Raw genomic sequence first — 72,089 nt, forward strand, 5'->3', positions numbered from 1 at the left:
TGGTTTTTTGTCTTCTATCTTTCCATGACTTAAAATTAACTTTCCTATTTATTTTTCATTTTATTTTTTGTGGTACTGGGGTTGGAAACCAGGGGCGTTCTACCTCCGATCTACACTCCCAGCCCTATTTTTTATTCTTTATTTTCAAACAGGGTCTCACTGAGTTGCAAAGGACCTTTCTAAGTAGCTGAGGCTGGCTGTGAACCGTGATCCTCCTGTCTCAGCCTCCCGAATGCTGGGATTACAAGCGTGTGCCACCACGCCTAGCTAAACTTTACTATTTCTATACTTCATGAGTCCTTGGACTTCATTTGTCAGATCCAATGGACAAAAGCTCATTGAGAGGAGACACCCCTCTTCCCCACCCCGTATTATTTTGGTACCCTTAGCAGGACCACAAGGAAAAAGGGAAGGAACCAGTAAAGAAAGAATTTGGTTACCAAGTCACCCCCACTTCTGTGTCTTAGTTTCTCATTTGACAGATGGGGTGTTGGAGTTGAATCAAAAGTTTCCAAATTTTGTTCATCTTGGAAAGACTCCAGGCCAGCAAAGAATAAATGATCAGGAGGGCTCAGCCCTTCTCCTAGTCACACCTCTGCTACAATCAGAGCAGCTCTGCTTTCTCACACTTTGCCATTCCCTGCAGAATGTTGCTTCCAGAAAGGATTTGAAAGTCATTCAACAAGGGACTCTGTAAGTGTTCCCTCCAGGGGCACAGGGCGTGGATTGAGCAGAAGGAACTGAAGCAAAGGTAACAACGGACAGCTAGCTTGGCTGGAACAGCTAGAAAGCAGAGAGGGGTTTAGAATAATGGGAGCACTGAGTAGGGAGTCCTGGGAGACTTAGCACTAGAGGGGCGTCACAGAAAAGGAATGAAATTAGGCCACAAAGCAATCAGGACTGATCTCAAAATCTCAACTGTTCAGAAAGTTCCGAGTACAAACAAAGGGTGATTTTTCCCCCTTGTCAGCCTTTTTCCCAGGACACTGTACTGTATGCAAAACGGGTAACTGTAAGACAAATATATTTTTCCACTGCCCTGCTCAGCCCCGCGGGCCTTCAGGAAGACCTGAACTTCAAGCAAAGCCTTTTTTATTTTTCAACACCCACAGCTTCCATGCAACAATCAGAAGTTTTCCACTTTGATCAAAGGGGCTAAACAGAGAGGGCCACGGCAGCAGCCTGTTCTCAGCAGCCCTGGGCAGATCGCAGAGGAACCGCTACCCACTCGCTGTCCACACCCACCAGAGGACACGGCCTTCTCCTCAAATCAGCCAGGTGCAGGCCCCCAAAACACGGGCTTCATTCCCGCCCCAACTGCCAGATCAAATGAGCGTGTACACACACGGGTCTTCCAGCCCAATGTGGGATGTGGGGGCCTCGGCTTCTTTTAACTGCGTAGTGGGTACCTGCCCACCACTCTATGAAGACCAAGAACCCACCACTCTATGAAGACCAAGAAAACAGCTCATCGGCTTGTCTTTTAATACCCCTTTTATCTCCAGGACTTGCGACTTATGAATTTACTAGGAAGAATACCCAGACTAACTTCTACATCCAGACTAACGCAGGGGATGCTCAGAAGTTAGGAGTCTATGTAAGGGTGGCTGTGGTAATAGCCCAAGCCTGGTTTGGGACATGGGGCATTTTCTTAGGAGTTCTGGCATCTCTCTGCTGGCTCTCAGAGACAGACTGCAGCCAGAAAGTGAGCAGAGATGGCAGATATGCTACAAAGAATAGACGACCTCCAGGGTGTTAACCAGTGAAGTACTCACAAAGCCACATCTAGAGACAGCTAGTATCTAAAATTTATTCATATTTCAAATGGTGTTGTGAAATGGAGATCGTTAGTAACCACAGATGAGACTCGCTCTTGTCCCAGGGAATCTATCTATTGTATCTAAATTCCAGACTTGGCCCAGGAGAGGACTGGGGAGGTTTAACAGGAATCGCCCTGCACCCTCTGCCAAGTGTGTTCCCATTCATGAAGGGCCATGACATCATCTTCTTGGAATTGCACCATGACTGCAATGCTGAGGGGAAGGGAAGGCCCGTTGTGATTTATACAGGGACACCAAACGACAAAGAGAAAAAGAGAAAAGACTAAGACCCGACCTCAAGTTCAGCAAAGATTGGAAGATTCCACGCAGACTGAGGAGTCAGGCAGGTCCCAGTAGGCAGCCAAGTTCTGCCACAGACTGGCATTTGTGACTTTGCTAGAGAAAGTTTTCATCCTCGCTAAACCTCAATTTTTTTTCCATGCACAAAAAAGAAATAGTACCCACCTGGAAGGGTGAGGTGAAGATGGAGTGAGGCTTCGAGGACCGTGCCAAGACAAGAGGCTCAACTACACTAGGAAAGCACACAAACACACATCACACCGCACAAACACAGTCACACCACAAACCACAAATGTACCTGCACTGCAGATGCACGCCACACAGAACACACCCCCAGGCCCTCCACATCGCTGCTCTCCCCACGAATTTCTTCTACTTTTCCTGGGTTTTCTGGCAGGCCAGGGTTCATCTGCAAGTTTAACACATCCCAAAATACCCTATAAGAGTTTTTGCTGGATCCCTGCTCTCTCATGTTATCTTTCAATCTGTCACCAAATTTCACACTGCTATGAGCTTTGGATAAATCTCCACATCTGTGAGCTTTTCCTTTCCAGAGGATGGGGAGCATTTCCAGGTTTTGACAGTCACCGATATTATTAAACTGAGCCTGGGAGCCACTGTACTCAGGCCCAGAGAATGCAGCCTCCCCAGGCCCTGCAGAGACTTAGCCTCACTAGCAGGAAGGCATTTTATAGCTGAGCCTAAAAGAAGCAGAAGTTGCTTCTTGCAGAAGTGCACGGAAGTGCGTGCGCACGCGCGCGCGCGCACACACACACACACACACACACACACTCACACACACACGGGCTGGGGAAATTGTCATTTTCCTACGTGCCCTCTGACATCAGCCACCGTCTCTGTAGTGACAGTTTCTCTGCACTCAAATTAATCCCAGGTGTTGAAAAATGCGTGTCTCCCCCACCCTGGCTGCCGCCTTTCGCCTCACGCCCCCAGAGAAGAGTTTCTCCGCCAGGAAGCCGGTGAAGGTTTTCTTCCAAGTCACATGATCCAGGATGCAGGGGGAGAATCCTTCTTGGAACAGAGACCGGCCCAGAACGGAATCAGATGAGGACAGATAAGGTGTCATGCAGGGCAGACTATATAAAGAATGGACCCCGGGCTGCAGCAAGCTCGGCCAGACCCAGCCATGCACGGGCCGCCCGGCTGCGTGGCTGGCCACTTGGGAGCCACGAGCCGCGGCTACTTGTGCGTCACCACCGCCACGCTGGCTTTGTGTCTCGTCTTTGCCGTGGCAACCATCATGGTGCTGGTGGCTCAGAGGACGGTGAGTGGACTCGGGTGCCTAGCTTTCCCCTCCTGACTTTTGCTTCTCTCCCACCCCTTGAGAAAGAGCTCTGGGAACAGATGAATATGTTTGTTGGGTACAAAAAGTAAAAGTGAACAAAATTAGGTATATCCGCATGTCCTGTAGTGAAAGGGAGAGGAGAAACGGGAACTTAAACTCCCTGAAGTAATTGGGGTTTTTGAGAGAAACATTACTGGACCATCATCTCAATATTTCCAGACCTACGTGAGCCAAGAATGGAGAGGAGCTAATGGCCTGGAGAAATTAAGATTTAAATCCCACTGTGTCCAATCCCAAGGCATGGAGAAAGCTAGCTGGTAGGGAAACACCTTAGCGGTGTTTTGTGCGATGTCTTCAAAGCCTTGAGACTAGATTCTCAGGTTCTGTATTCTCAGCCCAAATGGCCCTTAGGTTTCTGAGATCACATCCATTAATTATCCAGAGGATTTCTTTTCTGTTGTTTTAATTTTCTCTTTAATGAGGAGCTAAACTTAGAGGCCAAGGTCTAAGAAGGAACAAGCCAAAGAAAGCTCCGGAGAGCTTTGGGCATTTTAGTGTTAAAACCACAGAACAAATCGAAAGTTTCCTTCCAAGCTGCTGCTTTAAAGAGCTTGGGGTGTCACAAGAAACTGAGCAGACAGGCAGATGGGAGAAATGTTTTTAACACCTGTTCCTCCTGAGATGGCCGCAGAATATTGACGGTGGGAAACACACGGTACAGATTCCAACAGCCTCAGGAGACTTACTTTGTTTAAAGCGGTAAGATTTACTACTGAAAACAGAAGAGACGAAGGATATTTCTTCCTATTTTAAAAGATTGGTGATTGGTGTTGACAGAGAATGCATTGGCAAAAATCATATAGAAAATACTGTACTGTAGCCAGGCGTGGTGGCCCACGCCTATAATCCAGTACTTGGGAGACCAAGACAGACAGGAGGATTGCAGGTTCAAGGCCAGCAACACACAGTAATTTAGCAAGACCTCATTTTAAAAGAGGGATGATGGGAGTACAGCTTGGAGGTAAAATATCAGGGGGCTCAACCCCTATCACTGAGAGACAGACAGACAGACAGAAACAGAGACAGAGAGAAAATAACATACTGTACTGATAGTAAAGGTGGCTCTTAAACTTTTTTGGTGATGTTTTTGGTAACTTGGGTAATATAAATACTATAACACACACACACACACACACACACACACACACACACACACACAAACACAGCATCCTGCCAGAGTGAGAACAATTCTATTACTTCATAACTCCCACTTTTTACAAAATTATAATCCTGCAGAATTTGTTCTGGTGTTTCTTCGGGTATCTAGGGCCAAATCCTCTAAAAATGATCAACTGCTAAAAAGAACTAGACTTTAAAAGGCTTTGATACCTGTTTCTCAAGTATCAAGCTTCAAAATTTAAATAAACTTTTGAAGCTCATATCTCCATAAAAGTTAAAAAAAGGGGGGAGTTCCTAACATTTGATTGGGATGGTGGCATTGTAAAATTGTAAAACCCCCCACTTAAGTGGGCTGCTCTGTATCTACTAAGAATAACACCCTTGTAAATATTCTAGCACAGAAGTACTGACTACAATTTCTGTGACAATAATTTGGAGTAGATCAGAAGTCTGTTATTTTCTAGTGATAGCCAGAGAAAAGACATTGAAGTGGCCTTGAAGAAATCCTTCAGGTGATGGTTGCAGGTAGAGCTTCCAGCCGAGAAGGGGTATTGATGGTGAGGAGATGGCCCTGGTGACCAAGGACGGCCAAGTTAGAGCTCCCAAAGAGTCCTTATCCACATCCAACATGCAGTTGATTTGCTTCCTTCTATGAAAGAACTAGAGTGGATTCTCCTTCCTCACTTTTGTAAATGTAGAAACTAAGATGGTGAGAAAGCCAGTTCTTCTTATTGCTTCATAAGAGGATTCCCTCGGCCAAGACAGATGGTCACAGAAGCTCTGAGAAACCTCGTTCCCACTCTTCTCTCGGGAACTCTATCTTCTTGTGCACCTGTTTTCTTGAATTGCCCTTCATAAAGAGATGCACTCCACCATCTGATTCTATGCTCTGGTGTGCTGCGATTGCTCACCATGAAATCTCAGTTACTCACTCTCAAGCTAAGGTCTGTAAGGTTAATAGCGGCTGTGATGTTCAGGGTCAAATGCCTTACACATGTCATTTCCAATAAATTACCCAGACATTAACTGTGGAAAGAACTAGGAAAGTCTGACTGCTTTGAGCCTGAGTTATCAGGGAAGCATCCAATGGCAAGAAAAAATTCAGATCAGCTTTAGAACAAGCAGAACTTAGTGAAATCAGCAGAGAAACCCAAGGAACTTAGACTCTCATGCCTATTACTAAAAAAGAGACAGGCTTATGGTCACATAGCACTTTCAGTGTGTAAAGGAGACCCAGGGTAGGGAACCATGGGGTTGGTTTTTACTGCCATAAGGAGCTGCACAGTTCTAGGTTGATGGGCACATACATAAAGACAAAGTCCGAAACAGCTAAGTCAGAACAGGACAATGCATCAAGGCACACAAGGATTCCATGGGACCAAGGTTAAAGAGAAAGATGGTTCCCCCAGCAGGTGTGAGAAAAGCCTTACTAGAGACTGGAGTTTGGGATCCTATTGAGAAATGTGAACTATTCAGGTGAGAAGGAGATCGATCAGAGGACAAAGTGAACACAGAGTGAGTGAAGGGATCGAGAAAGGAAAGTGGGGGCAGATCAAATAACCCCAAGGTCGAAAGCCTTGGGAGAGACAAAGGAGGAATTTAGGTTCCCTCTTAAATACTCTCTGGGCATTCTAAACACTAGTATATAGCCTCAAACAAAACCAACAACATCCCTGTTCGTGTTTGTTTGACGGTACTGGGATCCAGTACCATCATTCTACCTCTGAGTTATACTCCCAGCCCTTTTTATTATTGTTTTTAATTTTGAAACAGGGTCTCACTAAGTTGCTAAAGGTTTTGCTAAGTCGCAAAGGGTCTTGCTAAGTGGCCGAGGCTGGCTTTGAACCCACAATCTTCCTGTCTCCGCCTGGCATTACAGGTGTGCGCCTCCGCATAAATCCCTGCGCTTTCATTGCTTGGAGCACTTTCTTCCTAGTGATGCCTTTAAAGTCCCTGTGGTGGCTGCACTTTGGTTTTATTTACATTTAAACCAGTGTGTTTATTATAAAATATTACATTTACATCGCTAAAGAAATGTGACCAGCAAACAATTATGGAAGAGGAGGAAAAGTAAAAGTCCCCCACGCTCTCCTCACGCAACCACCAATCCCCTTTGCTGAGATAACCACCATGATTCCTGGTGTCCTTCCGTAACACTGAGCATCTACAAAGACATGGCACACACGTAGCATTATGATAAACCTTTGACTTGTACCTGGCCTTATGTACTTTACGATATATCTTAGGGACTCTTCCCTGTAAGTACGTAGAAGTCCATTTCATTGTGTTGAAGAGTTGCATAGAGTTCCTTTGTACCATAGCCTCGTAATTTACTTTATCTGTGTCTCATGAGAAACATGTGTTTCTCTAGAATTAAGCCCTCTACATAGGTCTATAAGTATACCTGTGGAATAAATCCCTAGAGATGGGATTCGAATGTGTATTTCCATGTCAGTAATGTTATTAATCAACCTCCCAAAGGATGGTACTCTTGAGGAATAAAACATCCTACCATCAAAAAGACCCCTCTTGACATCAGTCTGGGCAAAAAGATTTATTGCTGAGTAAGCAGAAAAGTACACGCGAACAGGGAACCTGAGGAAGACTAGAGTCTGGATAAAATTTCATATCATTTATATAGCAAAGCAAAAAAAAAAAAAAAAAAAGCAATGAAACTTTTCTCCTCTCCAAAAAATTAAAGGAATGAATATGCAATGAGACAGAATGCAGGTAACACCAGAGATGCAGGTAACACCAGAGATAGGCATGTTTCAAAGAGCCCTTGAGACCCTGAGCCTCCAAAACATGCTTGTTTCCTAAGCCAGGGGAATGGGCTTATCTAGCTCTAGAGAATGAAAATGGTCACATTCCACAAAGTTAGAGCAACTTATAGGCCTGTTAGATGTTTAAGTACAGTATGCCATTTCTAGAAAGAGAAAGCAGTGGTCTCTTTTCTCTTTAAAAGCAAATTATTCTTTATAAAAATGCACCTCACAGTACCCTAGCAGTGAAGCCAAAGCATCTGTTCAAGGGTATGGATGCTGGCCGTGGTGGTGTGGTTTGGAGGGTTTTCCTAAGGTCAGATACAATTCAGAAATGATTTGAAATGCCCTGTGATTCTGCCCTCTGCCTCAGTAATCTCCATCTAAGATTCATTCCATTTAAGGATTAAAAGAAGAAAAAAGAGTCCTCTGAAAATGTTCTGAGCAAGCCCTGAGCCAGGCTGGGAGGGGAGAACCCAGGCAGACGGAACTGAATCTTGTCTCCTGGGAACTCTACTAAATTGAGCAAATAAAGCCCAGGTACTTGAGTTCCAGGCAGAATGCCACAGACCAGAGGACAGGGAAGGAATTTCTGTTTGGGATTACAGAGTTGTTTGCGGAAGAACGAGAATAGAAGCTCAAACTCCAAGAATTAGAACAGCCGTGTCTTAAAAAGACCAGGTCTTTCAAAGTTTTATTTTGAAAATTTTCAAAAGTAGAACAGTAAGCCGGGCATGGTGGCGCACGCTTGTAATCCCCGCGCTTGGGAGGCGGAGACAGGAGGATCGCCCTGGTTCTGGTTCGGAGCCAGACTCGCTGGCTTAAGAGACCCTGTTTCCACATAAAAAAGTTAAAAAAATAGGTCTGGGAGTATAGCCCATGGGAGTGTATCCCGGAGGTAGAAGGGCTTCCAGGAATCCCAGTACCACCAAAAAAAAAAAAAAAAAAAGTAGAACAGTAAATGTTTCTATAACCTCTCAGCAAGATGGACTAAGTGTCAATGTTTTGTCACACTGGTGCTCTCTCTCTCTCAGTGTGACTTCCCACAGAGTCCTCACCAGAGCCAGACTTCACTTTAATTCAGTAATACCACCTCATGGTAATCATACAGGGTCTATATTTCACTGTTCCCACTTGTCCAAAAATGCCTTTGATAGCTGCCTTGTTTCATTTTGTTTGGGGACCTAGAATTCAGCCCAGGGTCACATTTTACTGTGTTTTCATCTAGAATGTTGTTATTTAATGTACAGCCTTGGGAGTGTGTTGTAAACACAGAATCTAAGGACCCAACTTAGACCTACTAAAATCTACTCTGTGTGTGTGTGTGTGTGTGTGTGTGTGTGTGTGTGTTTTACTGAGGATAGAACCCTGGAACGTTCTACCTCTGAGCGACACCCCTAGCTCTTTGTTATTTTTACTTTGAAACACTAGCTCACTAAATTATAGAAGGCCTTAATATGTTGCTGAGGCTAGCCGTGAACCTTCGATCCTCTTCTCTCAGCCTCTCAAGTCCTAGGATTATAAGCATGCACCACTGTGCAGTGCCTGGCTTCAAGTCTGTATCTTTAAAAGCTTCCCAGATGATGTATATGCATAGAAAAGTTTGAGAAGCACTAATCTAACAATCCCCCAACCCTACCTCTTGTTGTTTGTTTTTTCACCATGTTGGCTTCGTTGAAACATCTAGACAAATTCTGTTGTAGAATAGTTCACTTTCTGGATTTGTCTTAGTGTTTGTTCATGACGAGGGAACATTCCAGAATAGCACTTTGAATAGCACTTAGGTAATGAGATATATGTTATACTGTAATGTGGCTACAGGTATATGTCTGCTTGTCCTGTTTTGAGTGACTACATATATATGTTTACTCACTTGGTTAGACAGTAGCCACCAGCTTTTTTTATATATAAAATGTTTTCTTCCTTCTGGATAAGTAATCTATGGGGTCATACTTTGAAGACATAAACATTCTTCATTGGATAGTTGCATCATTTCTTGATGAGCCTGTCTGAATCATTTAATGTGCCAAGGTTGAAGAAGGATGCCCTCTTTTATCACTTCCAAACTTATAGCTGCATTTTCTGGGGTAGGGGGAAAGTAACTCGTCATCAGTAGGATGACAGCAGGTGGAGGTGAGGCAGGGACTTCCCAGTAGGTGATAATGTAGAGGCATAGCCAGAGAAGGAAAACTTGGGGTCAGGAGAGGACCATCAGGGCCAGAACAGGGGTGGGTTCCCACTAGACAGGGGTGTAGCAGGACGTAAAAGTAGATGGCAAAAAAAGCATTGGCAGAAGAAGCTAAGAGGTGGGGATGTTAACTCCATCTTCAGGGCAGGAAGATTTCCCAAGCCTGTATCTGAGCCCAGGCCACTCTCAACCTCCTGCAGCCATCTCTCAAGACCACAATGTTCTACTTGTCTATTGAGTGAAGTCTTCCAGCCCTGGTTACTCAACTGTGGTCCATGGCCAACAACATTCGTATCACCTGGAAGCTCAATAGAACTAAAAAACCTAAAGCCTCCTCTCAGTCCTCCTGAATCAAAATCTTCATTTTCTAAAGCTCCCCAGGTGATAGCAAGTCTTTCGAAGTGGGAGAGGCGCTGCTTGACACTACTCTAACCCAATCTCCACTTTCACAGACCGTGGCAAACCAAGGTCTCTCGGTATAAATACTCCAGCCCCTGGGCATTTTCTGTGACCCCTATTTACTTTCCACTGGGTCTCAGGAGAACTTGCTACCTAGCTTTATACTACCCTGATCTAGAGAGGCACCATACAGGGCGTGGCTAAACATAGCTTTTTTTTTTTTTTTTTTGGTGGTGCTGTGGTTCCTGGAAACCCTTCTACCTCCGGGCTACACTCCCAGACCTATTTTATACTTTTATTTGGAAACAGGGTCTCTTAAGCCAGCAAGGCTGGCTTCGAACCTGCAAGATCCTCCTGTCTCTACCTCCCAAGTGTGGGAATTACAAGTGTGTGCCACCAGGCCTGGCTGAGCATAGCCTTTAAAGCCCACACGCCTGAGTTGGAGCTATCCTCTGCTTCTGTACACCTGAGGGACCTTTTGGATTCATTAAGTCACTTCTCTAATATAGCCAAGATTCCTAACTCTTGGGGTCAAGGTAAAGGAAATTGATATAAAGCCTGTTGCCTCAGGAGTAACCCCCATTAAGGTGCTTAATCTTGTCAGCGTGAAAATAATAGAGGTCTCCATAGTCCCTGAGCCCCACTCTACCCTGCCAGATAATGTTAGGCAAAGGAGGAAGGGGATATGGAATCCTCCGGGCACATTCCAAACATTACTGTCTAGAAAACATTTGGGGTTAAAAGAAAATACAGGAGCTGGTTGCCCTTGTACATCACAGTTTTGAGCCCTGCGCATCATTCCTGTGGGAAAAGGAATGAGCCTTTTAAGATATTTGGGCAAATTAAACAGATCATAAGGATCAAGGTAATCCCTAAAATAGCTACCATCTTCAAGCAATTGCTAACACTTTACATATAATATTTTATTATATCTGTAGCAACCCAGTGGAGGGAAGGATTATTGGCTTTTTAATCACAGTTATTAGAGGAAAGAAGAAAACAGGGTTAGACTGAGTTGACAATCAGAATGTGGGTCATTTTACCTGGGATAAATAGGCTGAACATGTCCATTCTTCCTTCCATACACAGAAAGAACAGTAGCATTGCTGGGATGGAGGCCCATCAGACATCCACAGGGATGAAAGTAAAAGAGGATGTATGCTTAAGGAAGTGTAGCTGCTTAGTAACCATAGAGATGGAGTTTCCTGAGCTACTCAATGGAGCTGAAAAGGACAACCTCAGAAGGTCCATTTGTTTGTGTCTGGGTCAAACTTATGTAGCCACGTCACTGAGCAATATGACATTTCCCCAGCCAGGTCCAAATCCCCAGGTAAGATAGGGTAGAGCAGTCCAGAGCTAGGGGACCCTGCCAAAGAGTCGATGAACCGTGAGCCTGGGGCATAAACAGTCTTTAACAAATGATAAAGTGGTCTTCTCTTTAGAGCCTGTTTCTCCACTCAAATGCAAAGACTGCTTATAGCAAGGGAGAAAAGAGAGCGCTGAGCTTTATTTGATTTTGCTTGTTTTTCTTTTTTTTTTTTTATGTGGCACTGGAGATCGAACCCAAGGGTGTTCTACCTCTGAGCCATAGCCCCAGTTCTATTTTATTTTTTGCTTTGAAAGAGAGTCTCACTAAGTTGCTGAGGGTCTAGCTAGGCTGCTGGGGCTGCCTCCACCATGCGACCCTCCTGTCTCAGCCTCTCAAGTCCTGGGATTACAGGTGTGCACCACCACACCTCTCTGGAATTGGCTTTTCTATGCTTGGTCTCTGAAGATAGCATCACTCCTGGATCAATGGAAAGCACAGTGGAGAATGTCCGTGCAGGTCTGCCACTAACTCATGAGCGCCTCGGTTTCCTCCCCTCCAACATCAGCTTGAGGGACTAAAGGATGTCTGGGTCGCTCTCTTGATTTAACTCTCTATTCTTGTCTATCATGAGCTAGTTCATGGACAGCCTCCACTACTTAGGCCCTCTGCAACTTAGCAGGACCCTGTTTCAAAATAAAAAGAATATAAAATAGACTGGGGGTGTAGCTCAGAGGTAGAATGCCCCTGGGTTCAACAACAGGATTCTTGGTCCACTGAGATGCCTTGCTTTTAACATCCCTGTGAACCAGGAGGCACTGACATGACTGAGAGAAACAAGGCCCCTCCCCCCATATCAATTAGGTCCTCCCAGAGCCTGTTCTGTGGGCCAGTAATATGGGCATCCTCTGGGAGCTTCTCACAAATACAGACTCCCAAGCGCTACCCAAACCTGTTTAATCAGGATTTGCATTTTTTTTTCCCAGTACTGGGGATGAATCCCAGGGTCATTCTACCTCTGAGCTATACCTCCAGCCCTATTTTTTATTCTTTAATTTTGAAACAGGGTCTCACTGAGTTGCAAAAGGACTCATTAAGTAGCTGAGGCTGTCCTTGAACCCAGATCCTCCCGTCTCAGCCTCCCAAATGCTGGGATTACAAGTGTGCACCACCATGCCCGGCAGGATTTGCATTTTGATAAGATCCCCAGAGCTGATTCCTTGGCACATTGAACATTAAAGTTTGAGAAGCACCATCTTCAAGCACTGATTTGTTTTCTTTTGTAGCTCTTGCCATAGCCTGCTATTCTAATTACATATGTGTTTGTGTCTTTTAAACAACTGTTTTAATGACTGTATCCGTAGCTGTCCTCTGATGACTAACTGCCTAAGTAGGCCAGATGCTTCTCCACCATGGCAGGAATGAGTGACTGTAGCATTCCCCCTCTGGGATGGCTCTGCTGGCTTGGCTGTCTGGCCTCCTCCCCTCCCACAGTCTCTGGATTGGCCCCCCAGTGGCTGATGAATTCAAGAATGTTAGCACCACATTCAAATGTAAATGGCTTTCTTCCTGCATTTTCACATTGCGCTAATCCATAGGCAAGCTTCCTGGCTCCACAGTAAATTAGCTGCTTATTGAATTTTGAAAGGCTGGTTGTTGTCTCGCAGACGCAGCACAAAGGGGAATTTTGTGATGTCAGGTTTTCCTACGAACTACATGCGTAACTGAGCGACCACAAACGAAAAACATCATTAGCTAGAATAAGACCTTTCAACTATGGTTAAAAAAAAAAATTATAGACTATTTCAGCAAAGGAGAAAAGGATCTTCCAGATCAAGTTCACCTCCCTTCCCCTGAGAAACTGAGGCCCAAAGGCTTAAGCCAAATCCTCCACTCCCCAGGTCAGGGTGGTAGCCAGCTGTTCAGGGAGCCTGTTATCACACAAGGTGCTCACAGGAGCAAAGGTCAGTGCTCCCAGGACCTGGTAGAATAAAATGTCCTCCATGTTTGTACAGAATACTAAGAAAATTAGATGCCGAGAATTGCTAACCTCTTGCTTTGGTAAAAGGTTGGGACATTTTTTGTTTTGGACTTTTTTTCTCCTATGTAAATACTGACTCCTCTCCAGGTCTATATTAAGATTTTAGTACAATGTACTGCAGGAGAGTCTAACCAGTACAGGTCATAGGATGAATATAGGATAATTTTTTTTTTTCCTTTCTGGAAGGATATTTAAGGAATGGCTGACATGGGGGAAAAGGGGAGGAGGAACAGGGGAAAGTGTATCTGGGAGAAGGACTGAGTCCCTTTACTTCTATGCACTGCTTGCATAGAATATCTAAAAAGGAACTCTCTTTTAACTCCTCCAACCTCTCATCCCAGGAATCTCTCCTTCAGCCATCTGCTTCCATCAGCCTCTTGCCCATTCATGTACAAAATTATGTATATGTTTATGTTTTATGCAACAACTAGTCAATAATAGAATGTGAATGTATAAATATATAATATGCATTTATATTTATTTATGTTATATATTTGTAAATATTCGCATGTTACAGTCAGATGTAAACTTGTAATAAATATAAGAGGGCAGGGATCCCATCGACTTATGGTAGCTTCACAATACTTGTCATATAAATATTCAATTAATTCATAATTACCAACCACCGGAGAGATAGAAATGTACCTTCCAGGTATGTTTACATCATACTTTCACAAATGAATCAAACATGGAAAATAACCACATATATTTATACATTCTTTTGATTGTTCTTATGTTAAGCAAAGAAAAAAAGTAACTTATATGGAAAAAGCACTGGTCTGGGAGATGAAGTTACCAGCTGTGGTCCCAGAGCTCTATAAACTCACTGAGTGGCCTTGGGAAAGCCCTTTCATCCCACCCAATTGCTTGTTTCTCATCTAGAAAATGTGGGTAGTAATCCTTGTCTTGCATTTCTGATAGACAAGTTGTCAAGCAAACAGATGGGAAGCCCGTCATAAACTAACCCAATGAGTCAATGTTTGACATGTAAGAGTCAGAGAGAAAATTCTATTTTGCACTGTACTTTGATGACAACCAAAATGGGAAAAAAAAAAAAAGATGAGTTGTGACTGAACATCATCTTCATTTTAATGTTTTCTTTCTTCTCTTCCAGGACTCCATCCCCAGCCCACCTGACACCTTCCCCCTTAAAGGAGGTAAGATCTTGGATTTAAGAGTAAATGGGTAGTAAATTATCCATAAAATGTGGTACCCTATCATCAATCAGGAATACTACAACCAGCAGGAGAATGGGTGGGGTCCAAGTAGGCAGGGGTGAGCCTGTGCATCTAGGTCCATCCAGGTAGCCCAATGGATGCTTTCATGCACACAAGCCTCCGACAAGCCCTGGACACTCCTGCTAATGAGAACTCCCTCAGGTAGAGTCCATCAAAGCCAAGCAGCAACATGTTCAGAGCTTGACTCTCTCAATTGGGTACAATGGGTATGAATCTCGACCCTCCTTCCTACCCGGGAGCCCCAGCTTCTCATCTCTAAGTAGAATAATAGCTACTCGCCTCAGTGAGGTGCTAGAGACTCACGTCAGACTTCAATCCAAAAATCTCATGGCACAGTCATAACGGTTAATATAATTGGTGATAACAAAATGCATAATGAAGTCGAGGACTTATAAAAAGTAGACTTTCTCCTCACTCTCTACATTTCCAATCACTGAATTTAATAACATATCATCTCTACTAGCCCCAGCGGAGTGATATGCAGAGTCCAGTTACCACTGAAGATGGAAAATATTAAGATGATCTAATTAATGGTTTTATTGCTCAGAGGAGAGAAATCAAGACCCAGAGAGGAAACGAGAAGCACAAGGGGCTAAACCAAGAGATCCTCCTCTATTCTTAGAAGACCATTGACCTGCAAGTCCTTTTTGTAACCCTTAGAAACAACGACTTAGAAGGAAGGGGCAAAGGTTTCCAATAGAAAAGCCATCTAGATCCTTCAAGGCAAACAGACTGTCACAGCTCTGTGAGCAATCTCTCTCAGTCTTGGCTGGAATTATTTAGCATGTGGTCTCAATTCCCATAATACCTGTGTGAATGAGTAGGCTCAGCATCTTTCCATAAAGCTGTATGCACAGAGGAGGTGCTGAGCTGAGCTCTGCCCAGAGGCCAGAGCTTGTAACCCCTGTAGTGGAAACAACACAAGCTTTAGAGTTAGGTGTTGGAGTGAAATTATAACACACATTCCTATGGAGCTTTGCAAAGAAAAAAATATATATAATGAGTAAATATATTTCCCCTACCCCCTGCTTCCACCAACACCTCTATTCGGATTTTCCAAGCAAGACTATAATTTTTCATGTTTTAAGAGGGAGAAGTGGTTTTTAACGCAGACATAGTCTCAAGGACGAAGCTAGGTTGATTAGGCAACAGGACCACAGCCATTCAGTGTCTCAGTCTCCTCGCCCGTGGAGCCAAACTCCGGAACTCTAACTGGTAATTCCGGCCCCATAATGAAGTTTCCATCAGTCCTCAGTGAATGGGAAAAAGAAGGGCAAAATAGCCCTTTTATTTTTATAATCCAGAAGAATCATGATCTATATTAAAAACAAGCAAGGAAGAAAGCTAGAGGACAATACAACACAAGCAAAGTTAATGAAAAGGAAAAATTAATTCTATCCAATGCAGAAGCTATGTGTGAGTAATCAAATGCGAACGATCGCTGTTAGAAAAAGGCTGCTCCTTCCTGAGCAGACGACACATGAGGCAAAACTGAAGAACTTAGGTGGGGATTCAAGATGGGGTCGTCTAGGTTATTGGCTCAGTTCCTTTTGCCCCACTCTGATTCCTATAAATAAGTGAGAAATTGCCAATGATTTGTAGGTTTATGAATATCTTCCTGCATGTAAGTCTCCTATCCTCAAGGATTCTTAAGGAAGGTCATTTTTTTTCTCATGATATTCAGTAATCTGTAAAGTAGCCCCTTTTTCACATAACCAGCTCCATTTAATGTAAGAGCACTCTTCTCCCAAGAGTATGTCCTTCCCTATGTTTGGGGGAGATTTTTGTTTTGCTTTTTGTTTTAAATTTTGGTGTTAAAATGTCTTTTACAATAAGAAGTTGCTATAGATGTGAGTTAAATTGGTTTTTGTCAGTTACTTTATTTTATTATAACGATCATAATTGACAAAAAGCTGCATCTCCACATTGATCCCTGGATTTTTATTGTGGAGGAGGATTTCGTTGGTCCATGGAAGCCAGAATTTGGGGAACTATGGACTGGATCACTTACCAGATTTCTTCTTACCTGAGCCATAACTAGTAATAGAAGAATATGAACAAGTCTTAAACCAACCTTGGTTTACAATGTGATATTTCTGCAACCTGATTTTTAAAAGTCAAATAATATTCCCCACTAGGGCTGCGAAACTTTTGTTAAAGACCTTTCTGTATCTTCTTTTGGTTGACCTTAGCCCCAATCTTGAGACCAAGCAAAATGGGGGTTGTTGTAAAGGTAAAAAACAAAAATCTTAACAACAACATCAAGGGAATCTGAAGCCACAGTCCCTTCCCCAAAAAATTCACCTGAAACCAAAAAAGAGCAGCAAATTGCCTCTTTTAGGAGAAAATTTTTTTAAAATATTGCAAGGCATTTCAGGTAGGGGAGACCCACCTTCCAGGAATCTCTGAGAGGAGGCTGTAGGGACAGCATGAGGTTTGTGACTGGGAAAGACAAGGGTGGAAAGCAGCCACCTCCCAGGATGCCCTGTGTCACAGAGACTGTTGGCAATTGTCCATCATGGGCAGGAAACCAGCAGTGGCCGGAACCTGGAATGTAGGACTCTGCACACACGCTAATGTAACCCGACACAGGACACACTCTGCTGCAGGGAAACCACAGAAGTCAGAGCCTATTGTGGTGATGAGCTGCAACACCAGCCTCCCATCCCAGCCAGCCAGCTGCCACCTCATGTCCACCCCATCATATTCAGATCTGGGGCACCACTTCAGGGGGTCCACTGGGGCCGTGGACCAGGAAGAGATGCTTTCTGTGCCTTTCCCCTCTCCAGATCTTAGTTCTCTCATCTGGAAAATGGAGTTAATAACGACTCCTGCAGAAAGCCACCATTAGGATGAAATAGGGCAGCAAACATACCTTCATCTGCCCCCTGGCTAACCCTGTGTCCTCAGGGCTTGGGGTCCACTCTGCTCTTGCATAATCAAATCAAATGACCCCATCTCATCCTACATACCGCCTGGAACCAAGGGGGTGCATAGAGAGCACTGTGGCTTATAGCCCTTCTCCTTGGCCCTGCTCGCTCTTATTTTCTGCTTCTACACAACTGTGGATCTCACATGTGCCCATGGTCTGCAGCTTATTTGTCCAAATCACAAGCTACAGCCACCTTCACCTTGATTCCCCCAGAGTCCCAACATCACCTGGCATCTGTGGCCAGCAATGTCTACAGAAGGATTCAGGATAGGGAGAGAAGCTATCCCACCACGGTGTAGCCCAGCAGACGATGTGGAATTGAATGGAGACCCCTCTGTTCCTGTAAGGCCTCAGCTCTTCCAGTCATAAGGCACCCCCCTCAACTGGGGTTCAGCTCTCTACTGTGTAGGTTAACGTACTCTCCCCACACCTGCCTTTAATAGCCTTCTCCCCGGTTTTACCACTCCCACTTGCCCTCATGAAGTCTGCAGAAATTTCAGTTCTACTACCTATTTTGCAAAATGATTTGAATCCTTTGGGCTTGGCCCCAGGCTTTCCCAGTGTTCCCTGGGACTTTTCATCATAAAATACCCCACCAACCAAATAGTTTTAACCTGCACCAAAAGATTCTCCAGGCAGCATTTAAGACAGCCTTCTTGTGGCCCATACTACATCTGTCTGAGGCCCTGGCAGAGTGAGAGAAAGGAGACTGCAGAGCAGCACAATGCACCAGACTGGCTGAGCTCTTGCTGAACGTTCCCCAGGCCCTCACAAGCCCCCGAGGAGAATTACCAGCCTTGTTTTATGGATAAGGAAACAGGAGCAGGAAGAGGGTCACTGACTTGCCTAACACATTATAGCAAGTTAGGAGTGGGGCAGCCCGATTTCACTATATGATCACACATTCAGTTTCCTTTCAAATTAAAGACTTTGAAGGTGCTTCTTAACACCCCCATTAATGTCAATTCCACCTGCCTTTAGTGTAAAGGAATTCAAAGAAAATTTACATAGAGTCAGATAGGTTTTTTGTGGGGGGGCACTATGGATTGAACCCAGAGGTTTCCCCATTTCTAGAGTATTGGAGAAGGGGCTGAGCCAGTGACTTAACCCTGGGATGCATTTTGCTTTGAGTACAACATGCCATGAATTAAACATCTTGGGATTCCTGAACCGTGTTACTGTGCTTCGATTTACAATGTATACATGGCTGAACAGACTGCCCTCTTCCCTTCTCCCCTCTGCTAAGAAGAAAGGTCTGACTGGCCCTGCGTCCCCATGCTTGGTCAGGTTTGGATCCATGACGGGACACTTCCTTCTTGCCCTTTCCCGCTCCCCAAGTCCAGGGATACCTCCAGCAGCCTGGCACTTCTCCACACCTGCTCCCCCAGACACTTATTTTCATGTCTCTGAAACATATTCCCTGTAGTTGAGTCTGGCAGAGAGGGCCACGGGGATCCACACCTGGGTCTCTCTAGTTGAGGGGCGGGAGTGCTTGTGACATGGGGTGATTCCATCCCACTGTCCGTTTGCTGGGAGATTTGTCTTTCTTGGAAATATCACGTGGCCTTGACACCCTGGAGGTCCCTGGAGGCCCAGAAGAGATTACAACAGTAGATGGTGCAGGTGTGGGTCCTGAAGACCCCTTCGGGTCACTCCCCACTCTTGCCTGAATTCTGTCTCCAGCGGATGCCGAGGACAGGGAACTGGAGAGGAATTCGGTATGCACATATTCCAGTCGGAGATCTGAGCAACTCATTTTTCTCTCAGAGACTCACTCAGGTTTCCCCATTTCTAGAGTATTGGAGAAGGGGATGAGCCAGTGACTTAACCCTGGGATGGATTTTGCTTAGAGTAAAACATGCCATGTATTAAACATCTTGAGATTCCTGAACTGTATTACTATGCTTCAATTTACAATGAATACATGGCTGGGGAGGCTGCCCTCTTCCCCTCTCCCCTCTGCTCAAAAGAAAGTGTGGGCATTCAAGGAGCCCAAGCAAGGGAGGCTCTCTCATGGACAAACCCCCAAAATAAGAAAAGCTGCCCATTGAAGGAGAGGAGCAAAACTAAGGGACTAGCCAGTTACCCAGCCAATACCCAGTTAGCCCTGATGCCCTACGGCCAAGATCCAATGGCAGCGGCCCCTCCAGGGCATGCTCTGGGATCAGGAGAGACAAGATGGAGAAGCATCTTCTCTCTTCCTCCCTGTCCCTCTAGAGAGAAAGGACAGGGACCCTGCCTTACAGAAACCTCATTTTTTTTTTTTTTTTTTTGGTACAGGAGATTGAACCCAGGGGCATTCTACCTCCAAGCTAAACATTCAGCTCTTTTTATTTTTCATTTTCAAACAGCTGACCTCCAACTTTCAATCTTCCTGTCTCAGCCTCCCAAGTACTAGGATTACAGGCATGAGCCACTGTGCTGGCTTCTGTATTTTTATTTTGAAACAGGGTCTCATTAAGTTACTGAGGGTCTTGGTAGAGACCTTACTTCTTCTATCAGGTAGACTGACCTAGATCTAAATTTCTCAATTCACCAATCCCTCTTGTCATCACTGTCATCATCATCGTCATCTTCTCCTTCTCCTTCTCCTCCTCCTCCTCTTCCTCCTCCCTCCCCCTCCTCCTCCCTCTCCCCTCCTCCTTTCCTTCACATCAGCATGGGGGGGGGGGTATAGGTTGCTCCTGCTCAGAGGCTAAATTGGTTTTCAGATAGTCACAGGCCACAGGAAAGCTATTTGCTTCTCCATCACTTTAAAGGCACTCACTAAAAACCACACTCTTAAACACATTGTCTTTTTCTGAAGATGGAGTTAGTAGGAATGAGGAATCTCTCTATAAGACACAACTAGGAAACGACCCACTCAGAACACAGTATGATAGGGTCCCGGGGAGGCCAGACAGAGGCCTAAACTCGGCTAACTCCTGATTTTCACACCCAAAAAGAGAAAGGAGGAAGAGAAAAGAAAATGTGGGGAAAGGAGGAGGGGAAAAAAAGGACAAATATAAAATTTATATTTGAGTTAGCACATACTTATCAAGACTCCGAACCCAGGGGAAATCTTAGCATTTTCCGCTATTGCTGTTCAAATAGCATGAAGAAGAAACAAAGGAAAGTCGGGAAAGCCAGCCTATTCCCCAAACTGGTTTCATCATATACTTCATTTCAGCTCTCTGGACACAACATGGCTTGGCTTGAATGTCTACAAGTTAAGTAGCACAAATCCTGGACCAGGGAACAATTGGTATACTTTTGGTGGTTGACACCAAGCTGACTATTATACAATATCTCATTGAATCTCCCTGCCAATCCTTAAGATAGGTATTATTATTATTCTCCCTTTTGGGGAGAAGAAGGGATAGTTCAAAGAGGCTGAGAAACTTGTGCAAAACCCCACAACTAGTAAGTAGTAGAGGTGGGGTTTGAACCCAGGTCTGTCTGATCCCAAGTGTAACTTTTCTAAAAGTGCTGAAGCTAAGGGGGAGGTGGTAAGTGATTTAAGATGCCAGCAGATTTCACTATATGATTGCAGACTCATTTTCCTTTCAAATTAAAGACTTTGAAGGTGCTTCTTAACACCCCCATTAATGTTAATTCCACCTGCATTTAGTGTAAATGAGTTCAAAGAATTCCCACAGAGATAGGTTTACTCTATATACCGCAACAAGTCAGAGTTGAAAAGAATTCAAAGCCCCAAGGAACTCAAAGGTATTTAAGTAATTACAACCTGTATTTGATCAATCTGTATTTATCGATCAGTGTGTGTGTGTGTGTGTGTGTGTGTGTGTGTGTGTGTTACTTGAAATAGAACCCAGAGTCATTCTACCTCCAAGCTACTTCCCCAGACTGATTTTATTTCTTATTTGGAAACTGGGTCTTGCTAGGTTGATAAGAGTCTCACTACTTGTTGAGGCTGACCTTGAACCCGCTATTCTCCTGTCTCAGCCTCCCAAATACTAGGACCACAGAGTGAGCCACCACGCCCGGCTTATTGAGCATTTTCCATTTGCTCAACACTAAGTAAGCTAGAATGTGCACTTCCTAAACCCTGTTGTAAATCCACGATCACCTAGTTGCCCTTCATTTAACAAATGACTCATCCTGCAGCTCATTTCTTTATCAGTAGTTCTTTATATCTGTTGGTATCAAGGAAATGGTCAAGTCGAAGGCCTTTGAAGTGACCCTCAGTTAGTTAAGGAGTCACACTGATCCCCAGTTCTACTGAGAAGGGAAAGACTTCGAGAGGCCCACAGCACCTCTGACTTAGTTTGATGCAGACCTTTTTAGCTTTGGGCCTAGATGCCACTGCTGGGACTCGCTTGGACAGTCTCCAAGAGAGATGGAAATAAAAATGCAGTCATCAGGATAATTCCTGCTTTTATACAAGGATTAGAATACTCTCCAATAGCTGAAGGGAGGATTCTGCACACTTCCCTGAAAGCATCAGACGGTGGCCTCAAATACGGAGGCATAAAATTGAGAAACTCCCATCCGTCAGACAATGCCATGAACTTCATTTTAATGACCATTTCATTAGCCAAATCACTCTGCTAAATGGCACTGCTAAGCAGAGTCACTGTAACAACAACCAAGAGAAGCACCGGGGAGGAAGCAGTCGCCATTTGCGGAGCATCCCCTCTGGCCACGCGCGGCTCTCTACTTGACCTCCATAACCTTCACAACATCCACACGTTTGGGTTGATCGTTACTGTCCTCACTTTACTCTGTGGTCACTGAGGCTTGGGAAGGGGAGACGACAGGCCCAAAGCTAAAAAGGTCCGCATCAAACTAAGTCAGAGGTGCTGTGGGCCTAGAAGGTGCCTCTCTCACACCATCTGGCTGGAATGAACGGTACCGTTTCTCCTGCCATGGTGGAGCTGCCTGGGGCATCGATGCATCTTTCGGGCAGTCTGATTACCCCCGACTCGTGACTTGGCAGGTTCTGCACATGGCCCTGCAGTCATCTGTTGACATTCTCCCACAAGATGGGTCCAGGAAGACTTGTTAGTGTTTGTTTTCTCAGCCCCTCCAGCTGTCTCCACAGTTTTCAGTTGCAGGTCTGTGGTGGCTGCAAATCTACCTCTTCCTACATTTAACCCTCCCTGCTCCAAGGGAAAACGGAGCTTTGGACAAGGAGTCAGGAGCACTATGTTCTGAATCCAGCTCTGCCATTTACCTACTGTGGGGTCGTGGGCTAGGCTTTCGGTCTCTCTGGGTTCAGTCTTCCCACTCATAGAACCTCTTAGTATGGCCTTTTCAGTCCCACATCATGAAATCACAAGGTGGAGCCTAATTTTAATGTTGCCTTATGTCTAACCTTCTAGAACACAGTCCTCTCTGCCACTTTGATCAATCTCTCTTTCTCCCCATCTCTCTTCTCTGTGCAACTGGCCAGTAGAGTCTCATCAGCACATCCTTTTCTCCACCCTTCCCAACAAAGCCTATGGGAGGTCTATGGTCTTTCCAGAAGAGGCCAGAGCTTGGAGACAAAATACAATATACAAACCTTGTGCATCTGAAGGCTTTGGTCCTCAGATGAATTCACAGAGCCCTTTAGTTATCTGAAAGAATGCCCCACAAAAGGAGCATGGCACTCTGGGCCCCCTCCTGCCTCTGCTACTAAATCCACTGGGTGAGCTAGGACCAGCCTACTATGGGAGTAACCTTGGTGGGCCTGTGAGTTAAGTGTTTACCAAGCCTGAACCAGGTGCTCTCTCTCGGGAAGCCTCCATATCTAAAAGCCATGCAAATTCTTACAGAGCCAGACGATTCATGACTTAAGATTGTCCCTAGAGCTAAAAGTTTCTGTTCTATCACTGTGAGAATCTCAAAACCTGAAATTGTGAAGATGTAGTCTCCTACCTCAAAGAGAACAAAATGCCCACAAAGACTGTCAGAGTGACTCCCCGTCCCCGTCCCGTCACAGACCTAGAGGGCTGAGTCTGCACAGCCTGCTAGAAGCTAGAAAGGCCTCTCGTGATGGTCAGTCTACCCTACTCTCCATCTGGATAGAGACACTAGAGCCCACAAAGTGGACATTCTGGCGCTCTTACTGCCGGGCCGGCAGCTCAGCAGCTACCTGCTGACAGGCAGTCCTCGTTTCCCCCACACTCGAGTTCAGTTTTCCAAACTCAACAACTCCAGACATCACATCCTGATGTCATCTCAATGACTCCAGACATCACATCCTGATGTCATCTCAATGACTCCAGACATCACATCCAGCTGGAAAACAAAAAAGGCAGGTGGATGCTTTGCATCCCTTATCCTCAGTCTCCAAAACTCCAGGGACACCATAGGGCCACCTATTTGTCACTCCTTCTTGTCTTCATGGCAGAAAGAAAGTAATCTCATGAACTCACAGGGTGTAGAGCCAATCCCCTTGGCTGCTGGCCCACAGAGTGTCATGTGGCTCCTGACAAGAGCCTCGCGACCCCCCAAAGCACCCCATCTTCAAACAGCACCGACTGGCCGCGTACTTGATGTCCTTAGTGTGGGTATTTTCATTGACACATCTGAGAAATGGGGATGGGAGCAATGGAGGCCATTAGCTGAGCATTATATTGCCTTTACCCGCCCCCCATTCCTTGGGAGCCTTAATGTTTGACACTTCAGAGCAGGCCGCCCTCTCTTCTTGCTGACAGCCTCGAGAAATGCTAACGCACAGAGGAAGTAGTGTTGTGCTTCTTCCGACTCCCTCTTGGGACTGGCTCTGGCAAGGTCCTTCTTTTTTATATACCTTTATGGGTCTATTACAGTCTCACATCATAATGTAAAATGCAGTGATAGGGACCTACATGCACACAGCACCTGCTGGGCTTTCCCCCGGCTCCCTTCCCATCATCCCGCCTTTCCCCTTTCAGGGTATTGAGGTGGGCACTGGTGTTCTCACATCTGTACATAATATTAATGGAAGTCATTCCTTCATTGAGCCTTCCCTCCCTACCCTTCCGCTAGACCTCCTCCCTGGCTCCACTGGAGTTTCTCCTCCGTCGTCTGAAGTCCCTTCGGTACCCCAATTACTCCCTAGCTTCCACATATGAGTGAAGACATATGATCCTTCACCTTCCATGACTAGCTAATCTCACTTTGGAATGTTCTCTAGGTCTATCCGTTTTCCTGAAAATGACGTGATTTTATTCTTCTTGATTGCTGAGTAGAATTACTTTGTGTGTGTAACCCCTAATTTTGCAATCTGCTCATCTGTTGATGGAAGCCTAGGATGGTTCCATAATTTGGCGATTGTGAATTGTGCTACTATGAACGTGGGTGTGACTCTATTACTATGATTTCTGGATTTTAGTCCCCTTGGAAAGATATTCAGGAGTGATATCTTTTGTGTGTGTGTGTGTGTGGTACTGGAGTGGAACCCAGAGGCTTTCTACCTCCGGGCTATACTCCCAGACCTATTTTATATTTTATTTGGAAACAGGGTCTCACTAAGTTGCTGAGAACCTCACTAAGTAGCTGAGGCTGGCTTCGAACCTGTGCGATCCTCCTGTCTCAGCCTCCCAAGCACGGGGATTACAAGCGTGCGCCACCACGCCCAGCAGGAGTGATATCTTAAAAGGATCTACCTATGTGTGTCCTTTCACTTGAAACCATCTAAGAGACTCTTTAAGATAAACTAAAACATGCCAGGCCATTTCACTTCAGGAAATACAAATGCTTCAAAATAAGGGTGTTTTTTTCCTTGGGTTTCTCAGAATTATATCTGAGGTCACCCTGCTAAGCATGCGAAGACCAAAGAGGAAAAAACAACAACAGAGCCTGTGAGAGGCAAGCCTGGGCTTGTAGCTCTGCCACCGCCTGCCTGTGGTAGCTCACCTAATGCAGGTACCACCATAAGTGGAAGTAGTCTATTGTGCGCCTGATTCCAACAACGTCATATGCTGGCCTCAGCCTAGGGTAAGAGTCTTATCCCCCATCTAACCCAACCTGCAGATCCCAGTAGAACATCTCACTGTACTCCCACGCAAGGGTAAGCCAAGCATCCCCAGGTACCTCCCTCAAGCCTAGTACTTTCCTGGTCTCTACAGAGGGAAAGAAGAAAGATGAACAACCAGAAGATTAGATTCAACAAACATTTGTGATGCATCTTCTGGGCTGTATGGGACCGTATAAACGGTTCTCAGTCTAATGAAAGAGGCAAATAGGCAAACAGAGGATGGGTCAGGGATGGGGAAGCAGGTGACTGCCAGGAAATGCATTCCAAAAACAACTGGCCTGAAGAAGGTGTGGATTCCAGGTAGAAGGAACCTCAGGTGTCCCTGCGATGGAAGAAAAGATCAACATGGTGCGTCTGTGGGTACCGGGAGCCCCAGGTCCAGCAGAGTGGTTAACAGTCCACAGCCTGAGTTTGACTCTCTGCCCTGCTATCAGCTAGCTGTGTAAATGTGAGCAACCTAAACTTTTAAAGCTTCTGTTTGCTTATATGCAGAATAGAAACAATGATAACACCTTTCTCATGGGGTGGCTGTGAACATTAAATGAAACAATGCCCGTGGCATGCTTAGCAAAATGTCTAGAAAACAGCCTTATTTTTTTAATTTATTTATTTTTTTTTTTTTAGTTGTGGTACTGGGGATGGAACCCAGGAGCATTGCACATCCAAGCTATACCCACAGTCCTACTTTTTAGTCTTTTTACTTTTTTTAAAACAGGGTCTCACTGAGTTGTGAAGGGTCTTGCTAAGTAGCTGAGGCTGTCTGCGAACTGTGATCCCCTGGTCTCTGCCTCCCAAATGCTGGGATGATGATGAGGGTTCCTGGGAATGAACCTGGAAAGTTTGGTAGGGGTCATAACACAGGGGTCATGCTAAGGAGCTCTGGCCTGGTCATGCAGCTAAAGAAGAGGAGGATCCCAGCAAAGACTCAGCCAGATCTGCCTCCCTGTGGTTCCTTTCTACAGCCCCAAAGAGGAGGCTGGAACCGAAGGACTCTCCAATGGTAATCACAAGCCATTAGGAAAATAAGCAGCCTTCGATGTTATGGGTCTGATTCTGCATACCCCAAAAAGGACTGGCTGCAGCAGGAGGACCAGCACAGTGGCTAGAGGATGAGTGAGGGGTGAGAGCCAAAGGATGCAGCTGGCCCACCAGCCCTTATCATCCTAGTAATTGTCAACAGGAAAGGGCCATGGAAAAAGAGCTGGTGTCTCCAGCTTTCAGACAACTAAGGTCTCTTTCCTTGTTTTTAGAAAATTGCCTCGAGGACCTCTTATGTGTCCTGAGGGGGGGTTTGGACCAGAAGTTCTTTGTGGTCCAGATTTTCATCCAGAGATAAAAATATTTGCCCACTTCTTCTGCTGGGTGTGCCTCTGGCAGTGAGCTTGCTCAGACAGCAGGGGGAACTCTTCGCTTCACTTTTAATGACTCCAAGGACCCACGGAGCCGTGAGCAAGTCACTGGGGACTTTCTCAGGTGTGTCAGAGAGGGTTGTGAGCTCAACATACCCCAGAGAGGGAGTGAACACACCAGGGTGTGGGTCCCCCTTGGATGAGCTGGTGGCTGCTTAAGTTTCTAATGGGTGGACTGAACGGGCATCTATGGTCATGTCATCAGAAAGATGTCGGTGTCAGGATGGAAGCCTTCCAGTTTTACAGATAGGTAGAGAGTTGTTCAAATTAAGTTGAATTCAAGAGTCATTTCAGAGCCGCACGGTGGCACATGCTTGTAATCCCAGTACTTGGGAGGCTGAGACAGGAGGATCATAGGTTCAAGGCCAGAAACAGCTTCTTAGGCCCTCCACAACTTAGTGAGACCCCATTTCAAAATAAAAAATAAAAAATAGGACCGGAAGTATAGCTTGAAGGTGGAATCCCCCTGGGTTCCATCCCTGTTACCAAAAAAATTTTAAAAAGTCATTTCAGGAAAGGTATCATTTAGTTCTTTGCATACAAAACAGTTACTATAATAAGACGAAGCTAAGCTATCATCCCTGATGAAGATATTAAAAACATTTTAAGTACCGTAATGACACTAATGCTATGTTTGCCTCTCTTAAGGAAGCTTCAGATAGCAGACTTCCTGTGAAGATGTTTTTAATCCCAATCCTCTTAAAATTGAATGAAAATATGCTTTTGTCTTCATTTTCTAGCAAACCTGGCCTCTAGTGCCAGACTGACATGGAAAACTTTAACATTTCCATGAATTTGCTGGACTTTGAGTCTATCACCGACCATCTGTAGGCATCATGGCTAGCCCTGTCAGGCTAGTCTTGGAGCTAGATTAGCAGATATAGACAAAAGCACACAGAGTAATATCTGGTGTGCACGCAGCAGGTGGGATAGTGGCAATTACTATCAGTATTGATGTTCTAATGACCTCTGACTTGCCTGAGTGACAGGGGCAATGTGTTTAATCTATCCCCAGCATTTCTTCCCTTTGGTAAAAGGCGCTTAATAACAATACTTCCTTCATAAATTGCTGCGAAGATTAAACAAGATGAAACATGGAGAGTAACAAAGATGATCCCTGGAATGTTATAAGGTTATGTTTGTTTTCTTCCCCTGATTTCTACAGTCTTCGCTAAAAGCCAAAGTGAAAACCATCAATAAAAAGTAGGTTTGAGCCCAGCACTGTGGCACATGCCTATAATCCTAGTATCTAGGAGGCTGAGACAGGAAGATCATAGGTTCAAGGCCAGCCTCAGCAACTTAACAAGGCATTCTGCAATTTACTGAGACCTTATTTCAAAATAAAAATAAAATAGGGCTAGGGGTAGTACTCAGAGGTAGAATGCCTCTGGGTTCCATCCCCAGTACCATGTGGAGGAGGGAATAAATTAAAATAGGTAAAAAAATCCCAAGATATTTGACAGCAATATGAAAACTAAACAAGTTTTCCTTTTATTCCTCTCCTCTCCCTCAAATAGAAACAGTAATTGTCTATATGAAAGGGCCGTGGAAAAAAAGACCTGGTACCATCAGCTCCCATAGCTACAGAATAGAATTAATCTTCCACCTTCTTGCTTTTAGGAAATTGCTCCGAGGACCTCCTATGTATCCTGAAGAGGGCTCCATTCAAGAAGTCATGGGCCTACCTCCAAGGTCAGTAACCAAATCCAGGGCCACTTCCTGTGGCCCTTCAGCAACTTTAAGCCAGAAGTTTCAATTAGAGACCCAGGGCTGAATGTGACCCGTAGGCATATCCTGTTTAGCCTGCACACAATGCCTTTTGTAAGTTGTATTTGAATGTCTCTGGAAAAGGGAAAGTATTACTCCCCAAAGTTCCAAGGCTCCTCTCCTCAGCCCCAGGCCCCATTCACTTATTTCTTAATGTCGCCTACCTGGCCCCTAAAGACATATGCCATCACATCACCGCCACTGCCACCCTCTATTCGGCTACCTACCAGTGTGGGCCAAGTACATAGTCCTTTTCCTAATGTACGGAAAGCAGGCTTCTGCTCTCACCTGCCTCTGTGAAGTTATTCACAAGGGAGCCACAAAATTGCCTTGTCCCCCGATTGACAGCTTAATGAATGTGTTGGCACAGGGCCCAGAGATATTGTGGTATGCTTCAGGTAAGAGGCCGCTTATAATGAGACAGTAAGAGGTGCTCACACTGCGAAAGAATGAAAGCTGGAGGAGATGGCCAAGATTTCTGAATAGCCATTTTGCTCATCTCAAAAAATTCAATTTTGTGGTTAGATTAGTTCTTACCTTTCAATTGAATTGTAACAAGGTTTAAAGGGAAAGCGTGTAAGCAATTAAAACGAGCACATCAGCATCCCAGTCTGAGGGCACCCTTATCAGTCAGTGCTGGTATTCCTCTGTTAAGACTCAGAGACTTGCCGTCTGACCTGAACGTGTCAGCTTAGAGGGTCCGCTAATTCTCTTTTCTACGAATCCCAGATGACACACAAAGGGCCTGTGCAATTATGTGTGGCTGCCCTTTAAGGAAGGGAGACATTCAAAAAAATTCAGACAATGGACTGTTATAGGATACATCTTAATCAGAAAGTTGATGGGGATTCTCCTGGGCAGCTTGTTGCCCAAGTTGGTTACTAACCGAACAAAATTGAATGTCTTGTCTCCAATACTTTCTGCAATGCCTACCAAATAGTAGTTACCCACTACCTGTTCATGAGTGTCCAAATCTGTATAGAATACAGTCTAGGAGCTTACAATCTACATACATAGAGATAAAAAGCATACTAATAACATCAAAATATAATATGATAATAATTAAGAAGAAAAAAATTATATAGGAGGTAGAACCATGTGTGTTCTGATCTTCTAGCTCTGAGCAATTGGAGAAAAGGAGGAGAGATGATTTTCTACCTGGGCCTTGAATAATAAGTAGACCTGAGAAGGAGTAGCATGATACTCAGATGACTGGAAGAGTGGGCAACATTATAGAAAATATGGGTCTTGAATGGGAACCTGGAAAAAAAGAGACAGAGTTTTCCAAACTGTACCTAAAATGTGGTCAACAATTCTTCATTCTATCCTTCTGTTTCCAGTGTCAAAGCATCTCAATGACACCAAGTTGTCTTGGAACCATGACGCCATTGTCCACGGAGTGAGATACCAGAACGGGGATGTGGTGATCCAGTTCCCGGGTTGGTACTTCATTATGTGCCAGCTGCAGTTCGTGGTGCAATGCTCAAATCACTCCATGGACCTGAAGTTGGAGCTTCTTGTCAACACAGAGATCAGAAAGCAGGCTGTGGTAACAGTGTGCGAGTCTGGATTACAAACCAAAAACATATACCGGAACCTCTCTCAATTCTTGCTGGATTATTTGCATGTCAATACCACTATATCAGTTGTGGTGGATAAATTCCAGTACGTGGATACAAACACCTTTCCTCTTGATAATGTGTTATCTGTCTTCTTATACAGCGATTCAGACTGAAAAGTTTCTCTTGGCCTTCGGAAGAAAACAATTCCCTACCATAAGTACTTCAAACACTTGGGCAAAAAGAAATAATAGAACAAGACTGAACCACAAAGGGTATTAAGTAGTATACTTCTCCTTCTGTCTCTTGGAAAGATACTGTTCCAGGATTTAAAAAACTGAAGTGTTTTTCAGATGGATGACAGGGAAACCATGTAGGGTGGTAGACAGAGCCCCAGGTGGGCATGAGAAGAGACTGTGTCTCCCAGGCCCAAACACTCAATCACTGTATGACCTTGAGCCAATGTTTACCCTCTTTGGAACTCAAGATCCAGGTCTGAAAAATTAGAGGACTGGATCTGAGTCTCTCCAAAGTCTTCTTAATCTCAGATCAGATCTGTGAGCTTAGATTCCAGGCAGGGTTCTGGAAGCTCCTAACCAAAGAAAAGCCTCACATACCAGCATAAACCGATGGTAACAGTAACATCTGCATGGGATCTCCGCAGGTCAGAACTGGGGGACAAAGCTCACAGTGCCTTGCAGAATGATGCAGTGTGCTCAGCAAACTCTCCATCTGCTCATGATGGCCAAAGTGATGAAGTCTTTCATACAGGGGTTTCTGCTGTTATCTCCCACCTGCTATACATCACTTTCTTCCTTCAAACACTCCTTAGAAAAATCAGTTCTCTGTAGGGTTTCTAAGTCCCCATAAAGTTGCTCATAAACAATGTCCCTGAAGATGGTGAGGATTTCTAGGCCCCAGCAGCCTCTTTTCCTGACATGGGCAGCCACGAGAGCTCTCTAGCCACATCACATGAGATACTTCTGCACCACCTTTGGAAGAGCACCTTACTTGCTGAAGGACTTTAACCACTGTTGGGGCTCCAGCATGAGCCCCTAAGGTTACACATCAGTAAGAAAAGATGGACCCTCAACTGCTTTGCAGAAGAAAGCAACAAAATTTGCATTTTTCTCAAGAAGGAGAAAAGAAAAGGAATCAGAATCCAACAGTTGGTCAGAGAAAGGCTACAAAAGGTCTCAAAGAGAAAACAAAGGAGAAAAAGCCCAGCAGTCATGGTAAGGATGAAGAGAGATGTGGGAAGATAAAAATGGATAAGAGAAAAATGGTAGTCATTTGCTAAGCAGATGGTCATGTCAGCCTCTTGTAGGTCTCCTCTGTGAAATATTCAGGAAAGCCTATGATTCTCTTTAATGCTTGCTGTGAGTTCATTCTTCAGGAGAAACAGGCATTGGAAGAAGAGTTGAACACCACAAGCCAAGTGACATGTGGTCCAGACAGAAACAGGCTTGGAGAACATAGAAAATAAGGAAACACCTGGCATTTGGGTTGTATGCCAGGTGTAGGAAATGGGCGAATCTTGACTAGCCCCACTCACGCATTCTCAAAAATGTATATGCGACCTAGTTGTGTATACACTAAGCACATCTTCTACCCTCTCATAATCTAACTCAAGAAAGATTCCATTCTTGTTTTTCTCTCCAGCCATCCTGACTTCTGCTCTAACTGGCTCTTAATCTCAGACTCTGCCAAGCAACATTCAGAAATCCAAAGCCAGATACAAGGGGTACTTTATTTAAAGAGTAAGGTAGCAAAACAAAGTACACTCATTACTAATAAGTCAACACATAGATACACAGTAAGTGAGCAACTCAGCAGTGACAGACACTTGTAATCCCAGTACCTGGGAGGCGGAGACAGGAGGATTGCAGATTTGAAGCCAGTCTCAGCATCTCTGTGAGACCCTGAGCAACTTAGTGATACCCTGTTAAAAATTAAAACAGGGTGGGGGTGTGGCTTAGAGGGAAGGAGGGAGAGAGAGAGGGAGGGAGGGAAGAAGGAAGGGAAGAAGAAAGGAAAGAAGGAAAGAAGGATGGAAAACCCAAAATGTTTAAAACTAAATTCTGTTGCTATGGAAGGTTAATGAGCCCCCATTAAAATTTTATGACCAAGTACACCATCTATCCAAGTGAAACAAATTCTCTTACAGGGAGGAATCCAAGCTACCTTAAACATACACATCTCTAGTAAAAACTCAAGTTGATCTTATGGATTCTACCTCCCACCACTGAACCACAACACGTATGCGCAGTACACTTACAGAACTCGTAAAGGGTGGTGACAGTGAGTTGATGAAAAATACCAAGAAAACGTAGACTAAATGTATTCCTGCCCTTGGGGGAAAAAATCACACACCTTTCTCTGCATCCAGTAACATTATTTTCAACTGGTCTCCCGTCACGCATAATACCTCCTATAGCCACACTATAATTCCCTCTCAGAATCTCCCAGTCACACATAAGATGGCTCAGAGAATGGCCGAGTCCCCAAAGAGGGTTTGACAGGGACAGGCACGGAACAGAAGTATGGAGGAAAGCTGGTCAGAATTTATGAAAGGAGACTTCAGAACCCCTGAAAGTCTGATTATTCCAGCACAAGAGACAACGCCCTTTTGTCAACGGGATACAGAATTGAGCTAGTACCATATCTGAAGGGTCCTGAGAGGTCAGCTAAGCCAGGTGGAGTTCCTACTAGGTGGAGGTCCAGTGGGGAAGAGAGAGTTACAAGTCCCTAAGACTTGGGCTCAGCCTCCTGACTCCAGGTCTCTTAGCTCCCATCAGACTGTACTGGGTCCTTCTATGAGCGTGTGTGTGTATAGGTGTGTACCCGTACCTATACATACATATATCTGTGTGTATGTGTGATTGTGTATATATATGTATACATACACATATATACATATACATAGATTATATATGTGCATATGCGTAGATATAAACACTTTCCCCTAGTAATTGTTTTATAGGTCATTTGCTTATCCTGGGTTTAGGGGAGAAAGCCTAGTTCTTGCTCTTGAAGTTGTATAATCTATATATGCTTATATTTATTTTTAATTAAAAAATAAAACAGAAAATAATATTTCCTCATTCCTCATCAGCTTATTTAATAGCTATTAATATTTTGCCATATTCGCTCTGGCTCCTTTTAAAAAGAAAATAATACACATAGAGGTATCCCGCTCCTTCATCTATTCCCCTATTCCTTCTCCAGAGATTCTATGACCCCTGCCCAGAAGTTTGAGGGTGCCCTTCATCTACGTAATTTTGTTTGTTCTCCTATAAGAACATATAACACAATTTTTGTGTGATTTTTAAACATTTTATAATTGATATAATACTTTATAGAACATCTTGGGACTTTCAGTTTTTCATGTAACAAATTTCTAAGATTTAGACACACCAATGTATTGTTAACCTAGCTCATTCACTTAAAAGCCGTATAATCCATTGTTTGAATATGCGATTGTTGGTCCATTCTCCGTGTATATGCATTTAATTTGCTTCCAGGTTTTTGCTATTATACAGAATACTGCAATAAATACATTCTCTTGTACAGCTCCCACCCCTTTGTGACCACTTTTCTATACAGCAAAAATACTGTTAGAAAAGCCAGACCTGATGGTACGTGCCTGTAATCCCAGTACTGAGAGGCTGAAACAGGAGGATCACAAGTTTTTCAAGAACAACATAGTGAAACTTTCAGCAACCTGGTGTGATTCTGTTTCCAAACAAAAAAATAAAAATGGCTGGGGTGTAGCTCACAGGCAGAATATCCCTGAACTCAATCCCTAATTCTGCCACTAAAAAAATACTCTTGGGAAGATATAAATGGTCCGCAAAGCTGCTCTCTTAGCCATGGTTAGTGAGGGGTTAGAGTCACTGATGATCACAGCTCGTGAGATAGAGCTAAGCCTCTCTTCAGAGTACTGCTCTGCTCTGTACATACGTGTAACACACATTCTGCGTGACACGTGACATCAGGCCCCCATGCTAGGTTCCAGCTCATGATTCAGCATGGCACATGCATTGGAAACATACCTTTCCAAGGCAATCTGAGACCTTTCTGGATCTCTTTTTAGGAAGTAAATAAAAAATTACCAGAGTGCATGAAAGACAAGCTTAGCCCCAGAAATTCTCCCCACTCCAGGTCAAACGTCCAGATTCCTCAGGCTCTGATCCAGACCTCTCCCCCTTGCACTCCCCACTTTCTCTCTGGGTGACCTAATCTACTCAGTGGCTTTGAGTGGCATCTTTCTGCCTGTGGCTATATACTATATCTCTGGCTTTAACTTTCTTCTGAAATCCAACCCCATAGATTCTGTAATCACAGGGCTCCACCATGCAGTGAAGACACCAATGGAGTAGTTTTACAGATTTTGTTTAGTTTTTTGTTGTTGTTTTTTTTGGGGTTTTTTTTTTTTTTTTTTTTTTTTTTACCATGACTCAGAAAAGGAAACATTTTACAATGTCAATGAAGACTAAGAAAAAAACTCCTGTCCTGACCACTGGAATCAATTTTATAATGCTCTCAACAGTCACAACCATTTGCCAAATGGTGTTCTAGTGTACCTTCCTCTGCTCCAGATGGCACAAAGTAAAATATATTTTCCTTATTCCCTTGCCACTCTGGTATTGATGAATCTGATATGGGCAGGATTTGGCAATGTGTATCCATGCACCCTTCAAGCAGAGGTAGAGGAATTTGGTTTCTCTGCAGTTACATTTGCAGTTCTAGAGTTCAGCTATCAGCTTAATAAGTAGTGGTGTGTCTAGGTGGAGGGAGAGGAGTATCCATTCTGTTAATGTGATCCCTTGCAAAAATGCACTGATTCTAGAACCCCCAGCTACTAGTAGCAGCTACCTGATTGTGGTGGTTTCCTGTTCACAGCTGAAGTGCTGTGGTTCTAGAAGGGGCGATTTCCTGATTGCAAGACTGTAAAGAGACTACAGCAACCGAGGCATCTTCATTCCTAGCAGTGGCTTTAGAAGTAGCTCCTGAAGGTGGGGATGTGGCTCAATGGTAGAGCATTTGCTTAGCCATGAATTCAATCCCCAGCTAAACAAAAAAATAAAATAGAAGTTGCTTCTGAGAGCTCGATCTGTTCCCTCAACCCTCTTGACAATCCCATAAGCCATTTAAAACCCTAAGATAAACCCCTGTTAGCTTTGCTAACATACAAAGATGAAGGCTGTTCTCTGCTGTTGACCCCTAGTGACTAAAATCCCCTAAGTACAAACTGATCTCATGATACTCACCTCAAACTCATCTCTATTCCTCTTCTAAATCTCAAGAATGGTCTCAGTCTCTCATGATCCTTTTTCTAGTCTTCAGCATCCTGCCTACCAATTCCTCCAGTCCCTGGTCCCAGTCGCCCACCACCAATTCACTCGCACTCGACACATCCAACTCACTCCCCTGTCTCTAGTCTCACTCTTACAATCGCCATTTCCAGACACCAGCAATAACTCTCCACTCTCCTTGAGACAGATGAGGATAATGATCATTTATCAAACTCTCTTAAATCTCACACTTTTCATATACTTCACTCAAAGCAGCCCGACAAAGGAGGCGTCATCGCCCACATTCCTCAAAAGCACATAGAGAGTCCCAGATGGGAGTAGCATGGCGGACATTGCCCAGCCAGTGGGTGGCCGAGCTGGGACTCAGAACTCTCTAGCTGCGTTTCCACTCCCACCTCCTTGTGGTCTTTGTGTAGATCACATCGGGCTTCTTCTGGTTCCTCAAAGCTTCCACACGCTCCCTCTCCACCAGCTGTTGACAGATGCTCTTCCATTTAGGGAAATACCTATCAGCCACTTTCCCCTGATTAACTCCTATCATTGTTCTGATATTCATTTCAATGTTACCTCTTCAGGGGAACTTCCCTGACTCTGTGAGTCCCATCTAATTCCTTGCTTTCTTCTTCCCCCAGCCTCCGTGGCATGACATTTCATTGGTCGCCCTTCGTTCTCTCTCTAGTTGCTCTCTGATATCCAAGCCCCTAGGAGGCAGGTGCCTGTCAGTGTTACTCAGCCAGGAGTCTTCACAGCTCAGTGAAGTTCCTGGGCATAGCAAAAGGCTGTTCAATAAACATTTCTGAAATGAATCATTGGAAAGCCACTTAAAATACAAGTCCATTTTAGGGAAAAAAAAAATCACATTTGGCCATCCTCTTCCCTCACCCCAAGAAAGGAAATATAACTCTACAAAATGGAAATGTGGCAAGGCATGGTGGCTTATGCTTGTATTCCCAGAATTTGGGAGGCTGAGACAGGAAGATCGTGGGTTTATTGACAGCCTCAGGTACTTAGTGAGGCCCTCTGCAACTTAGTGAGACCTTAGTCAAAATAAAGAATAAAAGACAGAGCTGGGGGTGAAGCTCAGACGTAGAACAGCCTGGGTTCAGTCCCCAGAACACACACACATACACACACACACACACACACACACACACACACACACACATTGGAAATGTGAACTGAAAGCCACCATTTTTCTTAGAAGTAATTTTCAGCATTAAGAGAGAGAAAATGCTTACTCAAAATAATAAAAGTAAAATTTTCAAAAAACAGAGTCCACCTCTGCTATCTGAGAATTTGGAAGGAGAAAAGGCATATCTTCACTTACTTTATATAACCCCTTTTATAAACAGGTATAGTACAATTGCTACATAATTCACCTCCCTTGATCTCTCTAAGACAGCTGTACACCACTTTGATCATTTGTGATTATAAACAATTAGTGAAGATGGAAAACTCGAAGGAAATCAAGCTTGATTGAACTTTAAAATCAACTAGAAAACTTTTTAAAATCCTAAAGTCCCAGACCACACTTCAGACCAACTTAATTAGAATATGTGAGAATAGAACACACGCATCAAGATTATTTTCAGTTCCCAAACTTTAAGCCAACTGTAAGAGTCAGTGGTTTCACCAGGCATGGCGACACATACCTATAATCTCAGTGCTTAGGAGGCTGATACAGGAGGATCACAGGTTTGAGACTAGCCTCAGCAATTTATCAATACCCTCAGCTTAGTGAAAGCCTGTTACAAAATTTAAAAACAGAGCCAAGCGTGGCAGTGCATGGTTGTAATCCCAGTACTTGGGAGGCTGAGACAGGAGGATCCAGGTTCACAGCCAGCCTCAGCCACTTAGTGAGGCTCTCTGCAACTTAGTGAGACCCTGTTTCAAAATAAAGAATAAAAAATCAAGCTGGGGTGTAATTCAGAGGTAGAATGCCCCTGAGTTTAATCCCCAGCACCATAAAAGAATTAAAAAACAATAATAAGGTTGGAGGTGTTGGTAAGAGGTAGAACACTACTAAGTTTAATCCCCAGCTCAGGAACACACACACACACACACACACACACACACACACACACGTATTTAAAATTCTTGATATTCAAATCACGTCCCAGTGTCTGGCATCATCAAAGACTTATTAAAACAGCATTTCACTTGGAATTTGCATTTCAGTGAAAGTCACCTAAGACCCCAGAGCACCTTCCACTTGGGGGAACACCAGTTTGGATAGCTCTCCTTGGTCGAGGAGATTGCTTACAACCTGTTATATTTCCCTGCCTGTCCCTCAATCCTCTTGCCTCTGAGAAATGGACTCCCCCTTCCTTTCCCTTTTCCGCTGCTGATGCAAATGTGAGGGTCCTGGCTCTAGGGAAAACATCATTAAACGGGCATGATGCAATTCACTTGTACTAGTCATCACTGAGTTTTTCAAATTTGCGTTTGTATCTTGCACTTTCCCTTGGGAATCTTGGGCAAGAGCCCAGACAAGTATCTAGTCAGGATGTTGAAAGCTCTGGACACACTGCAGATGCTCCATTCAGGGCCAAGCAAAGAGAGAAAACAAGCCTGGGGGTGGCCTATGGGAAAGGACAGTAACCGTGGCATTTGCCCCTGCTCAAGCAATAACTAGCATTCTCATCTTAACTAGTCACAGGCCTCTAACCTTAAGTTGCCTCAGCCATAAAGCAAGAAGGATAATCCTTCCCAAAGCTGTCAGGAGAACATACAGACTAAGCTTGAAAAATACGCAACTCTGGGTATTTTATTATATTTAGGATCTGTGAAGGAGTTTAACTGTGAGAAGAAGAGCAAAAAACAGTAAATCAATGCAAGTCAGAGAGGAATAAAGTTTTCTCAAACACACTGAAGCCTGTTTCCATTTGTATCTGGGAAAAACAGCCACTGGAGCAGCACAGGTCTCCTGAGGCCCTTGGAGGATAAGCTCCTGCTGCAGGGGGCCGGGCTGCATTCTCTAGCTGGCTCCTGGGAAGGTGGAGTACTGGGGAGTCCTCTTCCTCTGATTCTTTGAGGCAGCCCTGGTCACTGGGAATGAGCACTTTGCCCATGCGGAAATGAGTATAGGGAGGCCAGTGATGCAAGCTTGTATTCTAGTACTTGGGAGACAGAGACAGGAGGATTGCAGGCTCAAGGTCAGCCTCGGGGACTTAGTGAGACCCTCAGTAACTTAGTAAGATCATAAAATAAAATAAAATAAAATAAGCCAGGTGTGGTGGCACAAGCTTGTAATCCCCGTGCTTAGGAGGCGGAGACAGGAGGATCGCATAGGTTTGAAGTCAGCCTCGCTGGCTTAAGAGACCTTGTTTCCAAATTTAAGAAAATATATAAAATAGGTCTGGGAGTGTAGCCCGGAGGTAGAAGGGTTTCCAGGAACACCAGTACCACAAAAATTAGTTAATTAATTAATGGAGGTAGGAGTCTATCTTGAAAATAGTATGTCCCTGGGTCCAATCCCCAGTACAAAAAAAGAAAAAGAAAAAAAGATATGCATGCTCAGAAGTGAGAATCTACCTCTGAACCCACACCCAGATCAGGGTCTAGCACAGGAAATGTGATTTCACCGGCTAGGGAACTGCCAGCTGAGGGGACCAGCTGAACTACTGGACCAGAGGCTGAGCCTCCTCCACGACCAGGAGCTGCGAGCAGAAGCCAGCAGAAGCATTCCATCAGCATTCCCATGGCAAAGAGCAGTGATGACTCAAGGGCGTAGCCTCTGCCTTCGCTTCTGCACTTGTACTTTACCCACTGGCCTGAGACACTCAACACCAAGCCTGGCTGTCGAGAGAACAGAGACCACAACCCATCATGGGGTAGATGCCGCGAGACAGTGCTGAAGGAGGCATCTTTGCTTGGCTGAAGTTTCATTTGTACACTCTGACACTCAGCCCTCGGTGGTGTCTGGTCTGTTCACACTCCTACATTAGCGACAGTTTGTTGTGGTGTGTGTATTTCAACAGCTTTAGACCACATAGCTACGTGTAACTGCTAACTCCTACTGATCGCCTGTTCACAAGGTTGCGGGCACCGTACTGAAGCCCATTTTATCCTACTTGTACCCTTGGAAAATAGAGATTGCCATTCCCAGCCAGGCATAGTGGTGCATGCTTGTTATCTCAGTGGCTGGGAATCTGAGACTGGAGCATCGCAGGTTCACAGACAGCCTCAGCAACTTAGGTGCTCCGCAATTTAGTGAGACCCTGTTTTCAAAAGAAAATAGGGCTGAAGATGTAACTCAAAGGTAGAATGCCCCTGTAGTCAATCCCCAGTATGACAAAAGGAGGGGAGAGGAACTGCCATTTCCATGGTACAGAAGGGGAAATAGAGGCTTGAAGAAACACAGATGCATATCCAAGTCTAACAGCTCATGAGCTGAAGAACCAGATCATAAATGTCCACGGCCTGGCTTGAGAGCCACATCTCCAGTCACTGAGCTGCTGCAAGGCCACTGACATGATACAAGCCGAGTATCATGTCCACGGGTCTTTGCCCTCCCTTCTCAGATGGGTTAATTTAACCGTCATAAAATCTCAACTCAGACAGTATTTTCTAGCCCTTTTCCCAGGCTATGGGTAATGCAACCTGGGCCTTGAGGACCTCCTCTGGACTCACACCACCATGCTATAATGAGGCCAGCTAGACAGTGGATATCTGGGTAACCACAATGTGTACATGGAGGAAAATTCTCCTGCCTGTATCTACAAAGGGATTCTTCCCTTTATATTATGCTGAGAAGACCCCCCCCCTCCGCATCATGCACACTGTCCTCTGGGCCCTGGCGTGGGGCACCACTGCCTGGAGCCGGCAGTCCTTGCGCCTCCATGCTGGCTGCCCCAGAGAGGGCTTTGGCTCCTCTTGGTAACTTTCCCTACTACACAGGAAACCATGAACTGGATGAGACCAGTCTGTCTAGGCCTGACCCAAATAGCCAGAAAGCATCTTACCCCCATAGGTTCAGCCTGGCCTTTCTGTGAATCTTGGTACAACTCTTCCCAATCCCAAAGAGAGAAAGAAGCTTGACCACCCCCAATCCAAAGTGCCAACTCATTTCCTGCCCAGAAGCAACCACTTCTCCAAATGGGCCTGTGTGAATACCCATTGCCTTCAAGGAAAATCCCCACCCCTACCTCCCAGGCTGTCATCTTGCCCTATGACCCCAGCAGGACAATCATCCAACAATCCAATATTGGTACCTTTTCCAATGTGTATGTGACTCATCCCCATCCATCATCACCTTGTGATCCTAGCAAAGTCCCTGATACACAGTGGGCATTCAACATGTATTTCCTGAAGAAATGAGAGACTGAATGAATGCCATCTTAGATGCCTGCATAATGTGTTCAGGTTCATACAACTATGCTCTCAAAGGATGGACGAGAGAACTGAGCCACACTCCTAGATAGTAACTAGAACTGGGAACCCCTGGCGTTATGATTTTCTTTCCAGCACTGTACCGTGTTCAAGGTCCACAAACTACTGCCCCAGGTGGCTCTACTCATTGTCATAGATACACTGTTGCTGGGCAACAGAAAGTCCTTCACCTACACAGAGTCTGCAGAGGGTTTGTGTGGCCAGGCAGAAGGGACCCAGGGGGAACCTATGTGCCCATGAAAGATACAGACTCTTCGGCCCTTTACAGAAAAAGTCATCAGTATATTATTACCCAAGTATGTTTATTTTTTTTTTGTTTGTTTGTTTTTGTTTTGTTTTGTTTTGTTTTTGGTGGTACTGGGGTTCCTGGAAGCCCGTCTATCTCCGGACTACACTCCCAGACCTATTTTTATTTTTGGAAACAGGGTCTCCTAAACCAGCACGGCTGGCTTCGAACCTGCGCGATCCTCCTGTCTCTGCCTCCCAAGCGCGGGGATTACAAGTGTGCGCCACCACGCCCGGCCCCAAGTATGTTTAGACACCATGCTTACAACACATACACACACACACACACACACACACACACACATACAAAAAAAAACTAAATTCACCCACAAAGAGGATCATTTGGCCCCTGACTTTATCTGAACTCCTCAATAGTGTCAGCTGTGACCGAGGAGTATCAAGTCTGTTGGAATGGTGTGTGGAATGTGCCTGAGAGTGCTGAGTAAGCGGTCCTGTGGGCAAATGATCCTAGGCTTGGTCACGGTCATCTTAACAATGTAAAGAAGCAACACAATGAAAGCCAGACAGGTGGTGCATGACTGTGATTCCAGTAACACAGGAGGCTGAAGCATCACAAATTCGAGACCAGCCTCAGCAACTAAGTGAGACCCTGTTTCAAAGTAAAAATGGCTGGAGATGTAACTCTCTGGGAAAACACACACACACACACACACACACACACACACACACACACACACACACAAAAATCTCTGAAGTAGGCCCACCAAAAGTAATAAGAAGAATATCCTCCAATTAAAGAAAAGACAGAAAAACTGAAAAGTGGAATGATTAGAAGGTCACAGCTGGGCCCCTTTAGCTCAGAAGCAAAGCTCTATAATACTATAATGAGATAGTTTCACTATAACAGGGTGCTCTGGCTTGCATGCTTCTTGTATAAATATTATTTTTTATCTTAATGACGAGTTAGAGAAGAAGCTACCAAGAGTTTTCTTATGACAGAATCTTGAATCAACCTTTGAGGACCAAAACTCCTTTGGGTTTTAAGAAAACATATTAATGGACCTTTCAGTTTTATAAAAACAATAAAATTCTAAAATAAAGTGAAGAGTTGAGCTTCAGAATAATGAAAAGTTTTTTTAATGTCTCTTTCTAAAAAATGGATAAAGAATAATAGTATTGGTCCAGAAAAAAATATATTATTTGTCCTTCAATGTATAGGTTTTTCTTCAAATACCCAAAGAAGTTTAGAAGCAGAGACCAGATGGTAACTTGGAGAAATTTACCTTCCATTTGCACTAATAAAGGGAACTGAAGTGGATTATAAAACCCTGTGTATGGCGATTATTTAGACTGAATAACTCAGACTTCTGGAAATGCATTATCAGAAAGAGGACCTGCGCAAATACTGTGCCAAACCAAACCACATCTCTGGGGCAGGGGGGATATGGCAGATGAGCAATGAGGAGAAGATATCGTTATTAGCTCTCTTTGAATCATATGGTATATAGTTATGAAATATTTAATTTGAATAGAGGCTGAAAGCACTATTTTTTAAATCTTCTATATTTTTCCTCTTGGTACTAAGCTCTTTTTGAGATGAAAATGTTCAGCCCAAATACGTATTAAATGAGCTATGTATATTCACATCTTTTAAAAATAGTTAAGACTCCTTTTACATAAAGGATTAACAAGGATGATTTTCTATTTTAGAAAACCCATAGTATCAAAGGAAACTGTGACATTTTTGAAACTGAGTGAATTTTCCATGAATTTGGATTATTTCAAGCTTTCATTCTACAACCCTGAAAACTGGGGCAAATTGATAGTAATACAAATAATTCTAACCCATAAAGATGTGAATTTGTTCTAAGCAGTGAAACTCACTTTCGCTCTGTGAATATTAACCAGTTTTTCAGATTTTTTCATCTCTTAGGAACCCCTACCCTACCCAGGAGCATCCATCCGCATCTCTCAAGAGCCTTCTGTGATAAACCGTGTTTGCTAATCTTTTCTGTAGATGTAAACAATAACGTAACACAAACACACAAGCACATATGTATATACATAGATTCACACACAAATGATTGAAAATTCAATTTAGAGTATTGTAATGGTTCAGCTTTTTTTAAGTAATTTTATTGAAGAAATGTAATTATTTTGATGTTTTTAGTGTGGGCATCAAAATATAGGAGAAAACTAAATCCTGAATTAAAAACGAGGCCCTATTGTCATTGTCCTGATGATGTAGAGAAACTGAGAATCACGCTTGAAAATCACCTCGCTGATGAACGAAAGCAGTGGCCAGGACTGAAACTGAGAATTTTTGAAAACAAATTAGTTTTCATTCTATTTTATGAGCATTTTCCTCATCTCCTTCTCTGACTATTCAAAGAAGTTACTCTCTGTGTGTGATAGAGTCTTCTGTTGTCTCTAGAATAGCAGTACTTAAGGCTAATAATCAGGCCAACAGTATATCAGAAATACAGGTTAAAATACTGAAATCCACCAGGTGTGGTGGCGCACACTTGTAATCCCCACGCTTGGGAGGCAGAAAGGAGACAGGAGGATTGCGAAGGTTCGAAGCCAGCTGCGCGCGCTGGCTTAGGAGACCCTGTTTCCAAATAAAAATGTAAAAAAAAAAATAGGTCTGGGAGTGTAGCCCGGAGGTAGAAGAGCTTCCAGGAACCCCAGTACCACCAAAAAAAAAAAAAAAAACAATAATAATACTGAAATCCCCATATTTTGAGTTGCCAAGGTATTACAGATAGAAAGCTTGACTAACACAAGAGAAATGAAATAAAGTATGAGACCCCCGATGTGCTTTTATGGAGCTTAGAAACTAATTTGGAAAATAGGTTATATGTATACAAAGCATCTTGATTAAAAATATAGTAGGATATATTTAAAAGCCCAACAAAACAAAACAAATGAAAGCCCAACAAAAGTAGTCACACCAGATGCTTTCCCTAATATGTGAGAGTTAGGGAGAATTGGGTCATAGGAGGAACTCTTGATGAAAAGGGAAATCCTATAGAGGAGCAAACAAGACAACCTAAAGGAGGAGAAAGGAGGGGAAAAGAGGAAAATCTCTAAAACACACAATGTACTTAAACATATCGAAGTCAATCACTAAGCCAAGCAAGGGAGGGAGGGAAGGGGAGGGAATGGGGTGGGAATTGGGGAGGGGTTAAATCAGTGATGTGTGCATGTCTGTACACACAAGTTTTTTACCCCAATATGATGTATGAATATAATGCACCAATAAAATTTTAAAAAAATAAAAAGAAAAGCAGAGACAAAATAAGAAATGGCACTCAGTTGATTTCATAGGAAACTCTTTCCAAGTGTGGGCGAAATAGACTGAAATGAAACTGTCATTTTGAAAATAAAATCTGCTCCATGCCAAAAAAAAAAAAAGTAGTCATACCAGCTAATAATAGCTAGCAAAGTAATTAGTTTTCTATGAGCCAGGCACTAGTCTAAGTATATTCACATTCAAATAACTTTCTTAATCTTCACAGGTATCCTGTGAGTTTGGTGCTATTATTAGCACCAACTTAGAAGAAAATTAGGCCTTGAACACATTTAATTCAGGGCAGTCACGGGAAAGTCTCACTAATGGACAGAACTGTGGTGACAGGGAGCAATCCTGTGGGGTTTGGCTTTGGGTAGTCCAGGAAGAAAGGGGATTTATAGGAGAAATTAGTTGTGTAGACATGATGGTTTTGAAGGACAAATCAGAGGCTTCAAAGAGGGGTGAGTACTGTGTTCTCTTCTTTCAGGAATGAGTCCTGAGTAAGGCACAGCTGGAGAAACTTGGAGAAAGAAAGCCTATTGTGGTGGTACACCCCTGTAATCCCAGTACTTAGGAGACTGAGACAGGAGAATTGCCCACAACCCCACAACATCAGAACCCGATAAAACAGAAAATCAGAGATTTCTAGAAGATCAAATCAGGAAAATAACTGTAGAAATAATAGAGGTGCTTCGAAAAGAACTCAGAGAGAGCCAAAAAGAGATAAAGGATGCAATTAATGAAGTAAAGGCCTCAATTCAAAGCACAAACAACCGATTAGAACACATGGAGAACAGAATCTCACTCTTAGAAGATGATCATTCCAAAAATGAACGCATAGTTTCTAATCTAAGAAAAAATATCCGACAGCAGGAATCTGATATTGAAGAAATATGGGCCCATTTTAAGAGAGCTAACCTAAGAATAATTGGAATAGAGGAGGGAAAAGAAAGTGAAACTAAAGGGATCAACAATCTCTTCAAGGAAGTAATAGCAGAAAATTTTCCAGACATAGAGCAAGAGGTCGATACGCAGGTCCAGGAAACTTATAGAACTCCCTTTAGACAGGATCGGAGAAGAGGATCCCCACGCCACATAATTGTCAAAATGACCAATGTGGAAGCCAAGCAGAGAATCTTAAAGGCAACAAAAGCAAAGGGCCAAGTGACATTCAGAGGCCAACCAATTAGAATCACTCCAGACTTCCCAAACCAAGTTATGAGAGCCAGAAGGGCTTGGAGTAACATATTCCCAATTTTGAAAGAAAACAACTTCCAGCCAAAAATTTCTTACCCAGCAAAACTTTCTATCAAATTAGATGGAGAAATAAGAAGCTTCCATGACAAACAGAAACTGAAGGAATTTATGTCTTCAAAACCAGCACTAGAGAAAATACTCAAAGAGATTAACTACAAAGAAGAAATAGGTAACACACATCAGAACTAGAGAAACAAGATTTTCCATCCAACAGACAACTAAGATTGGTTATCTGTGGAGATTCATTATTTATGTTAGTCTGTTACCTATCTCTAAAGGGTATTGTTTGCCTTTATTGTTGTTAATTTTTAGGATTTCTAGTTGGAATATTAATATACCTTCAGATATAGCATTTGGAAATATTTTATCCCATTCTATTAGTAACTGTTAACTCTGTTTACATTGTCTTTGGATATACAATATGTTTTTTATTTTTTAGGGAGTTTGTATACTCTTCTGTTGCCTGTGCCATTGAAATCATAACCAAGAAATCACTGCCAAGTTCAATGTTGTGAGGTTTTATGACCCAGATTTTCTCCTAAAAGTTTATAGTCTTAAGATTTATATTTAGGTCTTTTATCTATTTTGAGTTAATATTTGTATATGGGATTAGGTAAGGGTCCAATTTTATTCTTTTCCATGTAATTATTATGTTTCAACAATATTTAGTTAAAAGATTATTATTTCTACCACCAAATGTTCGTGGAAACCTTGTAAAAAATAACGACAATATAGGGAAGAATTTAGGTCTAGGCTTTTATTTAACTCCAATGGTTTATATATCTGCCTTTAGAATAGTACTACACTGTTTCAATTATTGTAGCTTTATATGGTTTGAAATCAGAAAATATACATCTTCTAGCTTTGTTCTTTTTCAAGATCGATGTGGGTACCTAGAGTCCATATTCCATATTAGGATAGATTTTTTTTTCTGAAAAATAAATATATAAATATATGATATTTTCACCTAAAAAATAGAAAAAAATAGATTCTCTGGTACGAAAGAAAGCAAAAAGAAATATTGAAATGTTATCTTTAAGTCATCAAAAGCTTGGTATCAGACAAATGAAACTGTTATGTGAGATTATCATTTTTAATTTTGGATAAATTGCTATAATACTAGATGTCAACTACTAAGCCAAGCATAGGAGGGGGGGATAGGGAGAGAACGGGGTGGGGATCGGGTAGGGGCTGACTGGGCGATGTGTGCATGTATGTCTACAAAAGTTTGTATCCCACTATGATGTATGAATACAGTGCACCAATTAAAAATAAATATGAAAAAAATAAATAAATAAAATGCTTTGGGCCAAGTCCCCCCCCCCGCCTCCCCCCCCAAAAAAAGATACTGGGAATAAATCCACACACAAAAAAGTAAAAGTAACCTTTAAAAGAACTGTTCAAGAAAGAGAGAAAGGTTCAGGAGTAAGAGGAGAATAACAGCATTACTTAATAGCATGTGGACTCTTGAACAAATCCAAGTTAAAACAAAGATTTAGGCAGATGAGAAGTTAAAATCGGTGACTGTGAAAGGCAGGTTGGAGAAGCAGCCAGCTCTGCCTGTATGTGCCTCTCACAGCCACAGGATCCTGGAGAAGACAGGAGGCTCCTAGGAGGAACACGCCCACCGTTCCAGACTTGGGGAGCAGGCAGGTCACTCCACCCTACGGCGGAACGCACCTACGAGCCAAGAAAGACGGGGGCTTCACTAACCCAAACATCTAAAAAACTGAAGCATTCCTCCAAGCACCAGAGCTCTCTTAAATGTCTTATGCCAAGAAGCAAAAGAACATATTTATAAAAACCAACAACTAAAATCATACTCAGTAGTGAAATGGGCGGTATTCTCCCTCTGGCTGGAAACTAGGCAAGCATCTCTGCAGCCACCAGTTCTACTCAGCACTATACCGGGTATAAGCTCTGGCCAGAGTAGTAACAGAAGAAAAAGAAACAAATTGTGCAAAACAGCAAAAGAAGTGAAATCGTTTTATAACAAGTGTGCAAACAGTTAAAAAAAATTTAGATTTACAAACAAGAAAACCTAGGTGGGCTGCTATATACAATGTGAATAAATAAAAATGAATCCCATTCCTTAGACCATCAAACAACTGGAGAGCCAAATTTGGGGAAATATACCATTTATAATAGGATTTAAAAATTGCATATACCTAGGAATGAATTCTAATAAAATATGTAGGAAAAACCCTACACGGAACATGATAAATATCTCTCAAAGTAAAGACCTAATAGACACAGACTGAAGCTATGTGAATTGAAATATCAAATACAGAATAATGTGTATTCTCCCCAAATTGGTCCAAATACAAACAATATTATCCTAATCAAAATCTCTTTAGGTGCTGGGTTGTGTGGAAATTGACAAATGGGCCTAGGAATAGAGCTTAAAGGCAGTATTTGCCTCGCATGTGTGAGGCACTGGGTTTCATCCCCAAAACTGCAGAAAAAGAAAGAAAAGAATTTGAAAACTGTGAAATCTACTTAGAAATAGAAAGAGCCTAGGATAGCCAAGAGAGCTTTGAAGAAAATGAGTGTACCATGAGACTTAACATCAGATGTCAACTTTCTCTGAAGTGAAGGTAACCAAAACAGTATGATGTTAGTTAGGAACAGAAAAATAGGTCAGTGGAATTAATTCACACACATATATGGTTATTTGTAACAAAACCTCAACATTCTTTTTAGTAACTGGTTTCAAAAAATTGGGTACCTGCATAAAAAATATCTTTGACCTCAAACCTGATACCATACATAAAAATTTGAGATAGATTATAGACCTAAAGAATAGAATAAGACTAAAGATTATGAGATAAAATATTGTAGAATATTTTCACTATAGTGAGGTAGACAAAACATCTTAAACAGGACATGAAAAACACAAGCCATAAAAAAAATTGATAAATTAGTATTAATTAAGAACTTCCACTCATCATTCTAAAAGTGAACAGAAAAGCCACTGATTGGGAAAACCGCCGTTTATGGCCAAAGTTCATATCCACAAATATAAAAATCGCTATGAATCAATTGAAAAAATCAGTAATTCAAATCAGTAAAGTAATGATTCAAACAGGACTTTTTAAAAAGTATCAGCCGGGCATGGTGGCGCACGCTTGTAATCCCCGCGCTAGGGAGGCGGAGACAGGAGGATCGCGCTGATTCAAAGCCAGCCCCACTGACTTAAGAAACACTGTTTCCAAAAATAAAAAAGTATAAAATAGGTCTGGGAGTGTAGCTCGGAGGTAGAAGGGTTTCCAGGAACCCCAGTATCACACACACAAAAAAAGTACCAGCCAGGCATGGTGACATGTGCCTGTAATCTCAGTACTTGGGAGGCTGAGACAAGTGGACCGCAGGTTTGAGGCCAGCCTCAGCCCCAGCAACTTAGTGAGACCTTGTTTCAAACTAAAAAAATAAAATGGGAATGGAGGCATAGCTCAGAGGTAGAATCCACCAGGATTCAATCCCCCACAAAAAGTGAGTTTCTGTGTGATAATGATTTGGGGATAGTATCATTAGTCATCAGGGAACCGCAAGGCAAAACTATAATGAGATGTAACTACACATCCACCAAACTACAACACTGAGACGACTGCTAGTGCTAAGTGCGTGTTGGTGAGGATGCAAAGCAACGTGTTGCCCTCACCAGGAAGCAAGAGCACTGCAGTCGCTTTGGAGAAGTGGCCACAGCCACCAAAGGGAAGCGCACGCCTGCCTTAGGATCCCACTGCCCTGCACCAGGCAGGCAGGCAGAAGGCAAAAGGACAGGGAGAAGGATGTCTGTGACAGTGTTATTCATAACGTTCCCAAAGGAAACCACTCAAGTGTCTATCAACAGAAAACCAGATCAAGAAATAGCAGCGTATTCATATACTGTAAGACCACGCAGCAACAGAGGAAAGAGGGGGGGAAAGGGGGGCTTCCTTTTTCTCTCTTTTTTCCTTCCTTCCTTCTCTTTCTTTCTTTCTTTCTTTCTCTTTCTTTCTGTAGTAGTGGGGATGGAACCCAGAAAGAACATTCTACCTCCAAGCTACACCCTCAGCCCCACTTTTTATTCTTTATTTTGAAACAGGATCTCACTGAGTTGCAAAGGGCATTATTAAGTAGTAGCTGAGGCTGTTCATGAACCGTGATCCTCTCTCAGTCTCCCAAATGCTGGGATTACAAGAGTGCACCAAGCTCCTGGTTTTTGTTTGTTTGTTTGTCTTTTTGGGTGTGTGTGTGTTACAGGAGGTTGAACTCAGGAGCATTCTACCTCTGAGTTACATCCCCCGCCCAATTTTTATTTTTATTTTGAAACAAGGACTCGCTAGGTTGATGAGAGTCTCACTACTTGCTGAGGCTTTCCTTGAACCTTCAATCCTTCTATCTCAGCTTCCTAAGTACTGGGATTATAGATGTATGCCACTGTGCCCAGCTAAAAACTGACTTCTATAAGCACAAAGATTTATGAATCTTAAAAACATGTGCCAAGTCAAAGAAGCCAGAAAAAAAACAGTATATGCCATTTGAAATCATGAAATGAAACCAGATGAAGTAGTACATTCCATTTGATGAATGAAATTCATGTATCATCTCACTTATATGTTTATAACAGGAAAAACTAATTTGTATTGATGGAAGTCAAAATAGCATTTATTGGGGGCAGTAAATATTGACTAGAATAGAGTATAAAGGAAACTTGGTGATGGGAATATTCTAAATATTTCTAAATGACAGTAACACAAACATACTTCTAGCAAACCTCATGGAGCTGTTCACTAAAGATGTGAGCATATTTACTTCAATGAAAACCTTAAATTAAAATTTAAAGAAAGCCTGGCGTGGTGGCACATGCTTGTAATTCCAGTACTTGGGAGGCTGAGACAGGAGGATCCGGGTTCACAGCCAGTGTCAGCCTCTTAGTGAGACCCTCTGCAACTCAGGGAGACTCTATTTCAAAAAAAAAAAAAAAAAGAAGAAAGAATAGGTCTGGGGTGAAGCTTGAAGGCAGAATGTCCCTGAGTTCAATCCCCAGCACCACACACACAAAATTAAACTATGTGCAAATGGACAAAACACATCCTCTGTTATTTCAATTCACTCCCAAAGACAACTTGTAATGACAATTTGATGTGTATCCTATTTTCTATACTTGTAAATTTTTATCTCTCTTTCTCTCTACTTACATATTTAACTACTATACTTCATTACATTGTAGTCTCTTTGAGTTTTTAAATGCACCACTCATTTCTATACCGTCAAAAAATAAATCTACTATCAATTAAATTATAACATATCCCACATTGTAAGATATATGTTAATTTTAGAGGCATGAAAATATGGCCAAAGTATGTGTTAGACTCGATGTATTATGATGTCTCTCTTTCCCTATCTTTTTTGGTTTTTTTTTATTTTTTATGGTACTAGGAATGGAACCCAAGGGCATTGTATCTCTGAGCTACACCCCAGTCCTATTTTTTAGTCCTTTTATTTTTAAAACAGAATCTCACTGAGTTTCAAAGGGCCTCACTAAATAGCTGAGGCTATCCACAAATCACGATCTTCTGGTTTCCGCTTTCCAAGTGCTGGGATTACCAACATGCGCCACCACGCCCGCCTCTTCCCCTCTCTATGTATGTATGTATACACATATAATATATACATATATATATTATCCACAGATAGATATGAATATGTATAGCATATGCATATTTAGATATATAATAGTGTACGTATTATATTAATGTATAATGCATTTTCTTTTACCAAAATGCAATGGACAAAACACCTTAAACAATGTGAAAGGCACAAGACATAAAGAAAAGTTGATAAATTAGTATGAATTAAAATTAAGAGCTTCCAATCATCATCATGAAAGTGAATAGAAAAGCCACTAGTTGGGAAGACTTCTGTTTATGACCAAAGGTTTATAACCAAAAATATAAAATCCCAAAGAATCAATTGAAAAAAATAATAACCTAAATCATCCATATGTCCAGCCACTAATGACTTGAACAGGACTTTTAAAAAAGTGAGGTGGGCGTGGTGGCGCATACTTGTAATCCCCCCCCCCCCCCGCTTGGGAGGCGGACACAGGAGGATTGCGCAGGTTCGAAGCCAGCCTCGCTGGCTTAAGAGACCCTGTTTCCAAATAAAAATATAAAATAGGTCTGGGAGTGTATCCCAGAGGTAGAAGGGCTTCCAGGAACCCCAGTACCACCAAAAAAAAAAAAAAAAAGTGAGTATCAGCGAAGTCTGATACTTAAACTACACACGTATCAGCTTGTAGCTTTATTTGCTATTGTGTTGTCCTGTTACTAATCAAAGATGGACAATAATTGTTGCGTTAACATTTTACTTGGCCTTTCTAAGATAACAATCTTGTATCTAAACTGAAATAGCCAACACTAATATAAACTGAACTCTAGAAATAATGTCACATTAATTAAACGTCTTTGTTTGTTGTGGTGCTGGGGGTTGAACCCAGGAGCATTCTACCTCTGAGCTACACCCCCAGCCCTATTTAAAATTTTTATTTAGAAACAGGTCTTGCTAGGTTGATGAGCATCTCACTACTTGCTGGGGCTATCCTCAAACCTGTGATCCTCATGTCTCAGCCTCCCAAGTACTGGGATTACACGCATGAGCCAACAACCTGGCTATCTTCTCCTTTTAACCTCCTATGATGGAGGGGGCGTCCTCAGGCCCACCCATCTCTTGTGTTCTGAATCCCATTCCCTGGATCCATCCCTGTCTTCTGAAAGACCATATGTTCTTAGTTATGTTCATTCCTGGAGCATTTTCAGCCCCCTCCCAACCCCTAAGTCATTCCCATCAGCAAGCAAGCATGCTTTGGTACCTGCACTCTTCAAAGGGGCCACTCCTGCTCCTGCCAGGCCTGCACCATTTCTCAACCCACACCTCAGAGCCAGACTCTAAAGATTATCTATGTATATGTCTAAGTTCTCATTTCCCTTACTGCTGTTTTACGTGCTGTCTTATGTTATTTTAGAAAATTTAAAAATAGAAATCAAGCTGGGTGTGGTGGCACACACTTGTAATCCCCACGTTTGGGAGGCGGACACAGGAGGATCACGCAAGTTCGAAGCCAGCCTCACTGGCTTAAGAGACCCTGTTTCCAAATAAAAATATAAAATAGGCCTGGGAGTGTAGCCCGGAGGTAGAAGGGTTTCCATGAATCCCAATACCACACAAAAAAGAAATCATTGGATATCTATCTATCTATCTATATATGAGTTAAAAGGTTACAGGTAAAATGTACAACAGAGGAGGCACTATGGCGGGGACAGTAGGACAGGACTAGAAGTGTGAGACTTTGTTTTCAATACACCACCACCTAGCCAAAGTGGCTCGTAAAGCCATCGGTCAATAAGCTTCATGTTTCTAAACTCAAGGGACATCTCTTTGTCCTCCTTTCACTCAACATCCCAGCATCTGTCACAGTTGGGCATCCCTCCCTCCACATGCTCCTCTCAGCTTAGTAACACCAGTGGCCTGGTTTTCCCTCCCACTTCACCAGCATCCTTCCCAGGGATGCAGCCATGCCGTCAGCATCACCAGTCTCAGCAGCCACATGAGGAACCATCCAGCCTCCTGGTCCCTCCAGTCCCCCAACTGACTTAGGATTCTGTGATGGACCTTCTTCTTCTCTCTCTGCACTTTCATCCTTCCCACCTTTCATCATCTCTTCCATGGCCCCACCTTCAAGTGCCAAGTATGTGCCATAAATGCCAAATTCATTTCTCCATTCCAGAGAGCTCCTCTGAGCTCTACTCTTCCAAAATCAACTGTTTCATGTTTTCTTCTTGACACTTCAAAGTTTAAATATCCACAATTCATTATCTCAACATCTGCTGCCCCTACCTTCCACCCTTTTTCTGGACTTTCTTGGTAAATTTTATCATCATCAACTTGATTGATCAAACCAGAAATCTCCCCTTCACTAATACCCAACACCCAGTCAGGCAGCGAGTGGCTTGAGCTGCCTCCCAATATGGTCTCACTGCTTTCTGCGTCTCCTCCTCTGCTACAGGCACTGTCACGCAGGATGCGGCTCTTTCCAGGACCAAGGGAACAGGCTCCAGCTGTTTTCATGTCTTCCTTGCCGACTCCTTCCCCACCTCTGATGTATTCTCTATCCATGAAGGATCTTCTTAAAGTGAAATTTGCACCAGGTTAGTTTATTGAGATCTTCTTAAAATAAAAATTATATCATATAGGCTGATTATTATTGGACCCCTTAAAAATTATATCATGTAGGCTTATTATTCTCTCTCCTTCTCTCTCTCTCTCTCTCTCTCTCTCTCTCTCTCTCTCTCTCTCTCTCTCACACACACACACACACACACACACACACACACACACACACACATTTACATCCACACAAAAAATCATTTTTTGTACTGGGGATTGAACCTAGGGGTTTTCTACATCTGAGCTACACCCTAAGCATATTTTTTAATTTGTTAAATTTTGAATAAATTCATGAAATTGCTGTGGGCCTCACTACATTGCTGAGGCTGGCCTAGAACCTGTGATCTTCCTGTCTCAGCTTCCCAAAGTACTAAGATTATAGGCATGTACCACCATCCTAGAAATTTCTTCCTTTCTTTCTTTTCTCTCTCTTTTTTTGTGTCTGTGGCTTTTGTGGTATGAGGGATTGAATCCAGAGGCATTCTACCTCTGAGCTACACCCCCAGCCCTATTTCCTATTTTATTATTTACTTTGAAACAAGGTCTTGCTAGCTTGTTGAGAGTCTCACTACATTTCAGAGCCTGTTTGTGAATCTACGATCCTCCTTTCTCAGCTTCCCAAGAACTGGAATTAAAGGCCTGTGATACCACACCTGGTTTACAACTGTTTCTTAATCTGTTTGATCCTTAGACTTGAGCACAACATTGGCACATAACAGGAAGACTATAAATGTTGGTTAAATTAGTCAATGAGGTGAACCACATCAGGGTGCCCTGTGATCATCTAAAATCCAAACACAAGAAGCTAAGAAATTAATCAAAGAGCCAGAGGCCAACACACACACACACACACACACACACACACACACACACACACACCACACACACACACACACACACACGGAGCTAAAGTAACAGCCAAGAGGTAACAGACAATATGAAACCGAGAAAATGATTAGAAAGTGTTTGGCATGGTCTCTGAGCCTTGCCTCAATAGACATGATTGTTATTAGTGAGGAATTGGTTGGTGGTGGCTGAGCCATGGCAGTTGTCATGCAGTGTTTCGGGGAGTCTTGAGCCTTCCAGTGTCCCCCTGTGATCCTATCTTTTGGAATCTAACAATGTGATTGAAATTCGATTCTTCCTTATTCCTAGTGTATACCTGTAGCTGACTGTGAGAGCTCCTTAGTTCTCTGTAGTTTGGGTCACCGAAAAAATAACAGAGTATGATTCCTCCCAATGCTAGGGTCATGTCCTGGTCATAGCTCAGAACTCGGTCCCTGGCACCAGCACATGGCAGAAGCCTGAAAAGTATGTACTCAGATGTATTCAACAGGCCAGAAACAGGAATTGATTAATTGATTAGGATTTTTTTTTATAGGTTTCTCCTTTCTCTTTGGAGGAAAATGGTAGTAAGCTCTAGTGGCTATTTTGCAGCTAACGAAGCCTTAGCTGCAACACATGCAAGTCTGAAAGTCAGTATTGGAGTATTGTTGGGGTAGACAACCAAACTCCAGGAATCTTTCAGTGGAACTATAGCAGGAGTGACCCCAAACATGTGACCCAAACACATGCCATGCCAAACATTAGAAAGCCATACATAAAGCAGGAAAGCTGACTATATTCATGCCTACCTCTGAAAGGGGCTTCAAGCAATCATCTAATCTTGTTATCTGTCTTACAAAGGAGGAGGCTGACGTTCCTGCAAATAAACCAAGTGGTGCCCCCCCCCCCAAGTCAAGTGGAACACAAGTCTTTGATCTTTTCAATTGTTTCAATTCTTTGTTCCTAGACTCTGACCCATGGACTCTCAAGTCATGAAGCTGAACGCTTTATGAAACCAAGGAACTGGGAAACAGCCACGTGTTCAAGCCAGAATTCCAACATCTAGTTTACACTGAGGCCTTGAACAAGTCACTAAGCCTCGCTGAGTCTCCTTCCTCAGCTTCAAAATGGGATAAATATGCCAACTTTCCATCCTGTTGGAAAGGATGAGCAATAATGCAGGTAAACCCGTCACGCGGCTCACAGGAGAGGCTCCAGACTGAGACAATTAGACATCCATTAGACACTGGGGGTCTCCTTTCCTGAGCTCGGCTGCAAGACTTCTGAGGGTAATGCGCATTTTGTTTTCCTGATTTTTTGGGTAGACTGTTTAGTTCATTTGTTTTTGTTTTATTTTGTTTTGTTAATTTTAAAATGGAAGTAATCAGGGATATTAATTTCTACTAAATAAGTCCCATATGTTTTGACATATATCATTCTATTATCCATATTTACTTTATTTATAACCTGACATTGCTACTATGACTTTCTCTTTAACCCCAAAAGATCTTTACATGAGATTTTAAAATTTGCATGTTTGTGTAGTCAATTTTATATGGTTTGGTATTTTGTTGATTATTATATTTTATGCTTTATCTTTCTAATTTATTACATTGGGGAAAAGAAATATGGCCTGTGAAAATGTTACCTGAGAGAAATACAATGTAAGGCACAAATGTGAGTCACACATATAATTTCAATATTCCTAGCAGTCACATTAATAAAGGCAAAAACATGTGAAATTAAGTTTAATAATACTTTTACTTAACCCAATATAGCAAAACTATTTTTTATTTGAAATGAATGTAATGGTCATTTACACTGAACATTGATCAATGTAAAAATTAATGAGACACTTTATATTTTCTCACGTTTTCTTTGAAATATGATATATATTTTTATACTTATATCCCACCTCATTTTAAGCCATGTTTCAAGTGCTCACTGGTCAGATGTGAAATGTGGCTACCAAACTGGACAGTCCAAGTCAATACTATTTGTTCATTGGAGAAATTATTAAGATATATTTTTAGGTTTAAAAAGTAGTAAGGCTTCACACTACAGATTTTTTAAGGTTTATTTTTGTTTCTAGGGTTTAATATACTTCTAAAAATATTTCAGAAATTATATTCAAACCTTTGTTATCTTTGGGCCCAATGGATCTGTCAAAGTTTGAAGAAAGTATAATAATTTTCCCACTGAAATTCTGATTCTATCAAAATTTTACTGGTATTTTCTGAAGATTTTTTTCTATATTTTAGTGATATGTTTATGAATATAGAACTATTCAAGATAGCTATATTCCCACAAGTTCCATCATTATAAAGTTGATTTTTTTTAACCTATTAAGCATCTTTCACCTTGAATTTCACTTTCTGATATTAAGATCATGATCCCTGTGGAGTGTGAGGTTGCCCTGGCCTGTATACCTCTGCCTAGGATGATTAACTTGAACTTTCTGTGTCCCTTCATTTTGAATCTGATGTCTGAATCACTTTGATGAATTCAGTATTGAATCTGTGGGTGCTGAGACTCGGACTAAAGAATGTCCTCTCTTCTATGGTCACAGTATCTATTGAGATTTAGAGAAACATGAAGTCAGTTGGTATATTCTTATTTATAATTTCAAAGATACTTTGAAATTATAAATATATTTATATTGAAATTATAAATATTTGAATTATAAATTCCGTGAGGAGACCTGAAAATCACTTTCTCATATATTCTTACTTTTCAATACCAATTTTGAAGTTAAAAAAAAAAAAGCAAATGTTGTCACTCATAATGGATCTGAACATAAGGAAGTGTAATCTGCCCCAGTATTATAATGATGGCCCTATAGCAATTCAGGTACTCCAGGGACAAACCATCTAATCAAACGTAAGAAAGGTGGGTGAGACAAACATGCTGATTAGGGAGTAGGTGACTTCAGTATGCTGGGAATTTCCTGTGTTTTAAGTATAGAGGTTTCGTCTTATTTATCTATTCAAAATACACTTATTGATTATGTTGTATACCAGGAACTATATTACTTATGGGGAATATAAAGTGTAGTAATAAATGATAAGTATTCCCTAACATTTGCAGTATAGATTAGTGGTTTTTAAATCTGGCTGACCATCAATGTTGACTACATTTTTTTAAAGGTATAGATTCCCTTGATCCTGGTCCTGGGATACCCAACAAGGATAGGACTCAAACCCAGAAGACTGTATGTTTTAAATACCTCAGACCCATATAGATTTGAGGACACTGTGAAGTTTAGTAAGACAATAAACTTTTGGCACACTTGGTAAATCTTACAGTATTTTTGCTAATCCAGCTTCATTTAAGCCTCAAGCAAGACAGTGAGAGAAAGAGTGAATTGCATTCACTTTGTACGTGTGAAAATTGAGAAGCAAAGCCCACCAAATCCACAACCACGAAGTGACAAGGTTGAGCCTGGAATATAATTTGTCTCCCTCTCCCCTGCCCCACAGATACACACACATCCTGGACTCTGCTCTACCCACAGAGGAGGAGGAGGAGGAGGAGGAGGAGGAGGAGGAGGAGGAGGAGGAGGAGGAGGAGGAGGAGAAGGAGGACGACGACGATGAGGATGAGGACGAGGACGAGAAGGGATGGTGGTACAAGCTAAAGAGTAATTGGGATACAAAAGAGACTCCAGATAATGGAGGAGAAACCTCAGTGGAGCCAAGGAGGTGGTCTAAGGGAAGAGGAAGAGGGAGACTAAGGTTCATTAATGGAAATACTACCACTGACTATGTGTACTCATGTGACTATACCAAGGTCAATCTCAATACTCTATAATGTGAAAAGAGAAAATGGGGAGGTGGGAGAGGCACCGAGTGCTGTGTGCATGTATATTACTGCCAAAGTGATTTACATTATGATGTGAAACTATAATGAACCAATAAAAGCACATTATATAAAAAAAGAGAAAACATGAAATGCATCTCACAAATAAAGCACAGAGGCAGAAAAAAGAATGGCTACTCCTATCCTTGTTGCTAAGAACTAAATCAGGGACCTGGCATGGTGCCTGGCTTATAATAGAAGCTCAATAAATGTCTTTCAGTTGAATTTAATTGAAGCTTCTCTGCATACTACCAGTGGGAAAAAGGCAAGGCAGCTTGATGTCACAACTCCTCAAGCAATTATTGATAATTGCCAGTCAATCAATGCTCACCAAATATCAGGCACTAATAAGCTGTTACATCACACCTACACACCTACACACACACACACACACATACACACACACACTTTTATTCTCCAAACAACATTACGAGGTAGAAACCATCAGCAACCTCATTTTCTAGATGAGAACAGCAAGAGATAGAAAAGTTCATTAACTTAGTGAAGGCACCAAGCTCTCAGGTGTTGGAGGCAGGACGTGATCCTGATTGGAGACTGTGTGTTTAGCCCATCTCCATCATTCTAGATTCCCAGCTTTTAGTTATGTCCATGGCTAGAATTAGGTTGTGACAGTTTTTGTTCCATCATTTTTTTTCAATTACACCATGTTCTCCACAGCCCCAGCTTCATGACTCAGTTAAGAAAATTGAGCCTTGCCACCTCCCCTTGGCACTAATTCTGGTGCTCGCTCAGCTACTTTATGAAGCTGGGCAGTGTCCCACCTCTGTGTGTCATGGCGACTCTGGTTTTCTGCCTCAGCAACCTCTCCGGAGCTGTGGGAACCTACTGAGCTCCAATGTAGTGGGACCTGAAGGCATTCACATTCCCAGAGTGCCCCTCACCCAGAGGTTCCAGGCTCACAGTTCTTCAGAGAGATGGCTCCAAGGTGTCAACTTCAGGCCCCACAATGTCAGGACCATTGTGACAGGACTGTATAATTTCATGTTGGGTGGGGGAGGCTGCCCTCTGCATGGTAAGACATTCAGCAACACACTTGGACATTATAATGCCTCCCACTTTTAACAACCAATATGGCTCCACACACTGCCAAGTGCTACCTGGAAAAAAATAAGAAACACTGAACTACATGGACTAACAGAGGGTCCACAAAGGACAGATCACCAGCTGCCCACCATAGTGACCAATTCAATAGCAGTGAACCCTTTCTTTTTTTCTCTCTCTATTTCCACCAACTATTCCTTGAAGTCATTCTCCTGACCCCAAATAAACTCCTCTAAGTCTTTGCTTTGGGCCTTGCTTTTAGGGAAACCAAACTCAGATAATGAATGTTATAAAGTACCAATTGATGAAAATGTACACCCCAGCCTCTTAGAGGACAGACCCCCACTTGGTTCTGTCTGGGGCACTCAGCCAGACCTTGTGGCCCACTGGAAACCTGAAGACCTGCAGATGGGTGGCAATCCTGTGCAGGATCAAACTCGCTCGGGTCTGCTCCCATCCCAATGGTAGCTGGGTTGTGCTACTTAGCACAAATGGAAGCCAGCTGGGATGACACATATGGATGCCTCAGGTCAGGAGCAGTGACTCACAACCTGTTTTCTACTTATCTGTCCCAGAATCCCTGAGAATGAGAACTGGGCCTCTATGTGTGTTACTCCATGCCTTGAAGTAGTCCTGATGTATGGAGCTGCATGCCCATTCCAACCTACCCATGCACAGGTGCGGTGATGATGTGCAAGTGAGCCCACGCAAGGACCGGGGAGAAGAAGAAGCTGGAGGACCAGGGCCGGCCCCCGAGTCCTGATTCCCAGCCCAACCAGGCAGGACTCCTCACTATCCTGCCAGGTTCCAGGAGACTGGGGCTGGGGGGTGGGTGAAGAGGAAAGAAAGGAGTGGCCCAGCTAGTGCCAGCTCTGGAAAACGATCCTCAGAGAAACAGATATCCTTTGATTCATGCCAATGGTTGGCCAAGTTCTTGCTCAGGAAACAAAGGTCATGAAGCACATCTCTGGGGATTGTGTGTGTGTGTTTGTGTGTGTGTGTGTGTGTGTGTGTGTGTGTGTGGCAGATGCTCCCTCACTCAGACACCTAGATGAAGGAAATGAATCTCAGAGAACAGCTCATGAGCCCAGGACCACACAGCCCAGCTGGCACTTCTGTGTGTACTGCAGCACTATTTACTACGGCCAAGATGTAGAAACAACCTAAGTGTCCACCAATGTGAATGTCTGTCTGTCTCCGTCTGTCTGTCTGTCTGTCTGTCTGTCTGTCTCTCTCTCTCTCTCTCTCTCTCTCTCTCTCTCTCTCACACACACACACACACACACACACACACACACACGGAAATAAATTTAGCCTTGAAAATGAAAAAGGAAAGCCAGGTGTGGTGACGCACGCTTGTAATCTTAGTACATGAGAGGTTGAGACAGGAGGATCCCAGGAGTTTGCAGACAGCCTCAGCTACTTAGTGAGGCCCTCCACAACTCAGTAAGACTTTGTTTCAAAATAAAGAATAAAAAATAGGGCTGAGGATATAGCTAGGAGGTAGAATGCCCCTAAGTTCCATTCCCAGTACCACAAAAAAATTTTTTAAATAAAGAATAAAAAAAATTAGGGCTGGGGAAGTAGAATGTCCCTGGGTTCTATCCCCAGGACTGCAAAACAAACAAACAAACAAATAAATAAATATTAAATTAAATTAAATTTTAAAAGGATCCAGGCATGGTGGTGCATACCTGTAATCCCTGTAATTGGAAGAATGACGTGGGTGGATCACAGGTTCAAGTTCAGTGTCAACAACTTAGAGAGACCTTCAACAACATGGCAAGATCTTGTCTCAAAATAAAATACAGTGGGCTGGGATTGTAGCTCAGACGTAAAATGCCCCTGGGTCTAATCCCCAGTTCCAATAAATAAACAAGTAAATAAATAAATATTAAAAGCAAAATAAAAATTTCTGCCATTTGTAATAACATGGATATACCTCAAGGATTATACTAGCAAAGTAAGTCAGACACAGTAAAACAAAGACAAATGCTATTAAATCTCTTTATGTCAAACTTAGGCCAGGAGTAGTGGCCCATGCTTATAATCCCAGTACTGGGGAGGCTGAGACAGGAGGATGGCAGGTTCACAGCCAACCTCAGCTACTTTGTGAAGCTTTTTGCAACTTAGCAAGACCCTGTTTCAAAATAAAGAATAAAAAATAGAACGGGAGGTGTACCTTGGAGGTAGAGTGCCCCTGGGTTCAATCCTCAGTAGTGTAAAGAGAAAAAAAGAAAAGTTAAACTTACAGTAATAGAGTAGAATGGTGGTTACCAGGGGCTGGAGGTGGGTGGAAAGGGGAAATTCTGGTCAAAGAGCATAAACTTTCAGTTATAAGATGAATAAGTACTCAATCTACAGTGTAGAGACTATAGTAAATAGCTATATTGTAGCTATATTGTATATTTGAAATTTCCTAAGAAAGTAGATCTTAAGTGCTATAACCACAAAAATACGGTAACCATAAGGGAATGAGTATGTTCATTAGCTGAATCACAGAGATTGCGTTACAGTGTATATGTGTATTAAAACATCATCTACCTCACATATATGCAATCTTTGTCTGCCACACCTTAATAAAAGATTTTTTTTAATTTTCAAAAGTGAATACTCTTACAGTAAAATTAGTTCATAATTAAATGACCTTCATAAATAAACGTCTTCGGCACAGCAGACATGGTTTCCTGAATACTAACGCTGGTTTCTAAGGCCCCAACCAGATCCTGTTCAGTCTGACCACAGAGCAGTATCATTCTTTCTAGCTGCTGTTCAACCTTTCTCCCCTACACCCTAGGTGTTCTTTGGATAGGAAGTTCCCAGAACAATGTTATAACAGTCATATATATATACATACACACACACATATATACATATATATACATATATATACATATATACATATATATACATATATATACATATATATGTATATATATGTATATATTTGGTGGTACTGGGGGTGGAACCCAGGGGCTTTTCTACCTCCAGGCTATACTCCCAGACCTATTTTATATTTTATTTGGAAACAGGGTCTCTCTAAGTTGCTGAGAGCCTCACTAAGTAGCTGAGGCTGACTTTGAACCTGCACGATCTTCCTGTCTCAACCTCCCAAGCGCAGGGATTACAAGTGTGCACCACCACGCCCGGCATAACAGTCTTATATTTTTGTATTAGGCTGCTGGAAAGGCTCCGTAGGCTAAAGCATGCCTTTATTTAAACAGAGAAAGAAGCTGAGACCCAAAGAGAGCCAGGAGCTCGTCCAGGATAACATGACAAGCCAGTGCTAAGGCCCCAAGTTCTTATCTTCTCATGTCCAGTCCAGTTTGCATGAGGAGGAGAAAAAGAGAGAAAAAACAAGCAGTAAAGTCAACTGGCCTCTCCATTCCCTCCCAAATCTTGAGGTCCATGATTTTATAAGTGAATAAAAAAAAACTTTTCCCAGTAAAACCTGAACTGATTTTCCATTGCATCAAACAGCAAGGAATTTCACACTTACTCAGAAGTTCTCCGGAACAAGGAGAGCGCCATTGTGACTTTTACTTCTCAGCTTCCTCTCTAAGTTTCCACTTAAACAGAGCCAAGAGGATAATTTCCATTTGGCCTCAGTGGGCTGCTCATAACCTGAGCCAGGACCTGGGTACATATTTATAGCCCAAAGGAACAAGAAATATTCCTTCCTTTCCTTTTCTTCTTTTCCCCCAAAGCAAGTTGTCATTCTTCCCCCTCCACCAGCAACAACAAGCACATCTCTAGCTCCAAATGTTGTATTCTTGGCATCCATAAACGCCAGGAAGACCAGTAATGAGGCCAGATGTGAATTTCCCAGCTGAAAAATGAATGGTCCTGAGGCTGCAGAGAACATGTATCATTGAAGAAACAATTATGAATGCTAAAACTGTCATAATTCTGATTATTGTCACCTTATCATCGTTATTTTTGCTCTCATTAAATGAGGTCACTGTGTAGGGCCTGAACAGTGCTATTTTTTTTTAATTCTTCAAGTATGCAGCCTCAGGATTGGTAAAAGGTTGTAACGGTATTTCCCAAACTTGACTATCATTTACACAAAAAGAAAGGAAGAAAAACACCTGTATACAGGTGATTTGTATACAGAGCCCCAGGCTCTGCCTGGATCAGTGCATTTTGCATGGGGCCCTGAGAACTATATCCTTTACAATTACTTCCAGTCAATGCTTGTTATTTGGGAAAGTTTAGGATCTGGCAAGTTTGGAAATACAAAGCGATGGCATGCACTTTTAAGCATACCCAAGAGACACATCAGAGGAAGCTTCCAGTAGTGACTGAAGAAAACCTAGTCTTGGACCAGGAGTTCCCCTCCAGAGGCACCCTCTCCATTCGGGCAGGCCTTTTCCCTTCCTCATATCCTTGCACAGTGAGTAGCAATCTCCTACATCTCGTCTCACACCCAGCCTGGCCCCTGCCCCTTAAAGCCTGTCTGTCCTTCTGGTCTCAATTCTGGTTTCACATTCCCTTAGCAGAGCAGCATACACTGACCTCTCCTTCCTCTGAGCTCCTAAATCCTGAGAATGGCCAGCTGCCATGCCTGTGCTGCATTCCAAATGATCTGCTTGGAAATACCATGTAAGGGTGTTGCCTTCCTAAAGCATAAACTCCTTAGGGATTGTGCTTAGACCAGAGCAGAGCCAGGGTAGAGCTGCTGAAGGTGAGGCTGCATGGGCACCACCCAGGTCCAAGGGCAGACTGGCTTGCTCCCCTCTCGCTTCCAATGCCTGGCCCAGCACACAGCGCAGGACAAGCATTCATAAGCATGCCTCGAGGTCCAGTGTAATGGCGCACAACTGTGATCCCAGTACTTGGGAGGCTGAAACAGGAGGATTGCACATTCCAGGCCAGCCTCGACAACTTAGTGAGACTGTTTCAAAATAAAAAATAAAAAGAATAGGACTGGGAGTGTAGCTCAGAGGTAGAATCTCTCGACGTTCAATCCCCAATACAAAGATTAAATAAATAAATAAATGCATTGAGCATATGAGGAGATTTCATGTTATATGAGCCAACAGGCTAAAGGGCATTTCCAGCTATAAATAGTTGAGCACATACACAGAATTGAAATCGCAACTTCAGAAAGTAGTAATGATAGCGCTCTATCACTATGGCTCAGTGACAGAATGCTTGCCTAGCATAAACAAAGCCCTGGGTTCCATCCCCAACACCACAAGAAAGAAAGAAAGAAAGAAAGAAAGAAAGAAAGAAAGAAAGAAAGAAAGAAAGAAAGAAAGAAAGAAAGGAAGGAAGGAAGGAAGGAAGGAAGGAAGGAAGGAAGGAAGGAAGGAAAGAAAGGAAAGAAAGAGAAAGAGAGAAAGAAAGGAGGGAGGGAGGGAAGGAGGGAGGGAGGGAGGAGTAACCTACATACAACTTTGCAACTCAAGACTTGAATCCATTTTAATTTCTCCATGTCTGTAGTTTTCAAACTTTTGGGCCCTTTACCTTCTCTAAAAACTATCTAGTAGAACCAAGTACAGTTGTGCCCACCTGTAATCCCAGTACTTGGAAGGCTGAAACAGAAGAAGCGCAGGTTTCAGGCCAGCCTCAGCAATTTAGTGAGACCCTCAACAATCTACTAAGGCTTGGTTTCAAAATAAAAATTAAATAGAGCCAGGGGTGGGGTGTAGCTTGAAGGCAGAATTCCCCTACATATAAATCTCCAGTACCAAAAACAAAACAAAACCAAAATTATTGAGTAACTAAACATTAATGCTACTCAAGTTATTATTAATATCTCTTTACAAAACTTGTTTATGTGGGTTATAACTATCAATATTGACTATATTGAGAATTTTAAATTATCATTTAAAATATTTACTTTAAAATAACAATAGTAATCCCATTATAATAGGTTGAAATAAATAATGCATTTTCATGAAAAATAAGCATTTTTCCAAAACAAAAATAATTGGAGAAGAGGAGCACTACTTCACATGTTAACATTTTCTTTGCTCTTCGGCATACCAGAAGTCAGCTGGCTTTTCAGATTTGCTTCTTCATTCAACTTTTTGATATACCATATATCACAAAGCCCCTGGAAAACTCCACTAAATATCCATAAAATAATGAAAGAGATAAATCCAAATAAAATCTTTGTATAATTATAAAAATAGTCTTGGATATATAGAATAACTTGAAAGGGTGTTAGGGGGCTTCTAGACTCCCCAGGTCCTACTTGGAGAACTGCTGCTCCCACATTTCATAATTTAAGTTCTCGACACAATAGGAAAAGCTAACCAGAAAATGTGTTTTTCTGCTTTGAAAGAGGAATATACGAGTTTAACTTACTAGGATAAATTCTTTTGCTAGGGCATCAAAGCAGAAAAATTTGAATAGATATGCTCATTAAGTGATGAAATATCATGGATTTTAAAATCCACACACCATTTATCTTCATGACACAGACTATTCATAGCAGCAGCACCCAACTTTAGATTCTGTGATGCTGCTTCTAACTTATATCCTATCTCCTTTCTGAATCTTTGCGTCTTCCGGATCAGCAGGTGTTCAGGCAAGAAGGCCAAGAACGGCATAACAACAGTAGATGGAAATGATAATCGTGCATACCTCTTAAAGGTATCAAGAGGACTAAATAAATCAACACACAGAGTACTTAGAATGGTACCCAACACACAGAAATCGACTATTAAATACCTTTTAACAGTTCTTATTTTTTAACTTGGCAAGTTACTCTACTTCTGCACAGAAGGGTGCACACGCATCATAACTTGAGGCAAACACACTGAGCAGGTGGTCCAGGCTCCTTTTTTTTCCTCCTAAAGCGTAGCCTACTGTGTCATCCCCCATTGGCTGGGCTGAGACCTCACAATCTAATATGGTTGGCTAGTTTCCTACTGGGCAAGTATTTTTAAAAAACAGTTAGAAAAGTAAATGTCTGCAGTTGACCTCACTCCCCATAATTTAGCATGACTTATAAAAATGTGTTTAGAGTAGTAATTTTCAGGCTGAATTCACTTAAAATAGCCTTCCCATAAAAGCATCAATTAATTGAGGTCTCATTAAGAGTTGACTGCTAACAAATCAGAAGTGAGGCTTGAAAACTTATACTAGAAACTGAAAATCCCTCCCACCTCCCAGAGCTTTTGTGTAGATAGTGGTAATTAGCCTTGTTCTAGCAACCACTAAATGGCAATTAAATCTAAGTTGACCCCTGGGTTAATGGTATAGCAAGAACTGCTAATGTCAAATGTTTACTAAGTAGTAGGAGATTCAACAAGCACATGCTGGACTCACTACACAAAAACCCTGGAAGGGATGGACAAGAAAGCAAAGGCTAGATGAATTTCTGCCCTCTGAAAAGAGCAGAGAGCTCTGCGGGTATGGCGAAGTAACACAGCTAAGATGCCCTAAATACTGAAATGCAGACAATAAAGATGCTTTTGAAAAGCCAGGTGTGGGGGCCACACCTACAATCCTAGTACTTGGAAGGCTGAGACAGGAGGATCACAGGTTCAAGGGCAGCCTCGGCAATGTAGCGAGACTCTCAGCAATCTAGCCAGACCTTGTTTCAAAACATACAATAAAAAGGGATAGGTGGATAGCTCAGAGGGCAGAATACCCCTGGGTTCAATCCCCAGTAACAACAACAACAACAACAACAACAACAACAACAACAACAACAACAGCTTATGAAAGAGTAGAGAAGGTCCATGACTTGAGCCATCTGGAAAGACTTTGCCAGCATGGTAGACTTTGAGTTGGGCCTTAAAAACTGGAGGGATTTCATCAAGAGGATATGGGAGGAAGAAGAGCGATGCTTGCAGAGAGCAGGACTGGGCGTGGTAGTCTGACATACTCAGTATAAGGCGACTGAAGAAGACTGGAAAGGAATCAAATGTATTTAAGTGTAAGTGAGGCTCAACATGCAAAGAGACAGCGCTTAGCACCTGTGCGCATAAAGTTTTACCAACCACAGCTTGGTGTTTTGGTCGCGTGAGCACCACCTATTCTGTGCAGGAAGGATAAAAAGAGAGACACCAGAGGTGGAAAACCAAGAAGTAAGCCATGGTGACAGCCCAAAGGGAGAAGTGATGGGGACCTGTAATGGAGAGAGAAAAAGAGGATGTGGTGTTTATTTGTAAAGAATCCAGAAGATTGGGGTTCAACTAGTCATAGGAGATAATTATTGTGTTCTGGACCAGGGCTGTACATGTGATGTAAATTTTGAGTGTGCTCAAATATGCCCCAGGGATAAATGGGAGAAAGGAAACGGGAACAGGTTTTGGACTTTCCCTGATGAGCTTCCAACTAAAGCTCCCCCTTGCTGTCCTCCAAGATTTTGGCTCCAAGGTTCTAGTTTCCGTTTTGTAGCAACCCAGCCTCATGAGATTGCAGAGTCAAGATCTTCTGCTATGAACCCCAGGACTGACAGCTTGCCAGAAACCTCAATATATTAACCCTGACAGGACAGGGTCTCCACCCAAGAAAATCAAGAAAGGCCCCACACAGGAAGAACCCTGCTTGGATCTTCCCTGGGTCTTGCAGCAGAACTTGATATCAGAAGCCCAGATGATAAGCCGGGCATGGTGGTGCAAGCCTGTAACCCTAGTACTAGAGAGGCTAAAACAGAAGGATCACAGGTGTGAGGCCAGCCTCAGCAATGTAGTGAGACTCTCAACAACCTAGTGAGACCCTGCTTCAAAATCAAATATAGAAAAGGGCTGGGACTGTAGGTCAGAGGCAGAATGCCCTCTGGGCTCAACCTCTAGTACCAAACCAAACAAAACAAAAAAGATACAGCAGCCCAGCTGGCAGAGTCCACTTGGCCTGTGTATTCCTGTCTCATCACCTGAGTTATTGTTCAAACCAATCTATTACGAGTTATGGATTCCACCTGAGGAGTGATGAGAGCTTTCACTTTCTATATCCAAAAGCAGTTCTTTCTAGGGACAGCCTCAGCATCGGCATCTTTTCTCTTTTTATTACTGCATAATTAATTCTCTTAGATTCTGCAATTGGACATGAAATATACTCTACTGTCCCCCTAAATTTAAAATTCAAATGTTAGATAAATTCAAATGTCAGGGGAAAAAAAGGAATAAAGAAACATACTTCGGGCCATAAGTCAAAATAAATTCCACGGCATTAGAATTTAGGGATTAAAAAAATAAACCATAAAAGCAGTAAGAAAAATATACATGAATATTCATAACACCTTGTACTAGTAATATATTTTTTAAATATGACACTAAAGGTAGAATGCACAGAGGATAAGATGGATGGATTTGGCTATGAAAACATTTTACACTTTTGGATTAGAAAACTGGAGACTGGAGAAGGTGACTAATTTGTCATCATTGAGCGTTCTCTTCTGCTGCTTTAATATTGATGGAGTTCTTTTTCAAATAACAGTGTAAAAGTATAAACTTCCTCGTCAAAGAAGACAAATAATACATTAAAAAGAAAATGTACTTGCAATATCGATCACATCTATCATAGACAAAAGTTATTATATTTAATATATGAGGAAGTCATAAATAGTAAGAATGTCATACAGGCTCTTGTTCAGAAATAGGCTTTGCATAGAGGTCAGCCAGCTCCATTCCCCCTCTTGAAAACTGTATGACATGGACCATGTTTTCTCCTTGCCTCCGTTTTCTCTGCAACACAAAAACCATGCTTTTCCTTGAAGTCATGCTAGAAAAGATAACACATATTTGGAAGAAAAAAACAAGAACTCTTGCCTTCTCACAGAATTACTATAAGAAATAGAGGAAAAAATTTGTCAAGTAATAGGCCCAATGAAGTATTAGTATTATCCTTGCTGCTAGAAAAAAAAGCTCATCAACTGAAAAATGGGCAATGATAATTAACAGAAAATTTATAAAAAAAAAGAAAAGAAAATGATAACCACAAGGGAGGATATCCAATCTCATCGATTCAGTAACTGCATTTTACAATAAAAATCTCACTTTCTACTTATCTAATTACCAAATATGAAGAATAATGGCAGTGCAAGCTATTGGCACTTTAATGTGAGTGTAAATAGTATGAACTTCCTCAATGGCAAAGAGGCAGTACACAGCAAACGTCCTGAAAAGTATGTGCATGCTCTTCAACCATTCTACTTAATTTTCCAACTCTGAAATGATACAAAAGCAATATGCACTCAGTATAAAGTATACAGTTGGCCCTTTGATTCTATGAGTCTCGTGTACACAGATTCAACCAATCATGGATCAAAAATCACATTTGGAGCCAAGCATGGCGGCATCCACCATACATGGGAGGATGACACAGGAGGATCACAGGTTTGAGGCCAGCTGCAACAACTTTGCAAGGCCCTCAGCAACTTAGTGGGATTCTGTTTCAAAACAAAAAATAAAATCAGACTATAGCTTAGCAGGTGAATATCCCTGAGTTGAATCCCTAGTACCACAAAATAAGTAAAAGTAAGTAAGTAAATAGAACAAAACATTGGGGGGGGGTGCATACTGAACTTGCACAAGCCTTTTTCTCCTGTCGTTATTTCCAACACAACATAGCATAACTGGTTACATGGCCTTTGCACCATGTTAGTTATTATACCTACTCTAGAGAGGTTTTAATATCTGCAAGAGAATGTGTGCAGGTTATATGCAACCTGTGCCATTTCAGATGACGGAGTTAAGAGCCCACTGATTTTAGTGTCTGGGACAATTCCTGAGATGAATCCCCCTCCCATACTGAGGGACAGCTGTGCATTTTAAATTCTGATCTGCTATTCAAGTAGCAGGATACTGTCTCGCCCTGCCGGGCAGCATCAACAGAACTAAGGACGCGATAACAGAGTGAACAACCAACACCCCGCGGTGGACTGGGGTGCTAAACTATAGCAGCATTTTAGAGGTCAGATGTAGTAAATGCTGCTCACCTTATAACAAGTTTATCAGAACCTAGCCCTATCAGAAGTGGAGAAGCACCTGTGTTTTATTTCTAGGAATGTATTCCAAAGAGGGAAAGAAAAACAAAGATGTACACAAAGAATTCAGTTGCGAGGAGGTGCACTATGGCATTAATCACAGTAAGAGATAAAGGTCAAATCATCTAAAAGACCTACGTCCAGGGAGATGGCTGAACAGTCTTTGAGAGACAATCTGATGGTGATTTGTCTGTAGTAACACATCATGAAATTATTAAAATGAAAATATTTCATGGCAGGCAAGACTTTCGTGACGTTAATAAGTGTTTCACAGGAGGTTATAAAACAGTTCATCGGTATTTGAAATCATGTACATTCAGACTTAGATAAAACGTAACTGTGTATTTCAAAATATTCAGGGTAGGTTATCTGCAGGTAGAAAAATTATAGGAGGTTGTACTTTACTCTTTACTTATCTAAAGTATTTACAATAAACATTATGTTTGAGTGATTGTTGAAACAGTAAACTTTTTAAATGGAATTTTTGCTAAGCTACTAGGAAGAGTAAAATCCTCTCAAGAAAACTCCCTTGACAGTTTTCTAAGAAACTAAGAACACAATTATTCTGGTAGATCTTTTTAGCTTATTCTCGGTTATATTATTCACTAATATTATCTTTATTCTTTAACTCTGTGTCTACTCATGGAGATTGCTTGAATTACTAATTACACAAGTCCAGTGGGGTCCCTATCCTCCATGGGCCCCCAGTCCACTGCACATCTGGGGACTCAGACCAACAGAGTTAGGCAAAAGGGAAGAGGGCCCTGCAGGGGACGGTGAACCCAAGTGGAAGACCTGCTCAGCCTCCTTCTAAGCACAGTCAGCAAAGGGCAGTCCAGGTGAGGGCACCCCTGGGAAAAAGCCAGGAGGCTTGAAAGAGCAGGACTATGTGGATTGGCAGGGCTGGAAAGTGGGTGACTGTCAGAGCAGCTGGAGAAATCAGGCTTGGTCAAGGGCAGATTGTCTTCTTTATGTATAAATGAAGTAATGGAACAGGGTGTAGTGGCGCACACCTGTAATCCCAGGGCTTGGAAGACTGAGACAGGGCAGGTTCTGAGGACAGCCTCCACAATGTGGACCCTCAGCAACCAGAATGAACCTGTTTCAAAAGCAAAAAGAAAAAAATAAAATAAGGGTTGGGGGGCATAGTTTGAAAATAGAATGCCCCTGGGTTCAACCCCCAATACAAAACCAAAAAAGTTGTATGCTTACAAAATTATACCATTTTCAGGAAAATGAATAAAGCTAAAAAATATTATGCTAAATGAGTATACCCAGTCCCCAAAGCAAGTCGATGTATGTTCTCTCTTATATGTGGAGGCTAGAGAGTTATTTGACAATAAGGGCAACATTAGATAGATGAGCAGAGACTCCAGGGGAGGGACCAAAGGTGATCGGGGAAGGGAGGAGGGACAAGGTCACAAAGTACACAATCATAAATTGACGTATACAAATTGTCAATTCTAATCTCAAAGATTTGTCGGTGAGTTGGGGGCAACTTTCAGGGGATGCAACAAAAGC

The 72,089-nt window shown here is 42.6% G+C and overlaps 1 protein-coding gene across 1 annotated transcript; it reads left to right on the top strand.

The window, feature by feature from the left end:
• Positions 1-3,228: 3,228 nt before the first annotated feature.
• TNFSF8 (TNF superfamily member 8) lies at positions 3,229-30,330 on the top strand (the record flags this gene model as incomplete). The annotated part of the gene is made up of 4 exons (XM_080708447.1): positions 3,229-3,405; positions 14,416-14,458; positions 28,449-28,520; positions 29,936-30,330. The coding sequence occupies 4 exons, from the start codon at positions 3,229-3,231 to the stop codon at positions 30,328-30,330; spliced, it is 687 nt and encodes a 228-aa protein (XP_080564573.1).
• Positions 30,331-72,089: the final 41,759 nt, after the last annotated feature.

This window comes from Muscardinus avellanarius (assembly GCF_963383645.1).
Source record: "Muscardinus avellanarius genome assembly, chromosome: 13".
Taxonomy (NCBI): Eukaryota; Metazoa; Chordata; class Mammalia; order Rodentia; family Gliridae; genus Muscardinus; species Muscardinus avellanarius.